General features: G+C 37.9%; 5 protein-coding genes and 1 long non-coding RNA gene across 15 annotated transcripts; 3 read left to right on the top strand and 3 right to left on the bottom strand.

Annotated features, from left to right (window-relative positions):
- Positions 1-7,047: 7,047 nt before the first annotated feature.
- LOC112172407 (glucuronoxylan 4-O-methyltransferase 1) lies at positions 7,048-8,380 on the bottom strand. Its single transcript, XM_024309734.2, has one exon. The coding sequence runs from the start codon at positions 8,305-8,307 to the stop codon at positions 7,399-7,401; it is 909 nt and encodes a 302-aa protein (XP_024165502.1). The 5' UTR covers positions 8,308-8,380; the 3' UTR covers positions 7,048-7,398.
- Positions 8,381-21,026: 12,646 nt separating this feature from the next.
- On the bottom strand, positions 21,027-21,710 carry LOC121049817. Its single transcript, XR_005801406.1, has 3 exons — positions 21,432-21,710; positions 21,243-21,328; positions 21,027-21,159 (listed from the first exon to the last, which is right to left on the bottom strand). It is a non-coding gene; the product is annotated as an uncharacterized LOC121049817 (long non-coding RNA).
- A 3,863-nt stretch (positions 21,711-25,573) lies between these two features.
- On the top strand, positions 25,574-26,807 carry LOC112171172. The gene is made up of 2 exons (XM_040509738.1): positions 25,574-26,011; positions 26,092-26,807. The coding sequence occupies exons 1-2, from the start codon at positions 25,997-25,999 to the stop codon at positions 26,326-26,328; spliced, it is 252 nt and encodes an 83-aa protein (XP_040365672.1). The 5' UTR covers positions 25,574-25,996; the 3' UTR covers positions 26,329-26,807.
- A 17,628-nt stretch (positions 26,808-44,435) lies between these two features.
- On the bottom strand, positions 44,436-48,872 carry LOC112169135 (guanosine nucleotide diphosphate dissociation inhibitor At5g09550). Its single transcript, XM_024306113.2, has 13 exons — positions 48,681-48,872; positions 48,329-48,391; positions 48,113-48,196; positions 47,769-47,876; positions 47,480-47,652; positions 47,160-47,271; positions 46,978-47,058; positions 46,834-46,896; positions 46,237-46,338; positions 45,989-46,113; positions 45,227-45,437; positions 44,918-44,992; positions 44,436-44,646 (listed from the first exon to the last, which is right to left on the bottom strand). The coding sequence occupies exons 1-13, from the start codon at positions 48,765-48,767 to the stop codon at positions 44,593-44,595; spliced, it is 1,338 nt and encodes a 445-aa protein (XP_024161881.1). The 5' UTR covers positions 48,768-48,872; the 3' UTR covers positions 44,436-44,592.
- A 15,478-nt stretch (positions 48,873-64,350) lies between these two features.
- LOC112173966 lies at positions 64,351-68,003 on the top strand. Of its 10 annotated transcripts, XR_005802230.1 has the most exons (5): positions 64,351-64,601; positions 64,698-64,786; positions 66,362-66,404; positions 67,446-67,503; positions 67,599-68,003. XR_005802230.1 is itself a non-coding variant. In XM_040509484.1 (3 exons), the coding sequence occupies exons 1-3, from the start codon at positions 64,598-64,600 to the stop codon at positions 67,921-67,923; spliced, it is 387 nt and encodes a 128-aa protein (XP_040365418.1). In that variant the 5' UTR covers positions 64,351-64,597; the 3' UTR covers positions 67,924-68,003. The 10 variants fall into 10 exon arrangements, 1 of the variants encoding a protein (XP_040365418.1); XR_002925800.2 differs by having other exon boundaries at positions 67,446-68,003; XR_005802233.1 differs by lacking the exon at positions 64,698-64,786.
- Positions 68,004-68,228: 225 nt separating this feature from the next.
- LOC112171173 lies at positions 68,229-69,137 on the top strand. The gene has a single exon (XM_024308398.1). The coding sequence runs from the start codon at positions 68,229-68,231 to the stop codon at positions 69,135-69,137; it is 909 nt and encodes a 302-aa protein (XP_024164166.1).
- Positions 69,138-72,089: the final 2,952 nt, after the last annotated feature.

A 72,089-nucleotide genomic window follows, 5' to 3' on the forward strand; every position in this document is an offset into this window, starting at 1 on the left:
AACTAATCTAGCCTGCAAATTGGGCATTTGAAACAGAAGGGCCCAGGGGAAAAGTATTGAAAAACACGTTAGTATGAGTGGACAAAAATAAATAATTAAGATGATTTAAATGAAGCAAACTTAAATACTTTCCCACTTATTTAAATTTATAAAACCTCAATGCATACAACGTTTGTAAAATTTTATTTCTTAAATTCAGGAAACTGGAAACGGTAAATCAAACCCGCTGAGTATCGTATCATCGGACTAGACCCCGCTAGCCCATAAATAATATAAAAGTAGGGGAAGAAGATAGCCATACGAATGAGTCTCCCAGGCTCGGGTGATAGCCTCCCAGGCTAATGTACTCCCATATACTCCCGTTATATACCCACACGCCACTAAGTGTAGCGATTAAGATACTGGGCTTCAGCATTACTGTCACAAAGATAGTAACCAACGCCACAAAGGCGGACGGGCTTCGATGATCCCATAACCTCGCCACAAAGGCGGACATCAATGCTAGCAATGATAATAGTCACCCAAAGTATGGCAAAAGAAAATCTGAAAACCACATAAATCCATAAAGCTTCCCCAAATTCTCACAGTAAGCCAAAAATATCATCCATGTGTCCCACACGCCAAAAGTATCTCAAATCAATAGCAGAAAGGCGAAAAATAATAATAAAACATGATCTCCGTAAACCGAAACAAAACCAATTCCAAAATCATCATCAAGGCATTCCCAATGCCAAAACCGAAAGTCAATAAATAAATATGAAATATCAATAAATCAACTGCATGTCCCACACGCCAAAAATATTCTCGGGTCAATGATGAATAAGCAAGGAAGTTCAATAATGAACTAATGTTCCATTTTGGAAAATACTATGGAAAATACTTTGTTGAAAAACAACATAAATCATAATTTCGAATCCGGGCATAACAAATTAATATCCAAAAATCACAACCGGAATAATTCATAATCACTTCATGAAACTCACAATCATAGCAGAAAATAACATTGCCATTTATTATACTGCAGTTGATGTTCAAGCTTGTTAAATTATTGCATCTGCCCATTGAATCACTACTTCATACTCTGTATTACTTGATTGCAGATGGAATATGAACATGCTGAGGAGGAAAGAAAGAAGTTGAACATTGAAATAACTCCACAAGTTAGAGAATATATATATATATATATATATATATATATGGATATATGGGGAAGTTCTTAGGGGTAGAGAAGCACGAGGCTTGGAGCATGAGTCAAATGGCAGGATGTTTCTTACATTCATACTCAAAAGGAGGTAGTTTCAAGAAATGTGGAAAACTTTGCAAGCTAGATTTGAGGAACAAAAGTTAGAGACTGCAAGAATAAGAAGTGAAGTTGAAAGGGAGAAATTTGAGGTTGCTACGAGAGAGGAAAGGATTAGATCTGAACTTGCTGAAAGGGAGAAGATGGCTGAAGAGATAGAAAAGTTTAGAAGGAATCAAATGACACTAGTGGAAGAGAACTTGAAGATGGGGGAGCAAAAAGCAACTAAGAATGGGTCAATGGATGAAAGAAGCTGGATTTTCATAATAGATATGGTATCACAAGCATTTGTACAGCAGATTACACAAGTTACTTCAACCTGGCCATAAAGTAGTATTCTAGTCATCCCAACTCCATCCATGTAGTATGGATATTGCCAAAAAATGCCCAGAACTTTGACAAACTGATATGGTAAGTTCTGCTAATGTAAATGTCATGAGAGTAGCTTTTTGTTTTTATTCCAAACTACTCTCAATCTAATATTAAGAAAGTTTATTCATTCTAAAAAAAAAAAAAATATTAAGGAAGTTTAATAGGTAAATATAGATGGGCTAGAATATTGATGTTTTTGGACAAGGAATTTGTTGTTGAAGGAGAAAGTCATAATGGTCTTCCACCTTCATCAACAATTACCTTACCTTATTTTGAATTCCAAGAACTCTTAATGTATTAGAAGTTTATCCTAGAAACAATATGAATTGTAGTTTGTAATTGTATGAATAATTATATTTTAGAATGAAGAATTATCTTTCCTTGTAATGATTTCAATTGAATGTGTTGGAATGAAGTTTTTTACTATGCAATAAGTTACTGATACAGGAGAATGAAAAAATTACTTTGTAGTTGAAATTAATTTTTTTACTGTGCAGTAAGTTACGGATGTAGGAGAATGAAAATTTCATTATGTCTCCTTTCAGAGTGTGTTTTGATGAGGGAAAAAATGATGGAATTTAACTGAAAATGAGGATTTCATAATTCCTACAAGCTAATTCCCTCGTTTGGCATTATCAGATTGGAAAATTTAAATTTCTCTGTGGAAAAAAACGAAGGAATTCATTGTTTAAATTCTCCACTTCAATTTCCACCAAAATAGGTGTCATTTACGAATTATTTTGCAATATTCAATTTTCATTTCCAAAATAAGGCTTTTTTCAATTTTTTTTTTATTTATTGTAAACTTTCTTAATTTATTACACATTTCAAATCCTAAATAGATACACCCAAACAATGGAAATTACAATTAATGGAACTTTAGATTGATGGAGTTAAAGATTCCATTATTTATAAATTCCTACGGATTTTATAAATTTCTCATCCAAATGCACCGTCACAGATTTTAGTTTTGGGTTCTTGGCCAAAAGTACCAAAATGAGGCAAAGTTATCTCATTTACTCCAGCAACAAATTTTTATTCCCACTTACCCTGTTTAAAGCAAAATGACAGTTTTGCCCATCACTTAATTAATTAATTACATCTGCTTCTATGTCTCTCTCTCTCTCTCTCTCTCTCTCTCTCTCTCCCCCTCCCTCCCTCGCTCCCTCCCTCCCTCTCTCTCTCTCTCTCTCTCTCTCTCTCTCTCTCTCTCTCTCTCTCTCTCTCTCTCTCTCTCTCTCTCTCTCTCTCTCTCTCTCTCTCTCTCTCTCTCTCTCTCTCTCTCTCTCTCTCTCTCTCTCTCTCTCTCTCTCTCGCTCCCTCCCTCCCTCCCTCCCTCCCCGATCTCTAACTCTGGCGAGGTTCGACCTCTCGCCCAGGTTCCGCTGCAACTCGCAGGTGAGCTCGACCGCGTCCAACTGCTGTCGCTCTGACAATGACCGCGTCCAACCGCTGTCGCTCTGACAACGACCGCGTCCAACCACTACAACGCCCAGATTCCGTGCAACTCGCTGGTGAGCTCGACCGCGTCCAATCGTCTCGCCGGTGCGGGTCGAATTTTTTCCGGATTCTGCTGCAGCTCGCCCAAGCTCGGCCGACGTTGACAACGACGACCACACGATGTCTTCGAGTGCCTCCTGGACACCTCGCCGTCTCTTTGGCGTCGCCGATGGCCTCCTGGACGACGCCGGTGCTCGACCCAGGCTGTGGCAGAGGAGAGAGGTGATTGGGTGCCCAGAGCTTTTCTCTGGGTGCCTAAATCAAGTAATGGGACAGAAGGAAAGACAAAAAAAAGTTTTGAATGTCTATTGCCCCCTACTAGACGTTTATTACCCCTCTATTGGAGGGCAATAAACGGCTATTGGGGGGCAATAGACATTTTGAATTGATGTAATCTCCTTGTTTTTTTTTTTTTTTTTTTTTTTTTTTTCTGTAATCAAAGTTTTATTTGTCTAAATTTAGGGAGATTAGTTCTCATTCTGGCAATTGAAAGTCCTATTGGGGGCAATAGACATCTATTGGGGGGCAATACATGGCTGATAGTAGTCTATTGGGGGGCAATAAACGTCTATTAGGGGGCAATAGACTATTGGGGCAATAGGCGTCTATTGGGGGGCAACAGACCTCTATTGCCCCTCTATTAGGGGGCAATAGATTGGGGCTAAAAGAAACATTCAGGCGAGATTTTCAGAAAATTCCGGTTGGTGGTAACCGGTAACCGGAATCCGGCCAAACTTGACCGGATTCCGGTGAAAGTTGACCAGATTCCTGCGGCCAGTGAAGGGGCTCCGGCGAAGTCTCCCATGGTTTCTCTCTCTCTCTCTCTCTCTCTCTCTCTCTCTCTCTCAGTACAAATGGGTGAGGGTAAAATGGTATTAAAAAAATTAAAAAACAAAAAAAAAATCTTAATGGGGTATTAGGGAATACCTCATTAGAGTGAATTGGGTAAGAGAGAATTAAAAAAACTTAATGGGGTAAGTGGGAAAAAACTCTCTAAAAATGGGGTAAATGGACAAAAACCCTTTAGTTTTATACTATTTCACAGATTTTAGTTTTGTAATAGTTCTCACAAATTTTTTGAAATGAAATTTTAATTACAATTTTATTTATATAATGTGAGATATGAATGGATCCCACAAAATAATTCACACTGATTTTTCTATCAGTTGGGAGAGACCAAAGGCCACCCCCCTAATAGGACATAAATTAAATGTGTGAGTTACACTACAACTGCACTTGCCAATCGGAGGGTGGGTCTTCAAAGATGGGCTGACCAGTCACCACCCTTTGTCTCTAGTTCTCAAGAATGATGAATTGCCCTGTCCTCATGCGGAGGTACTCTGAGATAGCTGCTGGTGTCTTTTTTCAGATTAGGTTCTTTCTGTTTTCCCTTTGTCTAGTTGACTCAGGTGGATTGTAACATTTCCATTTATGTTGTTTTGGGCCTTTGGCCTGTTAGGCATAGCCCTTAATGAAGTATTTTAATTCAAAAAAAATGTGTGAGTGTAGGGTAGCTATTGGGCTTCCCACACAGATATCAGTGACTATTAGATTTTATATTCACTGATTTCAATAAGTGTGTATAGTCAATTTTGCTAGTAATGGTTGTAGGTGGAGTAATTACCTTATAATTTGTCAACAAGATTCTACACAAAAAAGTACTAACGTTACAACAATGTCAATAAATTTGTTATCACATATATCTATAAATATGTGTATGACATACAAAGTAGGTACCTTATAATTTTCCTAATTATTGTTAAAAAATTTATTATTTGTCTAACAACAATTTTTTTTAAAATTTCTATTCTTTTTATTTTTTTTGGGTATTGACTTGTTCTAGCATTATTATGGCCATATACATGTGATGTGGGTAGGAGAATTTTATGGAATAGGGGGGATCTTGTTGAAGTTTAGTGACTAGTTTGTTGATCTATCTTTCTATGAAAAGCCATGGGCTCGACTCTTGAGAAAGCAAGGAATCCAAGGAGGAGAAGCTTAATATTACCAAAAAAAAAAAAAAAGAAGGGGAGGAGAAGCTTAAGGTTAAGAGTTGGTCGTGGTTTCAGTCTCATGATTATGATTTTTGATCTGCTAAAAATGTTTTGGAAGGAAACCATAAAAAAAGAAGTAAACTTCTTTTTGTTGTTGAGGTAATGGTAGGGTGGTAGTTTGACTAGTTTCAATGTTTCCTTGGTTGTTGTACGTGTTGGATAATTAGTTGCTGCTCCCCTAGTGACTGCATGGTTTTCTGAATATGGAGAACTTATTAGCATGGTTCTAAAAAACGCTAGGCGCTAGTGCGCTAGTCGGGCAGTGATCCGGGGACTAGCGCCTAGGGACCTAGGCGGGGACTAGGCGGTTTTTAATTTTTAATTTTAATATTATTTTTATGACATAATTATATAAATAAAATATTTAAAGTTCACAATTAATTGAGAATAAATAGAGAAAAAATGTTTTAAAATTTAGCAATCATAAGCCAAAAGAAACAATCATACTTATTAATTAAAAATAAATCGGGTAGGTATGATTATATCTAACAATCTGTTAGTCAACCACCTCCCAGACCCAATATTCATAAAGCCCAAAGATTAAGATCTATCTTATCTCTTTGACCAAAAAACACAAAAACCATTCTTTTCAAAAAAAACAAAAAAGGCTCTATCTTATCTCATCTGTTAGTTGTACAGGAGAGAAGAAGAGACACTTTCAAATTCAAAGTCATTTGTTGCAGCAGCAGCATCGTATCATCATCATCATCACAATCATGGCACTCATATCCCGCATCACCTTACTCTCTTTCTTTTCTTCTCTCCCATTCTCGCCCACTCTGATCTCAAAGACCCAGATGTTATCGTCGAAGACTCCTCACTCCCTGTGACCACCAACCATCCATCACCACGATTGCCACCTCCCAACCCAATCCGGTCTCAAATCCTAGAGAAATCGAGGAGAGGGATGGACTTATGTGCGGCAGTATAGCCTTCGAAGAGAGGAAAAGCGGCGGTGGAAGAAAGAGGTGAGGTTGAATATAGTTCAGATCCTAGCGCCTAGCCCCAGTCTGGATCCGCCCAGCCCGCCTAGGCGGACGCCTAGCAGCCCGGCGCCTAAGGCAAACGATTAGGGAAAAATCTGAACGGCACCTTCACGCCTAGCGCCTAGGTGCCGCCTAGGCCGATTTTTAGAACATACATTATGAGATCATATATAGATGTCAACAAGTGGAAACAAAATTTTGAAGTGAGATCTAATTAATTTCCAGCTAGGGATCAGAACTTAAAGTGGAATTATAGCAAGGATGCTTATAGTTCCCAACTTCCATGATCATATAACAGAATTAATAACTTTAAAATTGCTAATTTTTTTTTTTATATAATAACGGAATAAGTGGGTGCCATAAACTCTTTTCAATTATTATATTCATCCAAAGAGTTCAAAATCAAGCTAACACTTCAAACCCCTCAATCCAAGATCGTTAATTTTCTTTTGTCAGAATTACCCCCATCAATGTTCAACATATATGGAATAAGAGTGCGTCTCAAGGTCGTGGCCACCAGCATGAATACAGATAACTTTGTGAAGCGCCTAGTTAGGAAGCTAATTAAATATAACTAAATATATATCAGGATTAATTAAGAGTAGTTCCATTTATTTATTTATTATTCCTCTGTGACTTTTGCTCATGTAGCTAGTTTCGAAACCAAATAAAAAATGTACATATTTTCGACTTTTAATCAATAACAAGAACAATTCAAGCAAATAGACTTGTTGTAAACCTTCATAGTGATGTTGAAGCGAGAAAAGGTAGTTCCTCATTGTCCACGTAAGTTGCTGAAACCACATCATGAATCACACACACACACATATGCATATATCATCTTAAACAAGATTTTCAATTTTGATCTTTGACAGAAACACAAGAACAAACCGAAAATAACCAAAGGAAGAAAAAAACTAAAATACTCATCGGGTAAGAATGGACATCAAACTGCCATATGTAGATATCTATTCCTACTTGGCAAGGACTAGTACAATGGATGCATGTGGAAAAGCATTTACAGAGAGTCAATCTCTATTACAATTTTATCAAAACTGTTGTTGCGCGCATCGTAGCCTTGTAGGTAGCACCATCATCTTACACACGGAAGCCAGTAGCATTGAAATAAACCTTGAAACAATTCGTCTCCAAAAGAAATTGACGAAATAAAACAACAAAATGCCGATCATTCAGGGCAAAATGGCCTACTAGAACCATCCCTGTGACTAGGAATAGTGAAGTGCCTCAACCTCCCTTCCTGTTTTTGCATGTAACCTTTACAAAGGAATGACATAGAGAACTTGTCTTCCACAACTCTGTTCACATCATGAACAAACACATGAGTAGTCTCCCCTTCCTCTTTATTTCGGGCTATCATTCCAGCTGTGTATATGGCACTCATTCTTCCCGGTGCTTCATCATGATACCCGGTGGGTGCATCCACCATTATCAAATCCCATTTGATGTCATAAACTTCACTCGGTAGACCCTTCAAAGCCAATTGGCACATGCTGTACTTAATATCACTACCAACTGCAGTGCACTCAGGCCCCTTCCCAACATCCATGAGATTATCAGCCTCATTCACCTTGCTGTTATATGTGACATGGTATGATTCCAATGTGGGGAAGCGGCGTCGGATTTGCTCGATCCAGGACTCGTCTTCTTCCAGGAAAATTGTCCTACCCCCATGGTTGAGTGCACTCCACATAAGGCTGTCGTGGCCAAGGCCAAAGACAAGGAAGTTGCATGGTGATTTCTGGTCTAGAATCTTTGCTGTCACTGAGATTTCCTTGAGGGTTTGTTGTGGGGTGATGGTTGAGGTTGTGTAGTGGATTATGGTTTGAACTAGAGAGGATGGGATCTTGTTGCAAGGAATATTAGTACTTGGTGAGCAGTCTGTAGAAGTGCTACTTAAATCTTTAGCCGAAGGATTGAGGAAAGGTACCTTTGGTGAGATGGTAGATGAATTTTGATTGGAATCAGATGATGAGAAGCTTGATCTCAAGACAAAGAGGACAACGAAAGCCAGGAAAACTCCGAGGAGAAGAAGCTTATAGTTGAAACTTGGATAGGTTTTTGGTGATCGACTCATGCTTTCGATATGGTCTTGCGTGCTTGAATTCTAGGGGAGAGAATAAGATGATCGAGGTTGAAGTTCCTGGAAATATAATGTAAGATTTTATAGTATTGATTTAGTTGGTCTTGATCTGTTGGGTTAATGCTTGAACATGAAGGGAAGTGAAACGTCGGATGGTTGAAGAAGACATAAGAGCTACTTTACATGATTCTTGGTGAAGCAAGACATATAAGGGTTGGTAGGTTATCTCTATACAATTCAGTTCGGTTGCAGCTGTTTACGTTGTTGTTGAAACCAAAAAAAGTATCACAAGTCCAATTAGATGAGGGTGCAAACAAGCTCTATGCACGTCTCAGCAATGACCCTAAATAAGAATAATTAATCATTGTAATGATGAATGAGCTCAATTGATTATTGTTCTTAGACTAAGAGGAAAAGAAGACGTTGAAGAAAAGAGAAGGACAAGTGCATTAAAAATATATGAAGCATAATTGTTAAAGCGGTGGGCTATGGCTTTGCATTTCTTTCTTTTAATGGAAACAAAGTGACAAAGGAAGAAGGCCGTCCATGTGCTTGGAAGAATATCCAATTAAGCTTTTGCTTTCTCTCACATGGTCCACGAAACGGTGAGGGGTGCTATATATATGATCAACAAGAGCAGAAGAAAAAAAAGACAGAGAGTACGCAACAGAGAGAGAGAGAGAGGAGAGGAAGGAAAAAAAAAGAAACACGCAGCAGAGAAGAAGAGTCACCACAGAAGCAAAGCTGCAGGTATACATCTGCCTTCCCTGTGAAGCCTCCCCAATTAATCCTCCACGTCCTGTGGCTTCCAAACCTCTAATAGGCCGTTCATGAACGACCATTATTATTAGAGTTCTTCTAAGTCCGTCGAAATGACATTGTTGCTGCTCTTAAATCCTTAACGCAATGAAACAAAACGGTTGTTCACGAACGGCCTCGTTTCAATGCTCAAAACTCCTCCCAAATGGTGTTGCAAATCTAATGCGTCGGAAAATTTTGGTTGTTCATGAACAGCCGTGTTTCGATGCTAAATCCTCTCAAAAATAAATGAAATCAGCCACCGCCAAAGGGCTTTCCAGCCTTTTGTCTTCCCATTCACCATGATAATAAAATGGACTCACACCATTTCCAAACAAGCTATACAAAACCCAAAGAAAAACACACCAAGCAAGATATCAAACAAAATGATGTCTTGGCGGTGAAAAGCTTGGTGGAGGAACGATTAAGGCCTGCTTAGAAATACAAAAGCAATTGTCAGTGTGTGTGGATGCAAGTTAATTAGAATTCAAGGCTCAGATGCCCAAATGCAAAATAAAGAATGATTAAAATTTTGCTTTGTTGAAGTGGTGGTCTGATCGGCAAAAGACAACAAAGGGGAGCAAACTTAACTGTTTAATTAGAACATGAAATCAAACTTGAACTTGCTTAATTGTTTAGACAAAATTCCACCTTGAACTTGCTGTATGTCGGCAAGTATAATTGAATGATTGAAATGGTGGTGTACAATGTCAATAAGAAAATAAAAAGCAAGTTCAATTGATTATGTTGGAGAAGGGGGGCCGCACCAGCTTTCTGCATACCAATTGATCGACCAACTACTGCAATTGAAGATCGAGGACAGATGCAGAAGTAGAATTAAATGGTGGAGTCCTCCCTTTTATGGAGATTACAGGGATGTGTTCTTTTCTCCGAATTAGGCCAAGCAAGCCACCTGCATAGCCCTGCTTCAAATCCTGAGCCCAACATCAGTTCGACTCGGCTCTTCGCAATGGGTGTCCAAATCAACTTTACACTCTTTGGAGTTTCAGGCTTAGTCAAGCAGTGTGAGGCCCACTTCAAGTCTCAGAGCCCAACCTCAAAGCACAGCACGGCGGGTGCCCAAATCAAATCAGCGAACACTCTACCAAATTGAGTGTCCAAAAGAAATACATTTACGGGTTCAAAAGATATATACCCGTCGAACCCAAAAGTTGGTACAAAAGCCAGAAATACAAATTCTTGTGAACTACAACGGTTTGTTCCCTTCTCAAGGGTATGTAGGCAATCTAGCGACGTACTAGATGCAACCACAATTTCAAATCGAATCATTGACTCCACCAGTCAAATTCACACACAAATCCAAACAGAATCCCTGACTCCCTGTTTCATCCAATCCAAATCTCTGACCTCATCAGTCAAATTCCGCTAAACACCAGGAAACATCACAGTCTTTCCAAACAAATCGAATCCCTAGTTTGGTGTACCAAATTCGTCCAAACACTATTGCTATTCCAAAAAGCAATACCCCTCCAATGAGTCATTTACCCATTGGAATTCTTGAACTACAAATGACTTGATCCCTCTATAAGGGTACGTAGGCAACCCATTCAGATATCTGGGTGTAGCCACAAAAACAAACAAACACACATATCCCTACAATTGGTTTCTTCATAAATGGAATTAAAGGGTGTTTCCCTGTAATAAGGAATTGTAATTAAGAGACACATTCTGTCTTGAATGGGTCGAACCCGAAATGATTAAAACTCTATTCACTAGATAAATATGAGTGAAATTATGTTGGGTGACATTTACGCTCATTGTGTGCAATTTTTACTCAACAGTTGTCCATTTTCAAATCATTTTGGAGGTTCCATGTTTAGTGACTAGTTTCTTCGTGTGTCGGATACACACACAAACATAAAGTAAAGGATTAAATTCAGTTTACCCCCCTGAGGTTTGGGGGTATTTTCATGTTAGTCCCTGTTCTCTCAATTTTAACAGTTTACCCCCCAAGCTTTCCAATTTCAATCAGCCGTGTCCAATTTCTACTATTCCGTCCAATTTGGACCGTTAAGTCTGACTTTTGAGGGCTAAAATGGTCATTTCAAGACAAAAAAGAAAACTATAAAAAAAAAAGGAATTTTTTTTTTCTTTTTTTTTTTCATTAAAATTTTTTTTTTCCATCTTTTTTTTTTAATATAAATTTTGTCTTCAACCTATACACCACAAGTTATAATAGGTTTATAAAAACAAAAAAATACTCTAGGTGGTTGAAAGTTGCTCGCTGATCTACGATATTATGATATATCTCTGATAAAGAGAAGTATCTTAGGATATATCCCCAATAAAGTGAAGAAATGTCTGTGTAAAATTATTTTTTACAGATATTTACAGATAAAGTGTAAAATCATGAAGAAATATCTGTGTAAAATCATTTTTTACAGATATTTATAGATAAAGTATAAAATAATTTTTTAGAGATATTTCTTCACTTTATTGGGGATATCTCCTAAAATTCTTCACTTTATGGGAGATATATCACAAATATCGTAGATCAGCGAGCGGCTTTCAACCACCTAGAGTATCTTTTTGTTCTTATAAACCTATTATAACTTATGGTGTATAGGTTGAAGACAAAAAAAAAGGTAATGAAAAAAAAAACAGAAAAAAAAGAAAAAAAAACTAAAAAAAGAAAAAAAAAATTCCTTTTTTTTTATAGTTTTTTTTTGTCTTAAAATGATCATTTTAGCCCTCAAAAGTCAGACTTAACGGTCCAAATTGGACTGAATAGTAGAAATTGGACACGGCTGATTGAAATTGGAAAGCTTGGGGGGTAAACTGTTAAAATTGAGAGGACAGGGACTAACATGAAAATACCCCCAAACCTCAGGGGGGTAAACTGAATTTAATCCTAAAGTAAAATATAAGGATTTGTCATTTTTCATCTTCGATATTTTAGATCGCACCAAATCTCGATGTACATAGTGTTATCTAAGTTGTTCGTTAGTTATAAAGAACATTATATCTTTGAAGACCTATTACATGGAGGAAGAACAAATGCTCAACCGACCGTTGGATGCAATAATTGAAATAGTTAACTTGTATGATAAAATATTAACCGTTTCATCTTCTTCGTTTTTACCTCGCAATTGGGAAAACTCGCACTCTCTCTCTCTCTCTCTCTCTCTCTCTATCAATCTAGGTCCAATCTTCTCACAATTTCTGTCATCCCACACACACACATACACCAAATCACTATCTTTCTTCTTTCGTCTATTCTTTTCCCATTTCTCATCATTTGGGGGCCAAATAAAGTGATATTGGATATGGCCAATCATGGCCAGCCATATACAATGTCCTCAATTGTTGCAAGTATGGGCAAGATAACTTGTTCTTCAAGGACTCAAGTTAACCTGTTCTAAGTTTAGTGGCTTCTTCTCTGTTTTAGAGTGTTAATGGCAGACATGCAACTATTAATTTCGATTGCAATTTTTCAATGAAATTGCTATGAAGGTTTTGAAATTAAGCAGATGAGCTAGGCATGGAAATAGTACATATTGCACTTGCTACGCCAAACGGAGAACATTGCCTTGTTTCCTGACGAACCAAATAATTGGTTCACTTCTTTCTTCGATCTTCTTCTTCTTCTTTTATGCAGCATCTCAGTTTCAAGAATTTTTCCTATTTGATTTTGATGATTATAGGTGAAAACTGCGTCAGCCATTCTTGTTGATGTACAATTGCAGAGGGATTCTGACAGGACCCGCCCCAGATTTCACTCATAAATCCGAAGTGGCCCTGCGGGGCCCACCTTAGAAGAAATTCTACCAAAAATTTGGCGGAACTTCCCCTAAAAGTAGGCTACCCAAAACATGTAGGAAAACATTTACACTTCTAAATCATCCATCCTTATTCCCTTGGAGCCACCCTGCTCCCCAAATCACAACATTTCCCAATTCACAAAACACAAAACACAATTTGAATAACATTAATCCCACAAGTAATCAGAGCAATTCTAATAGAAAGGATAAACAAGGAAAACCTAATTCAAAGGAAAACGCGGAAGCCATGCTGTTGACTATGCCTCAACTCCAATGTACGCCCGACCTCAACTAATTTCGCCTGCAAATTGGGCATTTGAAACCGAAGGGCCCAGGGGAAAGTAATTGAAAAACACGTTAGAGTGAGTGGACAAAAATAAATGACTAAATAAATAATTTAAAAGAAAAGAGGTTGTATTACTTCCCCAAGAATTTAAATTCGTAAAACTTCGATGCATGCAACGTTTATAAAACGTATTTCTTTAAAACTCGGAGTCTCGTGAAAACATACCAGTCCCCGCTGGCTAAAAGAATCAGACTAGCCTCGCTAGTCAAGTAACACATAAAGGATATAGGGAAAAGATGTCACCATATGGGTAAAGGAGCCCCTTAGGCTCTACCTACCCTCGACTGCCACTCACACATAGATTGTGTGAGAAGGAGAACTAATAACCTCGACTGCCACCCACGTGAGGAGGAGAATAAATTACCTCAACTGCCACTCACAAACACAAAGTAAGTGAGGAGGAGACCTAATCAAATGACCCGAGTATGGTGAGGAAAAACAATCGAAAACCAGTAAATCCATAAAACTTCCCCAATATCTTACGAGAAAACAATAAGTATATTCAAGTGACGTGACCCTGCACGCCAAATACTCTCAAATCCGTAACCAAAACCGGAAATTAGTATAAGCAAATCCCATTTCCAAAAAAAATCTCCAAGAAACAAACCAAATCCAAAATCATTAATTAGGCATTCCCAATGCCAAAACCGAAAGTCAATAAATAAATGAGAAATCCAACTCCATCGAAACTAGTCTTGAAAATCTTCCAGGAACTTAAATCGGCAATTAGAAATATACTTAATTCCGGCAATTACCTCAGAAATAAGTAATTCATCAAATAATATTATAAATCATAACCAACCTTTGAAACTCATTATTGAAAGCAAGTCCACAAGATAAACCGAAATCAAATTCCGAAAATCAATTCATTTGCTCAAAATGTAATATGATTAATAACTAGAGCATTATTTTAAGAAATAAATGCATGCATCATTATTTAAAAACAAAAGTCCACTCACAGTACTATATAGGCGACCACGTGTACGAGTTCCTTCGTCGAGCAATAGTTCGGTACGTCGCCCTGTACACAATTATTTTTCGTGAATAACTATTCAATAACTAAATATGATTCCCAAAATCAAATACTTATAAATCATCTCTCCACTTCTTCTCAGATTCAACCCAAATTGTACCTCTAATACCAATTCGTTATCTTAAAGGTTCCAAGTCAGAACCGAGAGATATCCGACGGTCGATTCTCGCAAATCGATAATCTAAATCCTAAATTTTCAGATATTCATAATCGATTAAAAACTTCTCCAATTCCAACCAAATTCACATATTCAACCTCTACAGAAATTATAGGATTTAACTAGCTAAAAAAATATATCATTTAAATTACTGTTTAAACGCCACCACTGTTCATGCACGGCCAACTCCTCCTCCAGCCACCAAATTTCAACCACAATATCATCTCAACATTCTAAGCATTTTTCATAACTGTGACCAAGTGAGAAAATATCTTGAAGTGCTCCAATTTTGCCGATGAACACAATCGTGGAAATCTCCAAACCCACCAATTTGGAAATCCTTCAAATTCACCTTCCAAACGTGGAAATTTCAGCTAGAAGTCTTGAGGGAAGATGATCAGTGACCCGAGGCGCTCCTAATAAAGCCAATTTCACCGCCGAAGATAGCCGGGAACTGGAGAATTTCGCCGGAGAAGCAAACTGCCACAGTAACAATGCTTGCATAAATTCGGGGCTTTCCGGCCAAATCACCGATACCCACTGATACCATCGTGTAGAAGAGTAAGAGACAGTCCAAGGACAACTGGAATCACGTCAATCGGATGCCGGACGGTGAAGGAATCGGAAAAAGAAGAAGAGAGGGCGACGCGGGGGAAGAGGGAGAGGAGAGAGAGAGGGTCAGGGTAAGTTCTGAAATGGGAACTTACCTCGGTAAGTTTCCTTATATAGAGAGAGTTACCATGAACAGTAAATTCACCTTTTCACTTATAACTTTCACATACGATCTCCGATTTTTACGTACCACATATGCACGCGCTCGGTTTAATGTCCTCTACGACTTTCATGAAGAACATTTTCACAAATTTTGACCAGAACAAAAGTCAACTTTTAGGGCCACTAAAAGTACCGAAACAACAGTAAAAGTGAAAATAGTTGTCGTTTATCGTCCAAATGACTAGTAAACGGGTAAATTAAGATACGAGACGTTACATTCTCCCCTCCTTATAAAAATTTCGCCTCGAAATTTTATGCCGGTTAGAAAAGAAAAGGCACACCAATTGATTCAAAATACCACAATCTCAAAACTTATCAACTCTTCCTTAGATTAAGCTTTCCTTTTCGCAACCTCAAATCAACAACCAACAGAAATTCTTATGATCCCCACTACAAAAGCAATGAAGACATGCTTATAATTGATACGCTCAAAGCAAGCATATAATTTAACCCTAGAAATATCATTAGTAGTATAAGCAAGTAGGGATCGTTCTATTCCGGGGATTGAGGGTACACCTGTCAATGTAAGACAATTTAAACAATTAAAATAAAAACAAAGTATAATATTCACACATATAAACATCATTTACGATTTTAGGGGGGTGTTTTAGGTTTTGGTTTTCGAAAAATTAAAGAAAGAATAAAAACTAAGTATAAACAAAAACACAAATACAAGAATGAAATATAAGAAACAAAGATTAAAACCAAGTTCATGATTAAATTCGAATTAACCTTATAGTTGTTCTTCCAAGTCATGTGAAAGGAGTTGATCATGTGAAACATTAGAAAGCAAACGATTTCCCATATTTTACTTTCAACGCTAATTAATCTAAGTGAAAGCACAAAGACTAATCCTATCAAACATGCATTCAAGCTCTAGAAAGCTAGACAATCATACATATTCAACACATGAAACACATAGAAAGGCTATCAACTCAAGTGTACAACTTAGTATGAATAAGTTCACCTAATTGCAATTCTTTTCAATTGAATTCGATTTTTGTCCAAAACCTTTACTACTTTCGATTTAAGTTCATAACACAAAAAGTTGAATCATGTTCTTAAATCTAGCACCACTTATACATAAACCCTAAAAGTTTCGAACCAATTAAGATTAACATACAAGAGATATCAATTAAGCAAATTCAATCGAACAATCACACATAAGCAACTTTGGAATCACAACATAGAAATCAAAATTCTTTATTCAATCATAAAATTTCAGAATATAAACCTTGTTCAAACATCAATGTTAACTAGAACAATCTTTAACGAAATCAAACAAGGAGAATCAAAAGTGATTACAAGAAAGAAGGTTGAATTACACCGTGAATGGAGATGGTGATGAAGAACTCGAATGATGAACTAATGAAACTCGAAAGCAAGCTTCAAAAGGGCACGGATTCAAGGTGGAATGATGGAGATGAGCACGGCTTGGTCTTGCTTCTTCCTTCCTTGCTTGAAAACGCAGAAGATGAACTAGAGAATGGAGAGAGCTTTCGCGTATAAACTGATTTCTGAATTAGGGGGAGTGGTATTCTTGAGACGTCTAGGTTGTAGAGTATATATAGGGAACGGCCTCCTTGCTCTCCAAGCCGTGATTTTCTGTTTATTTTCCCAAGGAATTAATTTAATAACTCCATATAACTTCCACCAATGAGAAATTGCCAAGTAAGCCCTAGTGTGTCATCCAACCAATCACAAAACTCCAAGATGATTCTCTAATATATTCTTGCCAAAATTCCTTGAATATATTTCTGATTTTCTTCTCATATTTCAGCCAAAATATTCTTAGGGAATATAGGAATGAATCTAGACGCCTTTTGGTTCTTTTCTTGATTTCTTTCCTTAAATTCCACCCTAGAAAATCTCTTGGCGTAATCTTTTATTTTCTTCTTGATTTTCACGCCAACTTTCTCTCCTCCCTTTGTATTTCACGGCAAGGCATCCCTAGGGTTACATCTTTGCGTCACAAACCCTAATTCCATGGGCTTTCATGGGCCTTGATCCATTTTGCCAAAAATCCAACTCAATTTCATAGAGTTCTTGGGCCTTGTTGCTTCAACTTCAAGCCTTTTCATCCTTCAACATCAAGACACTTCATTTTTCCATTTCTTTTTCATGGTTGCGTTGGAAACTTGCTTGGTAAGCCTTCCTCCATTTCTCAGGGTTTCCTGGTTGAAACAGGAAAGCTTGTTTCTTCATTTCTGCTCATTTCTGTGACCCATTGTGTCTTTTATTTGTTCGCCTTAACGTTCGCAAGCTCCTCTTTCCATTCGTGAGTTCATTTCCACTTTTTAGCTCGGAGGTCCTGAAAATAGAAACTATTACTGAAAATAGAAACTTCCCTAAAATGAAAATAGAAACTTTCTAAAAATGAAAAATAGAAACTTTCTAAAAATGAAAAATAGAAACTTACTAAAAATGAAAAATAGAAACTTTCCTAAACTAAGAATGGAAACTTGCCAGAAATGAGAAATGGAAACTACAAAAATGGAAACTTTCTACAATAAGGAACTTTCCCAATTGAAGAATGGAAACTTTCCCAAACAGGGATTTTCCAAGGAAATGGCGCAGAAAATGTAGGGAAAAACAGTTAAACGGTCGCATTAAAATGCTCCTATCAATAATCCAAAATTATCAACGTCCAAAGTCGAATCAAGTAAGTCATTGCCTCTTTATATACAGGATTACAATGCATAGAATTTGAATTGTACAAGGAAAGGTAATCATACAATGAATGGATATCTCTAAGATATTCTCCAAGATTCTCTCTAATTAAAATCCTATTGCCACTAGATCAAGTAACCTAGAGTTTGGGTCAGACACACAAATAGGGATTTACTTGAACACTCCCTCTTTATGTCGCCCAAATGTGGTGCTCCTCTCATTGCCTCATTAAAAACCTTGCCGAGTAACAAAAACCCAGTGGGACAAAAATAACCTCGGTCGAAGGGGAAAAAGAGCACAACACACCCTTCACGTTTCGAGACCATACATGTAGACACCTCCCCCTGATGTCTGCATCTCCCCCTGACGACTATAGTCATTGGAGTTCGGATAACTGCCGCAAATGATGCTACCAACATGTTTCTCGAAAGTGGAATTTAGGCAATGACTTAGTAAGCAAGTCTGCCATACTGTCCTCAGATCGAACCTAGTTCACTTTAATCTTGAGGAGAGTTTGTTATTGCTGATTATACTTGGTGTGGTCGCTTTTGATGTAGCCTTGCTTCAAAACAAGTAGCATTATCCTATATGCTCGTAGGCTCATATGTGGTAGACTTCAAACCTTAATTGTTCGAACATGCGTAACTATGGATCCAATCCATATTCATTCACGAATCACTTCGTGAGGAGCAATAATCTCTGCATTGTTCAAAAATATAGCGACTAGGGTCTATTTCTGTAGACCTCCAAGATATCACGGTCTTTACCCATGGTGACCACTTTACCAGTTTGGGAATGACCTTTGAATGGGTCAGAGAGATATCCAATATTAGTAAAACCTTCCAAAACACATGTCGTTTTGGGTTGGGGATGTTGGACGCAGGCCAGTGTTGGCACGATCCTGGTGTGTGATGGGTCCGAGTCCATCATCTCTCTATAGGGATAGAACAAGCCCATATCAATTGTACCTCTCAAGTACTGAAAGATATCTTTTACACCAATCCAATGGTGTCGTGTTGGCGCAAAGCTATATCTGACTAACAAGTTCATTGCAAATGCTCCATTAAGAGATTAATGTGCTCACTCACCCAATTTAAAGATAAGAAGACAATTTTAGCCTCTAAACAATTAAGAATTTCAAAGCTCTCTCTCTCTCTCACATCCCTCATCCCTCCGATCGTGGCTAACTCCACCCATGTCGTCTCCTTTATCGAGCCGCCGCTGAAACCCGCCGGATGGACCAACTGGACCATCAACCTCGCCGGCACTGGCGATGGCCATGGGTCTTCGTCTTCACCCGGCCGGGTTCCACTACGTTAACTCGAGCCTCGAGTCCTTGCACAAGCTCGATAGCCTCCTCGCCGACGCTCCAATCGACTCTCTCTCTCTCTCTCTCATTTGGTTATAGTTTATTCAAAAATTGTGCTTCTTTGTGCAGTACTACAGTTACGAGGGAGGAGGTGAATGGAAATTTCATTTTGTTATTACCAGGTTTGAGATCTGGTGTAGTGGTGCTTGAAATTCGAAAATATGCTTTGATAGTTCTTGATTTTTCAGGGGTAGAATTTGGATACAGGCTAGTTTCAGAAGCAACCTTGCAACCAATGACTGGATTCCCAAGACGGATGAAGATCAATCTGGTATGCACTACTAGAGAAAACGCATTCAGGGACGAAATCATTTTGTCTCCTAAAGATGAGAATTCGTCCCTAAAAAAAATTTGGGACGGAATCGTTTTGTGGCTAATGTCGTCTCCTAATCCTCGTCCCTAATTATTTAAGGCAACAAACAATAAATTCCGTCTCCTAATGCATTTGGAGAAGAAATTAAAATTGTCTCCCTATCCAATAAAATTTCATCCCTATTCTCATCGAGCATTAAGATATTAGCGGGAAAATTAACTATAAATGGCGCCAATCATAGGAATAAGAAACGAAACTTGGTTTGTCTCCTTTTATTTTCTAGTTTTAATTTTTTTTCTTTCAAATTTATGGCACCAATCATATAAATAGGGGAAGAAACTCACTCCGTCTCCATATATTATCAAATTTTAAATTATTTCCCAAATTAATTTTAATTTTCAATAAACTATTGAATGACAGTAGGCAAAAAATTTATCAAAAAGCACAAATTTATTATGGATAATGTAGTGATAAACAAAGCCATAACATAAACTATTTTTCAACTCTAACTAACACTGAAAAAATTGAGCTTCATAAGTTTTCAACTAGAAACAAAATCTGCAGTAGCTGGAGGATAGTTGTGGCCACTATTATATACATCAATGACCTTTTTCATTGACCTCAACAGCATTCTTTACATCAACGGCCTTATCAGCAGTAGTTGCAGCAGCCACAGTAAAAAGTTCGCAAACCTATCAAGTAAGGGCAGAACATATTAGGTTAAGTACATAAATGACTGAGTACAGTACACAAGTGATTAAGTAAGGGCATAATTGATTAGGTTAAGTGCATAAATGACTGGGTACAGACCGTACAGTACACATATGAAAATTGTTTATGATATTAAGATTATTGAAGCTTATAAAGATTCCCACCTTTTTTGCAGTAACTGCATCAAAGACACTAGCACTCCCTGTAGAAGATGGTAAGATAGTTGGGATATATTAAGTGCAGATGACTTGTTTCTCGCCCTCATTACAAATTCCAATTCAAACCTCACTTAGAGCATCATTCAACATAGCACTTTGTCAGATTGGTAACCAACAACTACATAGCATTGAAAAAGATGTGGGAACACAAAGCTGAACAGTGTGCTTTTCAACTAGCCAAAGTTTCAGTCTTTCCGTAAATCGTAAGATGTGAGAACACAAAGATGAATGGTGCTTTTTAACTGCATAACCTTATCTTAATCACAACTAGCCAAAGTTTCAATCTTTCCATAAACCGTAAACCAATAGGCAAGAGTGCAATTATTTCTAAATTATGCATATAATTGATATAAGCGAAGATCAATTCTAGTATGCTAACAAAGGATACCTATTCTTTCTAACTTAAATTCTTCTTTTTACTTTTTACATTGATAATATAACTGAGTAACATGTTATATATATTTTCTAACTTGACATTCAGCTTTGAAGCAAAATAAAAGGAAATGAGACAAGTCTTTTCCATATTCAAAATGCATATTTGTAGTACACCTTCACAATAATGTACAGAGAAAAGGAATATAAAGGAACTGATAAGAGGTAATCAAACCTTGAAGCCAAAATTATATAATCTTGTAGCTGATAATTGAGGCGGCTTGAAATCAATTGAGTAAGCACCTAAGAAGTAAAGCAAAATGAAAACAGGTTATTTCCCATTTTCTAAACACACAAGCTAGAGAATGAAAGAATGAGTAGATCACCTTTCGGAGATGGATCCCACAAGGGAGAGTATACTATTGGAGGCCTTTGGAATATCTATCTATGTATGTTAGAGTCAGCTTCTCTCCTGCAAGGAAATACCAAGTACAACAAACCTGGTGTAAAAAGCAAAGGCATAATGCTTGACTGCTTTAACAAATTATATAGCTTTTTTGGTGAGAAACAGTTACCCTTGATATCATCACCACCCAAAAGCTGATGCAAAGATTGCAACTTTCACACCCAAAATGCTCAATCTCCAGCACCCAATTAATCAGGAAACTAAGAGATACTGCTTTTCCCAATTAAAATTGAAGCGTTCTATGAGGCATTTCATCGAACAAGTGGTGCTAGGAAAAAGAAGACCGCCCTAAACGCAACCCATGCCAGTTCTCAATTACTGCAGACTTGTATGCACAACAGCAAGATAGCTTACAGAATAGTGTGTACAATTATTTCTAAATTATGCATATAAGCCAAGATCAATTCTTGTTTACTGATAGAGGATACAAAATTATATATACGACCCAAATTTATATGTACTTCAATTCTAGAAACCGCAAATTTATAAATGAATCAAAATCCAATTAATCAAGCCATATGAAAAGGATGTATTACCAAATATGATCCAAATCCGATGAAACCACACCATTATCCATGAACGGCGATGGAAGTTCGCCAATGTTGAAGCCGAGGGGTGGACGCCGCGCCGAGGCGACCAGAGAAGAAAAAAAGGCTTGTCAGGGAACTGGGGGGCGGAGCCGCTGCCGGAGGAGGAGCCAGCCATTCGGCCCGGGAACAGCGAAGATCTGGTTAGGGTTTATCTGTCTTGGGCACCGCGAAGAGAACAACCAAAGAAAACAAACGATCTCCCTAAGGACGAGGATGCTAGTTGCCTTTAATAGAATATCAAATATTTCCCCCTTTTTTTTTTAACTTGTAATTTTACTTGTTTATCCTTGTTCATTACTGTGGTTTTCATAGTATCTCTATAAGGGGTATTTACGTAAAAGTAATATTTTGACTGACAAACACTTAATTTTTAACATATAAAATAATTAAAATAAATGAATCCTAATATACTAAACTCTTTTCATATAAAAAATGATCTAGAATCCAAATTTCAAGAAAGTTCTATTAGATTTTTACTAGTAGTCAGCAATGCAATTGTCTTTTAGTCAAGCTTCTAACCTTACTACGACATCAACAAACAAAAATTAGCAGTAACAAAACTAAAAAAAGACTGAAATTCTGCAATTTAGTCATAACCGCGGTTTATTGGGGTTTTGGTTCATGTCCCCCCCTTGTAAGCTTTGTTGATTAATGGTTATTGTCTTTCTCAAAAAAAAAAAAAAAAGATTTAGGGCACTAAATGAGGAGAAGAGAAACTAAAAGAGGCAAGATAGATGAGAGGGATTGCATGACAGAGACACTACTGTGGGGAGGTATTGGTGTTTGGAGGTTCGTACAGAGCAATGATCCTCGAATAGTTTGAAGAACTGAGATAAATGGAGAGGCTATTTATATGTGAGGTCGGAACTACATCGTTTCAATCCAATCAGTTGCTACATATTATTTATTTTTGCCAAACCCCGTCCATATGAAAAGTTCATATATATATATATATATCCAACAAAATTAGGGACAAAATTTTTCGTCCCTAATTCTTTTCGTCCAAAATTTGAAATTTGGTGCAACTAACCGCTTAAATTTTACCATTTTTTTGCAAAATCTAACACGCATAGGAGACTAAATTAAATTTCATCCCCAATTAATTTTTGGGAAAAATATTTTTTGTCTCTAATTGAAACTTATTTGTCTCTAAATGGCGTCGAATGGAGAATTTTGAAAACAAAACTTTTAGGGACAATTTTTTTTTTTGTCTCTAATCATGTGTTTTGGGGACGAAAAATTGGTCCGTCCCGAAAAAATTTGTCTCCAAATGGGTTTTCTCTAGTAGTGATGGGTTTAGATTAATTGTTAGTGACTGTAACTGATAGTAATTAAGCATGTAATGGACATATCGAAGAAGTGGGAATGTTCCCTATTTTAATAGTACCATGTTTCTTTCTTCTATATGATGATCACCAGGTCTTCATTTCAATGTAAGTGAAACTGAGAGTTGTGTATTGCTCATAAAAACATTTCAGCTTTTGCTTCCAAGATGGAAGTAGTTTTTGAGGAACTTAAGAAGAGCTGGTAATGCTGTAATTTTTTTACTGAATATTCATATCAGCATATATGTAATTTAGTGGTTTCACATATGTTTGTTTATTTTCTCTCAATGGTCACTGTAATTAGACCATTGTTGATGTGGGCCTGGTGCTTCGGGAAGCTAGCAAAAATATTGGTGACGACGTGGTGGGCAATAATAATATTATTGAGGGGCAATAATGTTTCTACTAGGGGGCAATAATCATATTAATCATATTACTGAGGGGCAATACAATGTTTATTGGGGCAATAATATGATCAATTGTGTTATGTAGTGTATTCATTTTGGTTTTGGGAGTTTATACAATTCACTGGACGAAAATAATATGAATTTGGGAGGCAATAATATGATTATTGGGAGGCAATAATATGAGTATTGCAGGGCAATAATATGATTACTGGGGGGCAATAATATGGTTACTAGGTATTATTAGGGGGCAATAAATCCAGACGTCGGAATCCGGACACCAGTCCGGTAGCCGGATTCAAGATTCCGATGACCAGTTGCCGGATTCCGGTCACCGGAGTCGGCACCCGGCCATTGGTCACCGGAGGCCGGCAAGGTGGAGGATGACTTCTCCCTCTAAGTGAAAAAGAAGGAGAGGGCAAAAAAGTCCCAAAAAAGAATAAAAAAGAATTAATTGGGTATTAGGGAAATAATCCCTTAGAGTGTTTTGGGTAAATGGGGTTAAAAAACAGTTGGTGGTGCAAGTGGGCAATTTTTAAGCTGAAATTGGGTAAATGATCATTTTCCCTTAAATTAAATGGATTTTAGGGAGATGCCACTAGCTAGTGTAGATGTCAATCCTGGATCAAATTTGCTTATTCATAATGTCAGAAATAGGCGGCCATATGTACATGGACTTGAAAAACGTATGCTAATTCACCCGTTTCCCACTTTCCCTTATTTACAAACTTTTTTAGCATTCTGAATCTCTTTCTTGAACGGTTGTCTTTGCATTCTGTGAACCACTTGAGCAATTTGTGCTATCTCTTACTGCAATGCCAGACAACAATATTGAATCTATTGAAAGGGTTATCATATTGCTTATCGCTTTCCACTGAAATGGACGAATGTAATTGATTTAAAGTTCTGATTCTGTTCAGTTGAGATTGAAGGATTGTATATTCTAGTATTCTATAATTGCCAACTCATTAATATATCTCTTAGTCCTGAATGTCAACTTTTTATTTTTTGTTTACTTTTATGCTGTTAAATTTGGTTTCACTTGAACATATAAGTTGTGATATTGCTATAAGAATCTTGAAATTATTTTGTATGATCTTAAAATTATTTTGTATGAATCTTAAAATCATCAGTGTCATTCCTTGTTGTCTTCTTACGTAATTTTCTTGCTGCCATATATAAGATCATGTGTAATATAGGGAGAGATTATATAATGTAATTTTCTATTAGAAGGTGATATTGTTGTTCAGGAAAACAATCTTTGGTTTTGCCTGCACAAGTTGTTGGATGGTATTAGTTTGTATAAGAATATAAACCAAAAACTAACGGCAGTCCTTCGAGGAATTTAATTTACTGAAGATGAATTTCTTGCTGATTGAATATCTCGATGCTTTGTTCTCACAATGTCAAATAAAATATATAATGTTAGGTGTGCAATGTTGCACCCTCTTCCTTTTCTTGCATACCTGTTATCTGCTAGTTTGTTCAATTTGAAAGAATTAAGGTTTGGATGTGTGTAGTCACCAATTAATTTGTTAGTCCTTACAAGTTTTTTTTCCCTTTTCTTTTTCATTATTGTATTGTTATTGAGATGCAATATTTACATTGAAATGTCAATTGAAAATCCCAATGCTCTACTCAACCTAATGAAGGTTGTACTGAGTTCGTCTGCTACTTTCTAGTTTCTAGGTGAAAGGAAGTCATTGCTTGGAGTACCTCAGGGGAAGCAATTATGTCGTTCATGAAAGGAGATTTACTTACTAAAACCAGAAAGCTGGTCAAAGGCTTGGGCAAGGCTGAGCCTGTTTGGTACAAAGCCATGGAACAGTTTGTCCCTCTCTCTCTTTCTTTCTTTCTTTCACTATTTTGTGATTCTTGAAACTCTTGCGCTTTGTGTATTTAATTTTGATGTTTTGGAATTTTCAGAGCACCACCCCCAACATTTCCTCGTGCTGATGCAATTCAAAGGATCACTCTCCTAGAGGATGTTTACATAAAAAAGTTTTTTTAAGAAGCATCCAGATTCCAAACATGAAGACGCAATCAAGTATAGCATATTCTTAATTTTTTTGTTAACAAATTTTCCTTGTGTCTTCCTCTCTTCATTTCATGTACTATCACCCCATCAGTGTGCAGTATGTGTGCTCATATGAGTTTTGTCCTCATAAATTACAATTAGGTGCTGTCGTACTACATCTGTGAATGATTGGTGTGTGGTAATTCAGAAATCGATGCTCACATTAACCTAACTCTGGCATTATATTTGAATAGGTTTTTTGCTTTTGATCCTGCTCCAGCCCATTTGGTCATCGGGTGCTTGAGTTGAAGGAGCAGAGGGCTTCTGAACAGGAAGCAATGACGGTAGCTGATGTATGTATATGGACTTCCTTTGTTTGAATTTATGCTCCTCTTTAGTTGCTTCTGACTGTTATTTCCTGGTCTCTTACTAGATGGAATACCAGGCAGAGATAAAGGCAAAGAAGAAGGCATATGTTGCGTTGAAGAAAATTGCACGTCAACAAGGAAAGAGGCCTCCTCCCAACCCATATCCCATTGTTGTCAAGGAGATACAAGCTGAGGAGAAGAAGTATGTCTATGACCGTTTTCACAATCCAAGAATTTGCCAGATTTTAAGGAAACTGCAAAACTGCAAGAGGAAAAGGCAGTTGAGGATCAGGACAGAATGAGAGGGGGTTGGGGTGGCGGTGGCAGTGGCGGTGGCGGCATGGGAGGTGGTGGTGGTTGGAGAAGCAGTGGCGGTGGCAGTGGTGGTTGGGGTGACCGGTAACATTTTAAGCTTCATCAGTTGAGATTGGTTAGTTAGCCTCCTGAGATTTCTTCCAAATTTTTTTTTTTCAAGTATTTGTCCTTGCATATTTTAAGGTTGTAAAATGCTGGATTCTTGTGAATGAATCATTTCACATGGTATTGCGTTGTTGGTCCACATGCCTTGCGTGCTTTGAAGTAAGAAAAAAGAAATGTGGATCTCATAGATTGCTGGTTGCAGCAAGCTTTCAGAAGATCATGGAATTTTTCTGCAAGAAAAAATGGATTACTATTGGATTCGAGGCCAGTGTTCAAATTTCCTTTTGGTTTACTCTATTGTAAGAAATAATTATACTACAAGATCAATTTAGAATAAAATTTTAAGATTTGATTTGTTTGAGTACTGTGTTTGTTCATCTTCATTTCCTCTCTCTCTTTTACTTTGTTAGATGGGTGCAAGTTCTAAGCAGCTATTGACTCTCATATATCCAATCAACCATTTAATGTGTCTAATGAATGTAAGGATTCCATGAAAAGCTGCTCTTCCTTCAACAAATTTTTTGACAGTGTTTGAAAGTTGTTGAATTTGGAGACGTGCACATGCATAGATTAGAGAGTATTTTGTTTCTTAGATTGAATCCCGGACACCAACTTGTATTTTGACTTTCATGAATCAAAGGAACAAGGTTGTGTTCAACCCCAAAATTTTCACCATATCTCCTGTATTTCTATGGATAGGGAATTGTATAAATTAGCCCCAAGTTGGACCTATAAAAGACAAACAACTACGTTGAGGGGTTGTCAAGCATGATACGTGTGTCAATTTTTTTTTTTTTTATCAAATAAGAACTTCATTAATAATGAACTGCTTACAACGAGTTTTAGGTGACATCTCTTACTCAGAAATGACCACTACACTTCACACTGGAACTCTATAATGACTGACTCTAAACTAGCACTACAAGTGTATGACAAAGACAATAAGCGCAGGAGCAGTGAGTCCTTGACATCTCACCTCTTGTCCAGCCAGTAAGAACTCTAAAACTAGACAACTCACTTTTGTCGACACTAACTCACCAACCAGAGTCCTCTTGACCAGTGTTTGATCGACCAAGCCAACACTCATTGTGGCCTAAACTTGACCAAAAGGATTGTCGGACATTCAAACCTGGGACTAAAGAAAACCCATGCCAACACCATCTCCACCCTATTGTCAACACCATTCGTCCACAACTGTTCCAAATCGCCATCGCTTCTGATCCAAACCCAGACAGGAAAGACCCACTAGAAGGCCAAGGATGATTGTCTATACCATTGCCAGACATTTTCGCCACCGCTGCTGACCCAACTCCAGAACAGGAACTACCCTCTAGACGGCGAAAGAGAAGATTGTCCCTGCCACAACTTTAGTAGTACCGTATTACCAACAATACACCAAAAACCAAGCAAACAACAAAACTAAAAGCTTTAAAACAAAACAACACCTAAAGAACTTAGAGAAAGACCCAAGGCCCAGACCGGGCCCACAGTCGGATAAAGGCCCAGACCGCCACCACCTTCAGACCCACTGCGGTCGAACTCCATTGTGCCATCGCCAACACCGTCGGAGACTGACCACCACCATCATCATACCATCCTCCCTTCAAGCTAGATTAGGATCGAACCAGCCATCACCCCTGAATTGGAGTTTCCCATCCCTGCCAACCACCGGACACGACCGGATTGGAAGATAGATCCATCCGATCGGAGCTCGCCTAGCATAACCACCGGATATCAAAGCAACCCCACTCCGCCAACCACCCATAGACCGTCCAAACCAGATCAATCCAGCCACCCCCTCCACCACGTCCCCGTACGGCTCCGCCGACCAACTCTGACCAGTCGCTGCCAATTCGATCCTCCTACCACAACTTTGCAAGCCTCCACCTGTCAAAAACCTTGCAAGCCCTCATTGTTTGAACCCTAAAACCTATCAACCAAAGGCCCAGGGCCACTACTTGCCAATAACCGGTGATATTAAGCCTACCCGTCTGGCAACAATATCCATAGGACGCGTCGTCGGACAAGTGAGAAGATTTTTTAGAGAGACTCCCTTACGGCTAGGGTTGAGAGAGACTTATGTTTAAGTGAAAGTGACTTGCATAATGCACACTATCTTTTGGTTAACATATATGCTTTAACAATAATAATATATGCTTAAAAAAATATAGTGTATTGTAATTTTGGTGTTTTGTTGAATATTTTTATTAAAGTTAAGGGTTTTTATCATAGGACAGGGTCCCCGTTTGAACTCTTTCGAACTGGACAGAATCGTATATGGACTTTCAAAGTGATCAAATAAGTGCCTGGACTTCTAAAACGACATCACTAAGGTGCTTCCGTCTATATTCCGTTATTCCTTCGTTAAGTGCAGGAGTAAATCAGACATTTCACTCAAATTGACCACTAAAATCAGAACTGCAATTAATTTTTATCCTTATGCTTCATTTTTCAAGAATACTTTGTTGTAAAGGGCTGTGACCACTTATCTGATTTTAGCCTAAAAATTGCCCACTTACTCCACTAAGAGTTTTTTAACCCCATTTACCCAATCTAACATCTATTGACAGTTTTAACCTTATTTTAATTATTAAATTACAATCATCTCTCTCTCTCTCTCACACACACACACACACACACACACACACACATCTGCATCCTCACCCATAGTCGCCATCATCATGCTCGTCTGCTGCAACAAGCTGGGCAACTTCTCGATCTCGTAATTGGATTCGACGACTCGTTGGGGTCATAGACGGAGAGGAAGGAGAGTCCGGAGATGGCGCCGAGGAGGTAGGATTCGGATCGGGCCTAGACGGCGAGGCCGGAGTTGTTGGTGGTGTCGGCGTCGAACCAGAGGATGGGGAGTGAGGTAGAGGGTGATGCGGCCCTGGCAGTCGCCGGCGAAGAGGAGGAGGTGGCAGCTGGAAGGATTGGTTGAGAAAAAGTCCCGGCCGGGGGGGGGGGGGGGGGGGTTGCTGAAGCTTGCTCCAATTTGGTGCCCAGAGTAAATTTCTGGGTGGCCTTTTTTTTTTTTTTTTTTGAGAATGAGATAGTCTTCTTCTGTTTCTATCTCTCTGAAGTGTTCCAGGATGGAGGTGTTGGCAGCAATTGATAGAGGTGTCGGTCTGTTTTCACCGCCTCCGTGAAAACCCAAAACAAAACAAATACAAAAATTATTGGGGGGCAATAAAGAGATTACTGGGGGCCAATAAAATGTTTATTTGGGCAATAATAAGATTATTGGGAGGCAATTATAAATTATTGGGGGGCAATAATAAAATTATTTATTTGGATAAACCTCTGAATTCTTTCAAAATTCAAAACATCTTCATTTTTTACTAATTATTGATCCCCAATAATCATTTCCCCTTGTTGGTGACGGGTAAAAAGTGATTTTACAACAAGGTCTCCTATCACTTCTCTCTCTAAGTGACAAAGAAGGAGAGGGCAAAATTGTCCCAAAAATAAATTAAAAAGAATAAAAAAAATTAAAAAAAATACTTAATTGGGTAATAGGGAAATAATCTCTTAGAGTGTTTGGGTAAGTGGAAAATTTTTAAGCTAAAATTGGGTAAATGATCATTTCCCCTTGTTGTAAAATCACTTTTCTTTGTTTCTTAATTTTACTTTGTAAAAATAAATTGCAATTCTAGGCTAATGTTTAAAGAATAATAAAAATTATTCAAGGAAACATGATATTGGAATGTTGGATATTGTTATTATTTATAGGGAGATAATAATTAGAGGTAAAATTTGATGGAAAATTTCACATGAATAGCATTGGGGGGAAGAGTTTGGAGGGAAAGTAAGATAGAAAGGAAGGAAATGTGTTTGTCTATATCAGATGAGGTTATGATAGTCATTTAGTGACCAAGTTGAGTGAAATGCGTAATGGTAGTGTGGCTATTCTGTTCGTTCGCTAGGCTTAAATATATGTTGTGGGCCATGGCTGTTGGTTTCGTGAGAAAAAGGAAGATATGATTAATTGAGATGCTTGGCTTGTGTGTGGTCTCGACAAAGAAGAGAAGGAGGAGATGACGAGGTGTCACTTGATGAGTGACTGGTCCATGTAGAAAGAGAAAAAGTAGGCCACCTGGTGGTTGCAACGTATGGGAAAAGAAGAGCATGCTTAATTAAGGTTAGCTTAATTAAGATGCTACACGTGCGTGGCTACCACATGTTGGGGACATCCTTGAGTATGAAAGTGTATGCAAATGTATGGATGATATGTCCTACTCCCAAGTATAGGAGGTCAAGTTTTAGTAAAGGGAAAAAGTAAGAGTATCGTACCCAAGAGATTGAGTAACTCTACCCTAACTAGATCACTGTGAAAATAAACCTAGAAAAACACATGTAAAGTCTACCTTTTTACAAGTTCACAACCTTAGCCCTATGGAAGCTAAAAATCATGAGGAAGGTATTAACAATTGTGGTAGTGAGCGGCTTGGTTGATTTTAATTTGGATAAAGAAAATTAAATGCATAAAATAAAATAAACAAATAACAATGTAGATACTAAATCAATGAGAAAAATAGAGACTTAGGCATCACACCTAACCTTACTCATGCACAAAATGTAACCCATATTTGATGTAATAACATGCTTTGACAAACTACCACTTAGTGCTTTGGTGAAGCTACCAAGAAACCAACTAATCATGCAATTTAACAATTTCTTTTGAAGCAAAGCTAAATTACACGACCTTTATACCATTCAAATCTTCCGGATCCTAAATGGCCTATGGTGCCATGAGCCTAAATGCTTCCAGAACCTAAACTCACAATATCATGCTTTAATTTGAAGGTAAGAAATTCAAGCAACTTAGTTCTTCCCATAGGAATAAGCTAAGCCACCACCTATTTAGCTACACATGCTCACGGAATCAAGAGTTTATCAAGTTCATGTTTCCAATTCATTAATTTCCTAAAGTATGCTTCTAGGTGATAAATCTATGAACACACTTAGGATACATGAAAGTATAGTAGCCAAAAGATTCAAAACAGGCATAAATATCAAACCGCATGGAAGTTTACATTATTTGCATATAAGTTTGCCTAAGCATCAAATTCAACTACTCACAACACATGTTATTACAAATACAAGCCATGAACATCAAATTAAAGAGAGGAGGAGAGAAAAAGAGAAGAACTACCCAACCTTCCACCTAGCTCTCAAAGATGTCAAATGATGAGAGAATTGTTTTAAGGTATGAGATTTTCGGTTTTACAACCCAAAACACCATATACATCCACAAAACTCAAGAACAAAGAAGAACAAGGGCTTGGATGTGTGAAAGCAAGTGTTGTGATTGATTTAGAGTGTGTAGTAACTTCGCTTTTGGTGAAACCCAAGTGCCTACACACCTATTTCTCACACAAACTTAAAGAACTATGTATAAGGTATGAAAAACTAACATAAAACTAAAGAAAAGAAAGATTTTGATGCTCGAAAATAAGGGAGCCAAGGGGATGCACAGTTTTGGGAGAGAGGAAGGGGTATTTAAAGGCCAAGACAATCTAAATCAAGGGTGGAGATCAAAAGGAATGAAGGGCTAGATGTGATTGACAAATGTGTAAGCACAAATTATGGATCTAGTCTTTAATTCCACATAGAAATGACCTAAAAAGCCCATAGATATTTTGGTGGAGGAGAAAAAGTAAGTGTAGAAGAGTCATTGTGTAGGGGAACAAGGTAATAAATGGGAGATAAATGTGTAAGGTGTAAGAATGGGACCTCTTGTCATATTTCAAATTTTGAATTTCAAAATAACCTAGACTTACCCTAATCAGCTCTTCCTTCTCCTCCACACATGGTCTTGGCTGGGCAACTTGGACGGAATCCGGTGTTGACTCTCATTTCGTCATGTTTTCGCACTTTCTTCCTTCAATTTAATCTCCACTAAGACTTCGGAATTAGCCTTCGGTTTCTTCATACTAAATGTTCCTCCATGAGTGTACATCATCTTTGTAAAATTTCAGAGCTTAGTTAGCCTTGCGTGGCCGGAAATGCTGCCGGAATACGTACAGGTCAGGTTTTGCAGTTTTTGTCTTCTAGTACAGAAATTTGCACCAATCTTTTGAAGGCCTTCCATTCTGAACTAGCTCTTGCACTCTTCATAACGAATGATCCTTAGAATGTCTAGAATGGATATGAAAAGTTTCAACTCATTTAGAGTTCATTTGGTCAGTCTGCCGCTTCTCCTTCCTTGCCTAGCTCGGTTTCTCCTAACCGGAGTAAGAAAATGTGTTAAAGTTGAGTTTTTAGGGCATTTCCAAGCTTTTTCCTTTATTTCCTAGCATGATAAAGAAAACATAATAAATATATATATAAATAAACACAAAGGTTAAGCAAAAGTGCAATATTAGGGGAATAATTAGTAGGTAATTATGGACCTAACACCACATAGCTTGATTAATTAAGCTGCATTATTTATTTATTTTTTTTATATTTTTTTTTCATTTCTTTTCTCTTCTTCTTGCAATTCCGCACATACTATTGGAGACAATTAGATTTCACTCCTTCAATAACATTGACCATGCTTGACCCGCAACAACTATTTTATCCTTTTGTCGGGACTCCATTTTTCTTCAATTTCACACTATTTATTCTCTATTATGCAATTCTGATTATTTTTTACAATTTAAATAAAAGTAGATTAATTACATAATAATTGATTTGGAGATTAGCTTAATTCTAGTGTTTCAAATGCAAATATGTGCATAGAAATGCGTGTAATCACAACCCCCACTTAAACTTTGCTTGTCCCCAAGTAAACTAAATGAAACAAAATCCAAAAATAATGTAAACACAATAAAAATGCAGTATTGGCCCTTCCGACCATAAATCTCGGAGAACTAATTATATACATGATCATGAAGTCGACAAAGCATAACATAGGAATTACAAATTTGTAAGAGCAACTTCAACAGATTCCTAATTTCCTAATTTTTCTCTATTTTAGAGAAATTGGGTCTTTTTTAACCCTAACAACTTCTCTAAACCTTTCCCTGAAATAGGGATAGAGATGAAAGAGAAGATTACATTCCCTAAATCTATAGCAAATGCTAAAAATATAGCAATAGCAAAAGTCATTAATTTTTCACGTGGTCCACTCTCCCACAAATGAAAATGACTTTCGCTGACCATAACTTCTTCATACAATCTCCAATTCTTGAGTGCAACATTTTCACGAACTCGTATCGACACACTCTACAACTTTTTGGAGAAACCAACGAATAAAAAGGTAAGCCTTGACCCCTCGAAAATAAAATGTTTCGAGTAATTATTCATCTTAAACACTTTCACTCCACCCCCAAACCACGTAATCATATTAGCAACCAACTTAATAATTTCTAAAAAATCATAAAAAATTAATAATTGAAATTCGTGATATTACAGATAGAATGTCCATAATTAACAAAGTTGCATCAAATTATTGAACTTCTCACTTTCCTAGTTTTTCCATTATGGTTGACAATTTAATGTTGTCTTAAGTATATTTGTAACTACTACTACTAACAGCATGGTTAATGTTGTCTTACGAACTACTACTAAATAGCTTTCGTTTTCTCTCTAACACTAGGGTTTCCCCGTAAAAAAAAATCCTTGTTCGGCGGAGCACCCTCAACTGCGCGTGCAGCCAGACGGGCTCTGTCCTTCGTGGTGATGCTTCTCTCAGATGGCGAGGATGGTGGTGGCCGATATTGGTCTGCTGTTGAACCACTCGATCCCGATCGGATCGGATCGAATCTTAGGTTGAGTGTGTTGAATGGCCGGTTAGGCAACAGCGCTTAGTAGGGGGTGGATGGGGACAGGCGGTTTGGAGGGATGCGATGGAGGTTTAGCGTTGTTGCAGATACGTAGTCGATCTGTGGTTCTGGGGTTTCATCCTCTTCATTGGTGTTTTGGTTGCTTGGGTTCAGATCAGTTGGCGATCTGACTGTTAGGGTGGCTGGGCTCTGGACAAAGAACGGGACGAAGCAGGGGCGTGGTGTTGGTGACGTTGTGGTGGTGGCGGCGCTAGTGGGGCTGTGGTGTCGGTGGATTAGGCTGGAACCCTATTTGTTCCGTGCTGGGCCTAACGGTTATTGGGTCTGGGCATGTTCTTGGGTTCTAAATTTATTTTCCTTTATATTTTATTGTTATTTAAATTCAGTTAATTGTGGCTTTATGCCAGCAATAAATCCCTATTACTTATTGGTAGGGCGATGTGGGCTTGGTCCCAGCATGTACCTTCAGTGTGCCTTGTCTGGCCTAGCGAGGCGGCGAGCTATTCACATCAAATGGACGCAACCTCCTAGGAGGAGGATGAAGTGGAGTGTCGCCGGATTTATTTGCTTGCGGCAACATAATAGGAAAGCTGAGATATTTGTAATGATGCTTCTTCGTTACAAAGTAATCTTTCCGTTATGTCACCACTTTATTAAAGCAAATAAAGTAGCCAGTTGGACACTCTTTGCTAATTGGTTCTTGTCAGAATACATAGACTTAGTGGAGACTCCTGATATTATTTCAAGATGTTCTCTTTATGCTTATGTCACGCCCTTGATTTTTAACAAAATTAAAAATCGATATATAATCTCATACTTATATATGCGCGATCGTTCAGCCATTAATACAAAATACTTGGAAACGTTTCCCTTTTAACCCAAATACACATTTATGCCCTGAACCCACAATAATAACATATACTCACCCTCTACAGAGTTATGTAATACAACAGCTTACTAATTAAATTGCCACAACAAAATAAAATGTAAATGCTCCTCAGAGCTCACTACAAGCGGAAGTCTTAATAACGGTAAAGTCACATAAATGACTTCTTACTGTTAAGTTGCAGGCACGCTACCTCAGCATCAACCACCATTATCCTGACCTACAACAATAATCTTTACAGAGTTTGAATGGTGCACTGGGTTGCCACACAACAAACCCGGTAAGTTTTTGCAAGCCCGTATGAGTAACTCAAAACACACACGCACAACTCGTGAAAAAGAACCACACACCTTGTTTTCCCAACACAGCACATTCTTTTCCCAAAAGAACACAACACAATCACCCTATGACAAAAATCATATTAATTAAAACTCTAACAATTTAAATATGATACACAAGTCCTCCCCGGAAATTTAAAACAAAGCATCCCTGAAACTCCATTTTTAGAAACACGTACTCATGAGCATCAGATAGCTCCCCGCTACCCCCCTTGATGTACCAACAACAAATCAGTCCAACCAAGACAAAACAACACATCGGTCCAACCTGGACAAACAACACATCAGTCCAACCTGGACACACAACACATCAACACACACCTTAATCATATCTATCGTTAACCTAACAAATAGAATATGATTCACAAGTCCTCCCAGGACATTTAAAAGAAAGAATCCCCGAAACTCTCTTTTAAAAACACGTACTCATGAGCATCAGATAGCTACCCGCTACCCCCCTTAATGTACCAACAACAAATCAGTCCAACCTGGATACACAACACATCAACACACACCTCAATCATATCTATCGTTAACCTAACAAATAGAATAAGATTCACAAGTCCTCCCAGGACATTTAAAAGAAAGAATATCTGAAACTTTCTTTTAAAAACACGTACTCAGGAGCATCAGATAGCTCCCCGCTACCCCCCTTGATGTACCAACAACAAATCAGTCTAACCTGGACAAAACAACACATCGGTCCAACCTGGACAAACAACACATCAGTCAAACCTGGACACACAACACATCAACACACACCTCAATCATATCTATCGTTAACCTAACAAATAGAATATGATTCACAAGTCCTCCCAGGACATTTAAAAGAAAGAATCTCTGAAACTCTCTTTTAAAAACATGTACTTAGGAGCATCCGATAGCTCCCTACTACCCCCCTTGATGTACCAACAACAAATCAATCTAACCTGGACAAAACAACACATCGGTCCAACCTGGACAAACAACACATCAGTCCAACCTGAACACACAACACATCAACACACACATCAATCATATCTATCGTTAACCTAACAAATAGAATATGATTCACAAGTCCTCTTAGGACATTTAAAAGAAAGAATCTCCGAAACTCTATTTTAAAAACACGTACTCATGAGCATCAGATAGCTCCCCGCTATCCCCTTGGTGTACCAACAACAAATCAGTCCAACCAGGACAAAACAACACATCGGTCCAACCTGGATAAACAACACATCAATCCAACCTGGACACACAACACATCAACACACACCTCAATCATATCTATCGTTAACCTAACAAGTGGAATATGATTCACAAGTTCTCCTAGGATATTTAAAAGAAAGAATCCCCGAAACTCTCTTTTAAAAACACATACCCATGAGCATCAGATAGCTCCCCGCTACCCCCCATAATGTACCAACAACGGACTAGAGCTCTAATTGATCGTATCCACTCACCTGGGCAAAGGCGTGAAGTCCCGATCGTCAGACAGATCACCACACAGGTCACACAGATAGCTAACTGATCGTATCCACTCACCCGGTCAAAGGCGTGAAGTCCCGATCATCAGACAGATCACCTGTGATGACCTGGATTTTCGTTATGTAATTTTGATAATTAATAATGGACTAGTTGTACGGATATTTGGTATTGTGCTTTATTTTTAAGTTGTATGTGAGATGGAATGATTTTCGTACGTATAATTATTCGAATTTCACAGTTTAGGGGGTCGTGTGAAGTTTGACTTTTTATACATTGGGATTCTCGGAAAACTTTCTCCACGAAGGTTGTAGAGCGCGTCGATATGAGTTCGTGGACATGCGGAACGCGAGAATCGGAGTTCGTATGTGAAAGTTATGGCTATCAGAAGAAGTTTCCGTTTTAGTATAAATATGGAAAATCAGAAATTATTTTCATAATTCCCACTTTCCTTTTTCGAAAGCTGTTCTTCTCTCTCGGTCGACTCATTCAGAAATGAAATTTTCCTTCTGACCCGACCCGAATCCGGTATTCCGACCCGGTCGGAACTTGCAGCTCCAACGACCTCTTCCCGTGAAACCAGCCCAAAACGACTCGCCTCCTTGCTCCGGTCGTCTCTGTGGTGGCCTCTTACGGCGATTCTCCTTCGCGGTGGCGCTGCAAGGCGGCACAGGTTGTGGAAATCGGACCCGACCGGAAATCGTAGCTCCGGCGACGGCACGGCTTCAGGTTTCCTTCCTTGGCTTCGTGGGGATCGTCTGAATCGATCTACGGTGTTTGTTTCGATCGGTTTATGTGGAAATCGGTTCAACTCAGTTGGGATTACTGTTCACGGCTTGTGAGGTAGTTTTCGATCCCTTAAGCTTATTTTCTGACTTCGAGCCAGTATTGAAAATCCACAAGCATGCTTAGATGAAGCTTTTTGATGTTGGGAGTTTTGTGAAATAATGAGTTTTGGCTGGCGGCGGTGCGCCTCTATCTGTGGCGGCGTTCCGGCCATGTATGGGACTGTTTATTGTATTATATGTCTTCTACTCGTCGATACGAGCGTTTTGATATATAATATGCTTATTTTGGAGTTCGTATGAAATTGTTATGATTTTTACGGTTTCATACTGGTTGATTTATTCGATTCGTGAGGATTCGAATGTCTGATTGACTTGTGGTTTGGTCATATCAATCGTGGACGTATTCCAGAGACTTTGGGAGGTCTCGGATGTGGTTTTGCCTCGATTGGCGCCACTTTGGGGATTTTAGTTCAAAACAGGGGTTTCAGACTTAAATCGTTTGTGAATTGTTACTAAGTGGAAACAGTATGTGATTAGGTACTTGACGAAGTATTTTGGATGGTTGTTTTGTGAATTGGCTGCTTTGTTCTTGGTTGAAGACGCAGCGGGAGTTTCGAGGTGAGTAATCTCACGAAGTTCATTCACGAACGGGAATACCCTTATTGTTTTGAGAGTTATTTATTAACTGCAAACTATAGTTGGTATTAGTAGGCATTCCTGAGTGGATGAAAACATATAGATATATATTTACGTCAAATATATATGTTTTGGTGGTTTGTGGATTTATGAAAACAATATGCATGAAATTATGCTTTCTATTGTTTTGGGTTATGGCTTTTGGAAAACAAATGATTGTGGAAATGATTGATTTTGATTTGTTTTGAAAAGCGTTGAGATTTGGGTATGAAAACAATATGCATGAAATGATGCTTTTTATTGTTTTGTGGCTTTTCGGAAAACAATGATTATGGAAATGTTGATTTCGATTGTTTTCAAAAGTGTTGAGATTTGTGTAGTGATTTTGAGTCCAATGCGACTGCTTAATGTTTTCCTCCAAGGGACTGTGCGGCCCGAGGAACGAAGGTCTATGACCTTGGGCAGAATATCAGGTAATCACGTCTTTGGCCGGACGAGTGGTTACGTTTTCAGTTAGAGCTCTAGTCTGTCTGCTATATAGGTAATTCATGGGGTAACGGGAATTGGTTATTGATAACTCATGAAATTACGTGGTTTTTAGGGAATAGGATGTGAGTTGTTTCCTTATTAACGACTTGGTACGACTTGGTATGATATGTTACGACTTGGTACGATATGATGCGATAAAATCAAGGTGTGAGTTGCTTTGTATGTTATATTGATAGGAACCAAGGTGTGAGTTGCTTTCTATGTTATATTGATAGAATTTAAGTGTGAGTTGCTTTCTATGGTATGATTTGGTACGATTGATAGAAATCAAAATGTGAGTTGTTTTGAGTTACTCATACGGGCTTGCAAAAGCTTACTGGGTTGTTGTGTGATAACCCGGTGTACCATTCAAACAGTGTAGGGGTTAATCCTGCAGGTCAGGATAATCGTGGCTGAAGTTGGGGTTGCATACTTGCAGCTAAACGGTAGGAAGCCAATTTTGTGACTTTACCGTTATTTGGACTTCCATTGTAGTAAGCTCTGAGGAGCATTTACGTTTTACTTTGTTGTTGACAATTTAATTCGTAAGCTTATATAATATATATGACACTGAGGAGCGGGTCAATATTGACATAATGGGTTCAGGGCATCAATATGTGGGTAGTTTAAAGGGAAAAAGTTTCCAGGTTTTTGATATTGATGACTGAACGATCACGCATGTATAATTATGAGATTATATATCGATTTTTATTTATGTTAAAAATCAAGGGCGTGACATCACCACACAGATCATCACAGATCACTACACAAATCATCACAGTCATCACACAGATCACCACACGGATCACTCCCAGCAACCCCGAATCCTCAGACCTCCCGAGGTCGTCAGATCAAAACATTAAACAAAGCACACAAATCTTGACACTTCCCAAATAATAGGAATTCCCAATTCCTAACACATTGTCTCCCGAAAGTCAAGCCTCAAGCAATATAATGAAACCCATCAATCCTTATTGCATAAATCACCCATCAACCCACTAGAATATACATTTTTCACTTAAATATATATATATATATATATATATATATATATATATGCACGTGGTCAATCTCTCAGGAATGCCACTAATACCAACAATAGTTTGCAGTTAACTAAATAACTCTCAAAACAAAGGTAACTTCGTTCATAAATGAACCTCGTGAGATTACTCACCTCGAAACTCCCGCTGCGTCTTCAATATAGAACAAGGCAGCCACACCACAAAACAACCGTCCAAGGATACTTCGTCAAGTACTTAATCACATACGGTTTCAACTTAGCAACAATCCACAAACGATTTAAGTCCGAAACCCCTGTTTTGAACTAAAATCCCCAAAGTGACGCCAATCAAGGCGAAACCACATCTGAGACCACCCAATGTCTCCTGAATACTTCTCCGATCGATATGCCAAAACCACAAGTCGATCGGAAGCTCGAATCCTCACGGATCAAATAAATCAACCGGTATGAAACCGTAAAAATCATAACAAATCCACACGAACTCCAAAATTTGCATATTATATATCGAAACGCTCATATCAACGAGTAGAACACATATAATACCAAAAACAGTTCCTTACTGATACGCTCAAAGCAAGCATATAATTTAACCCTAGAAATGTCATCATTAGTACATAGTAAATAGGGATCGTTCTATTCCTGGGATTGAGGGTACACCTGTCATTGTACAACAAGTAAAGAATTAAAATAAAAACAAAGTATGATATTTACAAAAATATAACAAAGTATATACAAATTTACGAAATAAAAAGGGGGTTTTAGGTTTAGGTTTTCAAAAATTTAAAGTAAGAAATAAAATTAAGTAAATACCAAAACACAAATACAAGAGTGAAACATAAGAAACAAAGATCAAAACCAATTTCATAATCAAATTCGAATCAACCCTAGAATTGTTCTTCCAAGTCATGAGAAAGAAGTTGATCATGCGAAACATTTGAAGCAAACGATTTCCCATATTTTACTTTCCTTTACTAATTAATCTAAGTGAAAGCACATAGATCAATCTTATCAAACATGCAATCAAAGTCTAGAAAGCTAGCAAATCAAGACATGTTCAACGCAATAAACAAAAGAAAGGTTATTAACTTAAGTGCACAACTTAGTATGAATAAGTTCATCTAATTGCAATCCTTTTCAATTAAATTCGATTCTTGTCCAAAACCTTTACTACTTTTGATTCAAGTTTACAAAACTATTAGGTGAATCATAAACTCAAATCTAGCACCAATTATACATAAATCCTAGAATGTTTCGAACCACTTAGAATAAACATATAAAAGATATCAATCAAGCAAATTTAATTGAATAATCTCACAAGAGCAACTTAGAATCATAATCATAGGAATCGAAAACGTCATTCAATCATAAAATTTCAAAATTAAACTTTGTTCAAATATTATTGTCAACTAGAAACAATTCCAACGAAATCAAACAAGGTTACAAAGAAAGAAGGTGAATTACACCGTGAGATAGAGATGGGGATGGTTGCTTGGCGTTTGGATTCTTGAATCTTGGAAGCAAGTCTTCAAGGTGGATGATGGATGATTATGCTCACGGCTTGGTTCTTCTCTTCTTCTTCTTCCTTGCTTGAACGTTGATCTTGCACTAGAGGATGGAGAGAGAGCTTGATGTTTTAGAGAGTAATTTTCTGAATTGTGAGGTGTGAAAAATGTCAAGAATGAGAGAGTATATATAGGGGAATGGCAAAGACTCTCCAAGCTTCTTGATTCTTCTATTATTTTTCAAAGAATTATCAGAAAATGCCACATAACTCCAACCAATCGCAGAATGCCATGTAAGCCCTATTGTGTTGTCCAACCAATCAAAATTCTCTAAAATAATTACCTAATATTTAGTTGCTGAATTTCCATGAATATATTCTGATTTTATACTTGAATTTCGGCCAAAATATCTTTAGGGAATTTAGGGACGAACCTAGACTTGTTTTGAGCTTTTTTCTTGTTGTCCACACTTCTTCTTTCCTTAAAACTCTCCTTTGAATATCTCTTGCGTAATCTTTTTATTCTCTCATTGATTTTCACGCCAACTCTCTCTCTTTTTCACGGCAAAATGCAAAAGTCTTCCAATAATATCTCTTGTGCGTCACAAAACCCTAATTTCCATGGGCTTTTATCCATTTTGCCGAAAATCCAATTCAATCCATAGAGTTTTTGGGCCATGTTGCGTCATTTTCAAGCCTTGATGCCTCTAACGTCATTTCCATCATTATTTCGATGAAGTTTCTTAGTTAGCTCAGGAATCTTGCTTGATACACTTTCCTCTTTTGAACAAGGTTTCCTGGTTGGAACAGGAAAGCTTAATTTCTTCATTTCTGCTCATTTGCGTAGCCCTTTTGTTCTTGTCTTAACTCCTCTCAACGTTGGCTAGCTCATCTTTCCTTTCATGAGTTCATTTCCACTTATTCGCTCCAAGGACTTGAAAATAGAAACTATTACTAAAAATAGAAACTTTCCTAAAAAGAAAACAGAAACTTTCCAAAAATGAAAAATAGAAACTTTCTAAAAGTAAGAAATGGAAACTTTCCTGTTCTAAAATGGAAACTTGCTAAAAAACAGGAAAAAGAAACTTTCCTAAACTAAAAGGTTTCATTTAAGGAAATAACTAAGTAAATACGAGGAAATAACAGTTAAAACGTCGCATTAAAATGCTCATATCACTTACATGGCCGGAATGCTGCCACATGTGGTGGCGCACTGCCGCCGATCAAAACTCAATATTTCACAAAACTCCCAACATCAAAGATGTTCATCTCAGCATGCTTGTGAATTTTCATAACTAGCTCGAAGTCAGAAAATAAGCATAAAGGGTCAAAAACTACCTCACAAGCCGTGGATTACCGTTCAATCCGAGTTGAACCAAGTTTCACGTGAATCGATCCAAACAACCACCAAGGATCGATCAAGGAGGTTGCTGCGAGCTCCCCAAGCTAAGTTTGAAGCCCCGCCGACGTTGGAGATCGGAGAACCAATCGGGTTCGATTTCTCCAAAAAGTCGCCGCTAGAGGCTGCCACAGAGACGGCCGTAAAAGGGAGGCGAATCATTCCATGCAGATTTCAAGGCCGAAGGTCGCCGGAGAATAGAGTTTCGACCGGGTCAGAATACCGGGTTTGGGTCGGGTGGATCGCAGGTGATTAGAGAGAATGGAGCCTTTTTATGATTTTTTCGGAAAGGTAAAAGTAAAATGGAAATAGTAAATTTCTAAAAGTGGAAACTCCTATTTATAGAACTTTCCCAAAACTTCCGCAGACCATAACTTTCTCATATGAACTCTGATTGATGCGAACCACATGTCCACGAACTCGTATCGACGCGCTCTACAACTTTTGTAAATGAAGTTTTGGGAGAATCCTATCGTATAAAAAGTCAACCTTGAACCCCCCCCTTTAAAGTCATACTTTTCGAATAAAAATTCGTCCGAAACACTTCCGCTCCATCCACGAGCCACGAAACCATCCAATAACCATAAATTAGATTCTTGAAAATCCTCGAAAAATAAATACGAATTTCCGGGGCATCATAGCTTGTGCTTATTGTAATCAGGGGTTCAGGCTCTACGCCCCCCCCCCCCCCCCCCCCTCCTGTATTTTGCAGTTTCATCAATTAAGGCTTGAGGGCAGCTGCACCAGCCCCCTTTTTTAAAAAAAGAAAGTATATTTGTAACTACTAATTTGAAATTTCAGCTCTTGCCCTTTTTGACATATGAATTTTGATTGATTAGACTGAAATCTGTGCTCATAAGGAAAAAAAAAAAAACTGAATCGTCTTAAGAATAGGGGTGTGCAAAACATGATACTAACTGGCCAAAATTGACCATTAAATATGGTTTGGTTCAGGTTTTTTAACTTTAAAAATTAAAAGCCGATTCTATATCGAACCAAATCATTTATTAACTGGATTGATGTGGTTTCTCTTGTGCTTAAACCGGGGAACCCAAATCGACCGGTATGTTTGAAATATAATAGATAAAAGTTTATAATTTATATACATAATAAATATATATTCATTTATCTAGTCTATTCTTAGTATGTTCTAAATCTTCATTTATAGCTTTATTCTCAAATGAAATACTACCATATTGAATCCAAGACCTAAAACCCTAATATCACTACAATTACTTTGATCATTTCACATCATATCTCTCAATCATTCATTCTCTAACCGCTAATACTACCATATTAAGCTACTATTGATGTCTAAGCCATCAAATAACTGAATCAAATCTATTCTAGGTTTTTGGGTTTTGATTGAATTTTACTATGACATTTTTCATAAACGGCATGTTAATATTATATAGGTTAAAACCACTTAACTGACCGAACCAAATCATCTTTAATTGGATTGGATTAGATCGGATTTAGCTAAATTTTTTTGATGATCGGTTGTCTAAAATGCCTAAACCACTCACTTTGGCATTGAGATGGTTTGGAGTCAAAACCGATCCAATCCAATCCGTGTGCACCCCTACTTGACAATTTTTCATTTTCTTCTCTCTTGACGCCATACGCAACGTCTTTGCTCAAATGACTAGTATATATAGATTTAGTCTAATAAATTCCACCCAAAATTTTCTTATCAATAAATCAAATTTCAAATACTTAAATCTTTGCACACGTAGAATTGTAGAAATAATAATCTAAAAAAAAGTAGCATCCTTGTCAAATTACAGCTTGTGAAGAATACAGTTGAAGTATTTTATTCTTCAGTAGCAGCACTTGCAGCACTTAGATCCACAGAAAGATCAAGAGCCTGAATCATTCAAACAACAGATAAACCAAAAACAAAACAAAAAATTAGCTCAACTAACCAATTCTACATAAATGCTATAGTAATTCTCCCACATTAAATAAACTTTCATTAATTCATAAGAACCAATAATGGAAGAATATCACAAGTAAACACCACAAGATGGTTGATAACATCCATATGCATTTGCTAAATCAAGAAGTTTTAGGAATTTTTTGTTGTGGCCAATTGATTAAAGGTATTTAATTGATTGCAATAAGCAACAAATGATTACCTTTCCAGTAATCTTACTATACATGGCTAGAACATCATTTACTGTGGACTCAAAGTGCGTAGTTGGATCATAGCTCTGCAAGAAATTATATGCTTAAAATCAATAACAACTATATTTTCCATTGAAGGAAGTATATATAATTCAGAATGAAGTAACCAAGCACTAAGGTAGCTAGCTATTATTGTAAGGATAATGGATAGTGCACTTTTCAAGCGTGATTTGAAAGAGGAAATTTGACACATTTCTCTCTAAGGAAAAAGCAAGTTTTAATGATAATGTGACAAATGAGGCATAATTAAATCTACTTACGGTAGATATGTAGCAACTGTCGCCTTCATGGTCATTATTCGGTATGTATCTGTCATAAGAGTCATAGAAGATTTCATCTATAGGACCAAGTAGATCAATGCCAGACTTTAATTCAACTTCAGGATTATCGGTCTCTGCTATCGTTGAAACAAAGGCGATGAATTTTCCTTTTGGAGCAACATTATGAGCATAAGAGCAACAAAACAGGTACCTGCAATATCATAGCAGTGAAATATCTACTTATGAATTCATTGCATTAAAGTTATAACTAAACTTGTGAAGTTAAGGAAATATATAACAAAAACGTATAAAGGTGGTGGGAGAAGTAGGCTAGAATTAGAATCTCAATAAACTAATTAATATTTTTCTTCATTTCTAGAGATAAGTATTATAATCCTTTTCATTTTAATCTATAAAAGTAAAGAGGTAAAAATAATTCCTCAGCAAATTCAAGACTTACGACCACGAGTTTTTTGTATACTATCATTTTTTCTTAAAGACCTTAAATACACTTCGGAACACCTCATATAATGATTTTGAGGAACTAGCTTTCTTTAAAACCTTTTGTATGTTATGTTAAGATCATTGATGATGCCCTAGGATAGGGAGGAAAATTTAGGTGAGAGCTATAGACACCGAAGTGTTGCTCTGACTCTTTACAACACATAAGTAGTATCCTTATTCCAGAAGTAAAGAATGCTTAAGTAATTTCAAATTTTTTACTAAACAGTTACGTTAATAATGTGTATATTAGCCACATACATATCTGATTTACGACCAAGTTGCTTCTGTGGCAAAATAACTTGGACCGAGTGAGAATCATCGGTCTCCGGAATAGGATGACTCATTATACATATAGCACGAGCAACTTTTCCAATTTTCTGTACCTATTGACAATAGTGGCAAGTAAAAGTTATGTGTTAAAAAAAAAACTCATAATGTAATTAGGTAGACAGACTTAATAGATGTTGCATAAAAGTAATTTATTATGTAAGGTTTTAAAAGCATACCTTATCAGGTAAATATGAGGGATCACAAACCACTTTCTTGCATTTAGCAGTTTCTCCTTCTGAGGTCACACCAACAGCCTTTCCATTATCATCAAATTTCACCTTAATACAAAACATATTTATATTATACAAAATGGAATAAACTTAAGTTACAGTGACAAGTTTGAAAGAGAAATTGGGTCTATATGTTTCTAGTTTTTTGTTAAACAAAAACAATAATGAATATGGAGGAAATATAGAAAACAATGTCATATTTCAGATTTAAAAGTCATTCACATTAAAAAATATTATAACTTAATCTCATAAGAAAGTATCTTAATTAATATATTGGCACCATATATAACAAAAGTTTCGGGCTAGCATATTAAAAGATAAATCTCTCCCTATGTTTATTAGAATGATATCTCAAATATTGGTTGGTTTAACATGCAGTTTTCATTTAAGGTTTCCAAGGAACGAGTATGAATGCATTTTGCTAGAGCCTGAACCTAGAGGAAGTCACAAAGATCTAGATGCAAGCATCAAAATGTGGCACACTATACAAACCACATGGATGTAATTCTATATACACAAAAACAATTTATGTGACAAATTTACCTTACAATCCGGTTTGTTGAGCATGTAAGTTCCACCATAAACTGCACTTAAACGTGCAAAAGCCTGAAATATAATATAAGATTAGAAATAACAATAGTTTAATTTGTTGCCTACATGCGTACATATTTACAAATGGACCCAAACCTGCGGCAACTCTCCCAATCCATACAATGGATAGATATAAGGCGATCCTCCTTGAAAACGTGCCAGAGACTCTGCATAGAGCTTTACAAGACAAATGATAATTTAGTTATAATAATTATATAAGATTACCTCCTAGACCTTAAACATGCCATAATAAAACAAATTGCATAACAAAGTTGAACCTTCATTTTCTTCACAAACTCCATGGCTGGCTCATCTAGGTAAGAATCATCAATATGAAGTGCCAAAGCATGACCAATAAAATCAATAGTATCATCCTCTAGCTCATATTTCCTACAATGTATAAGATAATTAGTGGAAGAATAACATTAGTCATCTAAGTGTGTGTGTGTGTGTAATCAAGTAAAGTAAAATTATACCAGTGACTTTCTTTAATTACAAATTATTATGAATGCATGTTTTTTACTTATGATCCCAACTTTCTAGTAAATTGGATGTAATAGAAGGGGAAAATAGGTGAAAAGAAAAAAAGTAAGTATACGAGATAAGCTCTCTTGCTGTAACTTTATGCAAATCTAGTCCTTCATGAGATTTGGGATCACTCTCTTCAAAGTCTTGGACATAAATGAAGAACTTTCGTGCACGACGCTTTTCAAAGAGCCCCATCAATGGTGATTTTAGTGCTTCAACATCAGTTGCTGGAACTTTATAGATCTAAAAGCAACAATATTAAAAGCTTACACTAGTTAGAGATGTAAGAAGATTTGCTTCAATTTGATTGCAACAACTTACTCTATTATCCATATAAATATTATAATATATACATGTACCTTTTTCTTGTTATACACAAAACTACCATCAACAGCCTTAAAATTAAGATATTTGGTGACATTTGTGTGGATCAGGACACGGACCAAACCGCCATTGGCCATCATGAACTATAAGAGGAAATTAGGAAACCAGATAATGTTGTTAGAGCATATATGGAGAGAAAAAAAAAATTTCAAGAAAAGAGTTATTTTAAAAGACAAAAATTTGATTTAAATACAAAGGTCAAAATTCATCATGAGTAATTAAGATACCGACACCACCGATCTACAATGATATACAGTGAGAATTAAAAACTGATCAAATAATGCTTAATTGTATGTAATGATAAATAAAGTTTAGATACCTTTGGTATCATGTCAACGTTGTACTCCTTACTAGACCCCAATTGCTCTGGAGGTTTGTCATCTCCTCTAAAACGCTTCCAAAGCTATAGATGGAGCAGCAAATTAAAGTTTAAAAGACAATCGACAATAATTTGAACAATTTCTTATGAATTCTTATATCAAATGACACAAAGTTATCCCTGTTTCTAAATTATATGTAAGTGGAGTAAGTGTACTTGTGTAAGATTAAGAGAGGTCGATGCTCCTCCATAGTAGTCATTTCTATCCATATGCAAAACCTGTTTCATAAATAAAACATAAGACGAATAAGAAATGTCAAATGTCAAATGTAAATAACTGTATGAACAACAAAGTATTACTTTGATACTACTGTACTCCATTTTTGTCTGTAAATGGTTTCATTCATGACGACTCAATTTTAAAATTATTGATGAAGTTGAGACAAATTAGAATTGTGGGAAATCTTAGCATAAAAAATCTCTAATTAGCTATGAAATTAAGTAAAAGAAAGAGAATGGCTATATGCTTCTTAATTTAGTACAGAAAAAAAGAGAGTAGAATAGTTACTTTGAGGCCATCAACAGACAGAAGGCCACTGAGAATGCACTCCTTGAGACCCGTCCCTAAAACAATGATGTCGTACTCTTCGTCCATGGTCACCAAAGAGCATTCGAATGACAAATGATAGGGAGAAAGAGATACTAAGATTTGATTTATGTTTTTGGGTATGTGATTTTATTTTTGTAACAAGGAACAAGTCTTTAGCGGGAAGTAACGAGACTGACGCATCTAAATAGAACTATTTTTCTTCTTATTGTTTTGGTCTAAAATAAGCAGTTTGCTCTATTCACGTTGCTTTATCCACGTAGCATAGTTTTTTTTTTTTTCTTTTTTCCTTTTTTTGGCATCACAAGGAAAACATAATTCAAAGCTATTTTCTAATGATCCAAATGGTGTAGTTGTTCCATATTTATTCAAGGATTAAATCGGCAAACAATCAAATCAATTCAATGACATTCAACTAATTAAATGGATCACAATTAACAAACACTAATTTAAAAAAAAAAACACTTACCCCCAAAACACATTTTTTTAATACCCCGAATTTCCATTATTAATTTTTGATGATTTTCGGAAAATTATTAAGTGGTTGTTAGGATGATTTCATTATTCGAGGGTGGAGTGTAAGTGTTTCGGACGAATAATTACTCAAAACGTTTTATTTTCGAGGGGTCAAAGGATTGACTTTTTATTCATTCGGTTTCTCTGAAAATTTCTTCATGAAAGTTGTAGAGTGCGTCAATATGAGTTCGTGGGCATGCAAATCGCGAAAATCGGAGTTGGTATGAAGAAGTTATGGCCAACTGAAAAAGTTTTTAATTTTGGAAAAATAGGAAAAAAATCAGAAAATATGGGAAAACCCTAGGTTTCCATTTTCGAACCCGAGTTCTCTCTCTCTCCAGTCGCCGAAATCGGTTTTCCGGCCATAACTTCGCCATCCAACGATGGATTTGGGCCCCTCCCAAGTGTCGATGGAAAGCTCTCTTACCCCTCTTCAAGTCTGTGGTTTCTCACATTTCCAGCCACCTCCAGTGCTAATTCTTGGGGCTTTTGAAGCTTGTGAGACGTACATTAATCATTCCAAGTGACCCGAAGCAATTTGAAGTGTGGAGGTCGAATCGAAGAGTTGGAATTCTAGGATTTCAATTTGCCCCTTTTGATAGGAGCATTTTAATGGGACGTTTTAACTACTATTTCCCTACATTTCCTGCGTTACTTCCTTAAAGAAACCCTGTTTAGGAAAGTTTCCATTCTTCGATTGGGAAAGTTCCTAATTGTAGAAAGTTTCCGTTTTGTAGTTTCTATTTCTCATTTTTGGAAAGTTTCCGTTTTTCATTTTAGGAAATTTCTATTTTTAGTAACAGTTTCTATTTTCAGGTCCTTGGAATAAATGAGCTGAAATGAGCTCATAAATTGAAAGAGGAGCTAGCCAACATTGGAGGGAGGAAAGACAAGACACAAAGGGTTGCATAAATGTGATGACCTGGTTTTCTGTTATTTAATTTTGGTAATTAATAATGGACCAGTTGTACGAATATTTGTTATTATACTTTATTCGTAGGTTGTATGTGAAGTGGAATAGTTTTTGTATAATTATTCGAATTTCACAGTTTAGGGGGTCGTGTGAAGTTTGACTTATTATATGTTGGGATTCTCGGAAAACTTCTTTCACAAAAGTTATAGAGCGCGTCGATACGAGTTCGTGGACATGCGGAACGCGTCAATCGGAGTTCGTATAAGAAAGTTATGGCTAGCGGAAGAAGTTTCCGTTTTAGTATAAATAGAGAAAAATCAGAAATTCTTTCATAATTCCATATTTCCATTTCCGGAAATATTCATTTTCTCTCCCTTCTCTCTCTCATCTGCACCTTTAGAGTCGAAGTTTTTCGACTGACCCGACCCGAACCCGACGATCCGACCCGGTCGGAACTAGCAGCTCCGGTGACCTCTTCCGGTGAAACGAGCCCAGATCAGTTCGCCTCCTTGCTCCGGTCGTCTCTGTGGTGGTCTCTAGCGGCGATTCTCCTCCACAGCGGCGCTGCAAGACAGCACAAGTTGAGGAAATCGGACCCGACCGGAAAACGTAGCTCCGGCAACGGCACGGCTTCAAGTTTCCTTCCTTGGCTTCGTGGGGATTGTCTAAGTCAATCTATGGTGTTTATTTGGATCGATTTACGTGGAAATCGGTTCAACTCGGATTGAGCATAAATTCAAAGCTTGTGAGGTAGTTTTCGACCCTTTATGCTTATTTTCTGACTTCGAGCTGGTTATGAGAATTCACAAGCATGCTTAGATGAAGCTTTTTGATGTTGGGAGTTTTGTGAAATATTGAGTTTTGGCCGGCGGCGGTGCACCACCGTCTGTGGCTGCGTTCCGGAAGTGTTCCGGCCATATAAGGGACTGTTTGTGGTATTATATATGTTCTAGTCGTTGATACGAGCGTTTCGATATATAATATGCAAATTTTGGAGTTCGTATGAAATTGTTATGATTTTTACCGTTTCATACCGATCGATTTATTCGATCCGTGAGGATTCGAGCGTCCGATCGACTTGTGGTTTGGTCACATCGATCGTAGACGTATTCCAGAGACTTTGGGAGGTCTCAGATGTGGTTTTGCCTCGATTGGCGGCACTTTGGGGGTTTTAGTTCAAAACAGGGGTTTCGAACTTAAATCAAATGTGAATCGTCAATAAGTTGGAACCGTATGTGATTAGGTACTTGACGAAGTACAGTGGACAAGTATTTGTTAATTGGCGGCTTTGTGCTTTATTGAAGACGCAGCAGGAGTTCGAGGTGAGTAATCTCACAAGGTTTTTTATGAACAGAATTACCATTATTGTTTTGGCGTTAATCATTTAACTGCAAACTATAGTTGGTATTAGTAGACATTCCTGAGTGAATAACTACGTATATATATATTACGTCGGATATATATATATCATTGTGGATGATTGTGATGAATAATAATATGCATGATGGTGTTCATATTATTGTTGAATGTGACTTTTCAGGAAACAATATTGTGGAAAAAGATGTTTTCTATTGTTTGAAAAGTATTGAGCTTGATGTTACATTTTTGAGTCAAGCGTAACTCATTTTAAATGTATTGATCCTTGTACCAAGAGTCACAGATGGTGAGTAGGGATTAGGAAAGCCGAAGCTAGATGTTTGTAATGTTTTTAGGTTGGGTGCGACTTACTTAACGTCTGACTTAAGACCAGATAGGGTCTAAGAAGATTACATATCACAGATGGTGACAGGTTGCAGACGGTGACCTTGATGTTTGATTTCATGACTAGACGGGGTCTGAAGATCATGTGTCATAGATGGTGACAGAGCACAGATGGTGACCTTAATGTTGATTTTGAGACCAGATGGGGTCTGAAACCACATGTCACAGATGGTGACCAAGACAGGAAATAGGTAATCACGTCCATAGTCGGACGAGTGGTTACGATTTCAATAGAGCTATAGTCTGTCTGCCATTATAGATTATGGGGGTAACGGTCGAGGTTGCTGGAGACTCATAAGTATGTAGTTAAAGGAGAATTCCTTGAGTATTCTTCTTTTATGAGACTTGAATTGCTTCTTGATGGTTAAGTTAGCAAATAGAACATTGTCACAGCGGTGATTTATGTTGTCCTTTAGATGGAAAGGTTATGGAATGTTAGAAGGAATCATAGTTGCATGGTTTCCTTAGCTGATGTGTGTGAGTTGTTGATTGATGTTCATGAGTTACTCATACGAGCTTTCATAAGCTTACCAGGTTTTGTTGTGTGGAAACCCGGTGCACCATTCTTTTGGTGTAGGGGTTAATCCTGCAGGTCAGGGAAATCGTGGCTGAAGCTGAGGTAGCTTGTTGGCAGCTGAACGGGTAGGAAGCAAATTTTGTTGGCTTTGCCAGTGTATGACTTCCGCTATGTAGTACGCTCTGAGGAGCATTTACGCTTTATTTTGTGATGACAATTTAATTCGTAAATTTGTGCAATATATAACTCTGTGGAGCGAGTGTATATTAACTCGGATTGGTTCAGGGCATCAGTATGTACTTGTTTATAAGGAAAGATGTTCCAGGTATTTGTATTGATGACTGAACATTTACGCATGTATAATTATGGGATTATATATATCAATTTTTATGGGATTATATATATCAATTTTCATGTGTGTAAAATCAAGGGCGTGACAGATTGGTATCAGAGCGTAAGGTACATATTTGGTGACAATCAATACTCCTCGAGTGATGGCCCGTCTGCAGCGGATCCCCATCAGATGCTCTTTGGTATTGATATAGTCATTGGGTATGTAGTGAGCGGTAGGATGTGAGTCGTCAGGGTAGTCTCGGCTCAAGGGATGAAGTGTAGGAGCTAGATGTAGCTTCTATGAGTTGAAGACTTATAAGGAATGATGACCTTTAGTTTTAACTCAAGATTGACGTAGGGGATGGAATTGTATCCTCTGACGTAGTGTTGTGGTTGATCGAGTCATAGCGTTGACTTATACTTGTGTTTGAGAGTTATACATGTATTAACCACATGTTGTTATGCTCCTTAGGTGATGATTTCTCAAGGAGGCATAGCTAAGGGTCGAGGTAGACCCAGAGGCACGGGTAGAGCCCGAGGTAGGGGCAGGATTCCTCCTCCTATTGAGGAGATGTTCGAGAATGAAGTTGAGGCATCGAATGTTGAGCTACCTGTTCCACCTGTTATGGAGGTTGCTAATGTTGTAGATCCCACTCATTTGTCAAAGTTGGCAAAGGAGATTTCGAGACTGGGGGGAGTCCCATTTCAGGGAGGTACGGATCACATGTTGGCAGATCAGTGGATCGAAAACATGAAGACCTACTTCGAGATGGTCGTTTGCGACAACATTGAGAAGAGGAAGATTGCCACATTTATGCTCCAAGGCGATGCACGGGTCTGGTGGAATGGCACACAGAGAGTGATGGATGTGTCCACCATGACCTGGGACGGTTTTGTGGAACTGTTCAGGAAGAAGTACTTTCCGCCTTCAGTACGTGAGCAAGTGGAAAGGGAGTTTATCTCGTTAGTCCAAGGGACTAAAAGTGTGAGAGAGTATGAGGCTGAGTTCTCAAGGTTGTATCGCTTTGTGAGGCAAATGGATGCTGAGAGCTTAGCTATGAAGTTTCAGTGGGGACTGAATGCTTCGATCTGGCGCGATGTCGCTGTTCTGGGACTGAAGACGGTAGAGCTCATTTTCGTTAAGGCTATGGCCATTGAGTAGAAGAACTTGACTTTCTAGGAACATGAATTGGCTGAGAGGGATTTCCAAAGAAAGGGAAAGGCAATTGCGGGGAGCAGTAAAGCATTTGGGAATCGAGGTGGATTCTGGACGAGACAGAGGACTAATCAGCACGCGCCAGCTAGGGCTGCAGCTGCACCTGCTAGGGTTGCACCTAATAGGCCGACGGCGAACCCGAAGTGTTTCAATTGTAATGAGATGGGCCATGTTGCTCGAGCTTGCACGAAACCGAAGAACTTGGCATGCTTCACTTGTGGCTAGACGGGCACTTCTCAGGGGATTGTACCCAGCAGGGTAGGGGACAAGGGAACCAGCAGAGGCAACAGCCTCAGGGGCAGGCTAGGGTGTTTGCTATTGGTAAGCAGAATACTGGAGTGGAAGGTAAATTATCCTTATTCGATTTCTTTGCTAGAGTGTTGCTTGATACGGGAGCGTCCCACTCTTTCATATCTAGCTCTGTGGTGGATATGTTAGGATTGACTCCTAGACCTCTCACTAGACACTTGTGTGTTATTTCCCCACTTGGTTTTTCTGTTACACCCCACATCCGATTTACCCCTTTTACTGTGTTACAAGAATTACTGTATGTTTTACCATTCGCGGTTATAGTTTTACTTTTTAGGGGGGGTGGCTAGAAGTTGACTTTTTATGGGTTAACAATTTGAGAAAATTTTCTTCACGTAAGTTGTAGGGGACGTTAAACCGAGTCTGTGGACATGTGGTACACTTAAATCGGAGTTCGTATGTGAAAGTTATAGCTTAAAATGTGGAAGTTACTGTTCATGGTAATAAAAATATATATATGGAAAGTTACCACAGTAGGCTTCCATTTTCGGAAACCCACGGTAACTCTCTCTCTCCTCTCCCCCGACTCCTTCCTCTTGGGTCCGATTTCGTCCACCTTTGAATTCTTCCGTTTCAGGCCGACCCACGACTAAACCCGGGCACCGGCAGGCTCGCCTTCACTCCCTGGTCATGCCTGGGGTGGTATTTTGCGGTGGCTCGACCGGAGGAGCTCGAAAATTAGCGGTGAAGTTTACTGTAGCTAAAAGGAGGTTTCGTCGATCTCCGGCGATTCCGGCCGTTTTCGGCAGCCAAACCACTGTCGAAGACGCGGTTTTTGCCAAGGATCGTTTTGCCCCTAGCCTTGAGCCATGATTTGCAGTGTAGAAGGAGAATCAAGGAGAACCCGATTCTAGGGTTCTTGAGTTTTCTGGGCTTGTGTTCAACGGCCAGATTGGAGCTCTTCGATGTAAAATTGGAATGTGTTGTAGTTCTGAAAAATGTTGGGTCTGTTGAGTAGGTGGTGCTGCCAAAATTTGGTGGCCATTGGTGGTGGTTGCCGGTGGCGCGTGGGCCCCACGCGCGGCCACTGTGGGTGGCGCGTAGAGCTGCGTTTTATTTACTGTTTTGGTTCCATAAATCCCTTAACGATTGTAGAATTTTATACATGAAGTTTGGTGGAAATTGGAGGAATTACGAATTGAGAATGAATTGTTGATTGTTGATTCACCTGAATTCGATCGTCGAATTTCTTTCGAATTCACTTTAGAATTTAGATATCGATGACTGAATATTATTGGAGAATTACGGATGGATTCGATGTGAATTAAGGAGTTGGATTTTGAAGGGGGACGTTCTCAATTTCAATTTCTAATTATCATAAAGTTAATTTCCGTCCTGTAAATATATTTTTACGAGTGCTATTCGTACAGGACGAGAGGAGTCTTCGTACGAGGAAAATACCGAGCGACTTCAGCACTGACCATATACTGTGAGTGGACTTTTATTTTCAAAGAATGATGCATGCATTTATTTATTTATTTTTGAGATGATGATTTGTTTATCGTATTACTTTCTCGAGCATATGGTTATTTTCGGAAATGGTTTTGGATATTTGATTATTTGAAGATTTTATGGCTTGCGGGGTCACGTCATTGGATTATGCTTATTTTCTCTTATTTATTTTTGAATTTGAGTTTATCTTGGCGTGTGGGACACGTCATGGGAATTCTTTTGTGAGAGTTGGGGAAGCCTTATGTATTTATGATTTTACTGTGGCTTTCGGATTTTCTTTTGCCATACTTTGGGTGACTTATCATTGCTAGTTTTGATCTTCCGCCTTTGTGGCGTTGGTTGATACGCTCAAAGCAAGCATATAATTTAACCCTAGAAATATCATTAGTAGTATAAGCAAGTAGGGATCGTTCTATTCCGGGGATTGAGGGTACACCTGTCAATGTAAGACAATTTAAACAATTAAAATAAAAACAAAGTATACTATTCACATATAAACACTATTCACGAATTTAGGGGGGTTTTAGGTTTTTGGTTTTTCGAAAATTAAAAACAAGAATAAAAACTAAGTATAGACAAAAACACAAATACAAGAATGAAATGTAAGAAACAAAGATTAAAACCGATTTTATAAGTGAATTCGAATGAACCCTACATTGTTCTTCCAAGTCATGTGAAAGGAGTTGATCATGTGAAACATTCGAAAGCAAACGATTTCCCATATTTTACTTTTCAATGCTAATTAATCTAAGTGAAAGCACATAAACTAATCCTATCAAACATGTAATCAAGCCCTAGAAAGCTAGTCAATCATGACATGTTCAACGCATTACACACATAGAAAGGCTATCAACTCAAGTGCACAACCTAGTATGAAAAAGTTCATCTATTTGCAATCCTCTTCAATTGAATTCGACCTTTGTCCAAAGCCTTCACTACTTTCTATTCAAGTTACACAAAACAAAAAGTTGATTTCATGTTCTTAAATCTAGCACCATTCATATCAAAACCCTAAGTGTTTCGAACCACATAAGATTAAAATACAAAAGTTATCTATAAAGCAAATTCAATCAAACAATCACACATAAGCAACTTTGGAATCACAACATAGAATTCGAAATCCTTTATTCAATCATAAAATTTCAGAATATAAACCTTGTTCAAACATCAATGTCAACTAGAACAATTCCAATGAAATCAAACAAGATTACAAAGAAAGAGGTTGAATTACACCGTGAGATGGAGATGGGGATGAAAGGTCAAACGTATGGAGTCTTGAATCTCGAAAGCAAGCTTCAAGGTGGAGAATGGATGATGATGCTCACGGCTCCTTCTTCTTCTTCTTCTTCCTTGCTTGAAATGTTGAATGCACTAGAGGATGGAGAGAGCTTTCGCGTAGAGAGAATTTCTGAATTATGGGGGGGTGTAAAACGTCAAGAATGAGGGAGTATATATAGGGGACGTTGGCCTTGGTCTCCAAGTCTTCATGAATCTTCTATTATTTTCCCAAAGAATTATTTAATAATTCTGCATAGCTTCGACCAATCACGTAGCGCCATGTAAGCCCTGGTGTGTCATCCAACCAATCACAAGCCTTCAAAATAAGTCCCAAATATATTATTGCCGAATATCCATGAATTAATTCTGATTTTCTTCTTTATTTTCGGCCAAAATTCCTTTAGGAATTGTAGGAACGAATCTGGACTTGTTTTTGAACCTTTTCTTCCTTAAATCTCTCCATGGACTACCTTTAACGTCATCCCTTGATTTTCTCTTGATTTTCATAACAAAATGATGATTTTATTCCTTATTTTCGTCCAAAATATATTAAGGGGCTTTAGGAATGAATCTGGACTTGTTTTGAGCTTTTTCTTGTTGCACAATCCCTTGAAACTCTCCCTATAATATTTCCAACGTTTTTCCTTGATTTCTTCTTGATTTTTCACATTATCTTCATGATTTCCCATGGCAAAATTAGATTTAATTCCCAAAAATATCTCCATTACGTCACAAAACCCTAATTCCATGGGCTTTTACGGGCCTTGATCCATTTTGCCGAAAATCCAACTCAAATCCATAAAGTTCTTGGGCCTCGTTGCTTCAACTTCAAGCCTCGTCATCCTCCAACACAAAACACATTATTTTTCCATTTCTTTTTCATGGTTGCGTTGGAAACTTGCTAGGGAAGCCTTCCTCCATTTTGTAGGATTTCCTGGTTGGACTAGGAAAGCTTATTTCTTCATTTCTGCTCAATTGTGTGGCCCATTTTCTCTCATATTCGTTCGTCTTGATGTTCGCAAGCTCCTCTTTCCATTCGTGCGTTCATTTCCACTTTTTAGCTCGGAGGTCCTGAAAATAGAAACTATACTGAAAATAGAAACTTTCTAAAAATGAAAAATAGAAACTTACTAAAAATTAAAAATAGAAACTTTCCTAAACTGAAAATGGAAACTTGCCAGAAATGAGAAATGAAAACTACAAAAATAGAAACTTTCTACAATAAGGAACTTTCCCAATCAAAGAATGGAAACTTTCCCAAACAGCGATTTTTCAAGGAAATGGCGTAGAAAAATGTAGGGAAATGCAGTTAAAATGTCGCATTAAAATGCTCCTATCACTGGTTACTGTCTCTGTGACAATAATTCTGAAGCCCAGTATCCTATCGCTACACTTAGTGGCGTAAGGGTATATTACGGGAGAAATGGGAGTACTTTAGCCTGGGAGGCTATCACCCGAGCCTGGGAGGCTCACTCGTATGGCTATCGTCTTCCCCTTCTCACTTTACTATTTTGACTAGCGGGGCTAGTTCGATTTCCGTTTAACCAGCAGGGCTGGTCTTATTTTCTTGAGTACCGAAGTTCCAATCTTTTCATTTAGTTTGTGACTAGTGGGGCTAGTCAGTTTTTCTTGTACAGAACTTCTCTTGTTTTTTTTTCCTTAAAACATTGCATGCATCGGGAGTTTATAGAGAAATAAATGGGGAAAGTATAAAATTCCTTTTGTTTAAAATTGTTTATTTTTGGTCCACTCACGCTAACGTGTTTTTCAATACTTTTCCCCTGGACCCTTCGGTTTCAAATGCAGAGTTTGCAGTGTTGCTGCTCGGCGTTCAGGAGTGAGCCATAGTGATCGCATGCGCTTCCGTCATCATATTTTGTAGGTTACCTGTTTAGCCTATTGTACTCTATGTTAATTTACGTTCCTAGAATTGCTCTGATTACTATGGGATTTGTGACGCAGACTTGTAAGGAATTATATTTGAGGTCCACGACCTAACTTTGGTGAATTGTAGTATCTTTAATCTTGGAGTTTCTTAGACTTGAAGTATTTGATACACTATTATTATTTTTGAGTTGAGTTGGTGGAATTATGGGAGCAGGGTGGCTCCAGGAGTATGTGGTTGGATTATTAGAAGTGAAATTTGTTTTCCACAGGTTTTTGGGTTGTCCATTTTTAAGGGAGGTTATGCCGAAATTTTTGGTAAACTTTCTTTAAAAGTGGGTCCCGCAGGGCCACTTCGGATTCCAGGGTGGAATCAGGGGCGGGCCTTGTCAGTTGGTATCAGAGCACTAGGTTTCTAGATTCTGTAGACTGCCTTACTTCCTTGCTACTTTATTTGCCTAATGACGCCTAGTACCTCCCGAGTGATGGCCCGACCGCGGCGGATCCCCTTCGTGTGCTCTTCGGTGCTAGTGTGTTATTATGCATGTAAAGTAGATACCTTTTGTACTGATCCTTGAACTTCTTAATACTTTTCTTCAGGCACTATGGCTCGAAATAGCCGAGCACGTAGGGGAACTCTGATGCGCTAAAAGCAAGCGCATAATTTAACCCTGAAATGTCATCGTTAGTATATAGTAAATAGGGATCGTTCTATTCCGGGGATTGAGGGTACACCTGTAATTGCAAAAACAAATTAATAAAAGTAAAAAGTATTATTTACAAAAATAAAACAAAGAATAAAAATATATACAAATGAACACAAAAGGGGTTTTAGGATTATTAAATTAAAAACTAAAATAAATAAAATAAAGAAAATGTAAAAAACATATATACACGGGTGGAATGAGAGAACAAAGATCAAAACCGAAACTATGATCAAATTCGATTAAATCCTAATATTGTTCATCTAAGTCATGAGAAAGGAGTTGATCATGTGAAATATTCGAAAGCAAATAATTTCCCATTTTTTACTTTTCAATGCTAATTAACCTAAGTGAAAGCACAAAGATTAATCCTATCAAACATGTAATCAAGCCCTAGAAAGCTAGTCAATCATGACATGTTTAACGCATTAAACACATAGAAAGGCTATCAACTCAAGTGTGCAACTTAGTATGAAAAAGTCCACCTAATTGCAATCCTCTTTAATTAAATTCGGTTTTTGTCCAAAACCTTTACTACTTCGATTCAAGTTACACAAAACAAAAAGTTGATTTCATGTTCTTAAACCTAGCACCATTCATATCAAAACCCTAAGTGTTTCGAACCACATAAGATTAAAATACAAAAGATATCTATAAAGCAAATTTAATTAAACAAACTCACATAAGCAACTCTCGAATTACAATATAAGAGTCGAAATTCTCATTTAATCATAAAAATTTCAGAAATAATAATTTTGTTCAATCATGAATGTCAACTAAAACAAAACCAACGAAATTCAAACGAAGGTTACAAAGTAGAGGTCGAATTACACCGTGGATGGAAGATGAGAATGGATGATTTTCATTGGAATCCTTGAAGCTTGAAAGCAAGTCTTCAATGGTGGATGGTGGAGGACTATGTCACGGCTCCTTCTTCTCCCTTCGGCCTTGCTTGAACTCCGTGGCTTGCTTTAGAGGATGGAGAGAATTTTCTGAATGAAGAGGTGTTTGTTGTGTTGGTGTTGTTCTTCTGTATGATGGTGTGTTGGTGTTGTTCTTCTGTTTGATGGTGTGTGTAAAACGTCTAGAGAGGAGGGTATATATAGGGGAAGGCAAGGCTTCATGAATTTAATTTCCAAGGAATTTTCTGGTTGCACCACACAGCTCCAACCAATGAATTAATGCCACGTCAACTCTGCCATGTCATTCAACCAATCATGAAGCTCCAAAATCAATCCCTAATATATTGTTGCTGATTTTCCCAAGATTATTTCTGATTTTTCTCTTAATTTTCGGCCAAATATCTAGGCATGAACCTAGACAATGTATCTGGATGCATTTTGGACCTTTCTTCCCTTAAATCTCTCCATGGCTTTATCCTTAATGTCCTCCCCTTGATTTTCTCTTGATTCCCACATTAAAATTGCATATTTTATTCTCTAATTTCAGCCAACATATCTTGAGGGAATTAAGGAACGAATCTGGACTTGTTTTGAGCCTTTTCTTGTTGCACAATCCCTTGAAACTCTCCCTTGATTTTCTCAATGTAATCTCCTTGATTTCCACATTATCTCCATCATTTCCCATGCAAAAATCAGATTTAATCTCCCATAATATCTTCAAGCCATGTAGTCTCCTAATGCCTTCAGGTTTCCTAACCTCATCACGATTCCTGCGTTGACTAGGATTCCTAGTTGGACCAGGAAAACTCCATTTCTTCATTTCAGCTCATTTCTTCTCCATTTATTTCAATGTACCTATAAAATAAAAACTAAATTAAAAATGATTAAATAAAGGAAATAACTAAGAAAAATATGAGGAAATAATTATTAAAACGTCGCATAAAAATGCTCCTATCAAACTCCTCCTGTTGAGGATGATGAGCAGATACCTAGGAGGTTTGCGGATACTTTTGGGCAGTTCTTTTGGCAGATTGCTGCAGCGCTCCCCGGGTCACGTATGGATTATACTGTGGAGCGTGCTAGGAGGCATGGGGCTCAGACTTTTGCTTCTGCCGCCTCACCTATAGAGGCTCAGCAGTGGCTTGACAGGATGGAGAGAGTTTTCTCCCAGATGGACCTTCCAGAGGACAAGAAAGTGAATTTGGCGGTACAGTTCCTTGAGGATACCGCCTGGCATTGGTGGATTGGTGTTGTCAATGACCCTGTAAATGCTGGCCCGATGACATGGGATATGTTCAAGACCCATTTCTATGGACGGTACTTTAGTGATGCCCACCTTAATCGGATGTAGGACCAGTTCTTGAGTCTGGAGAAGAGAGATGATCAGTCAGTGTTGGAGTTTGAGCAGGAGTTTCTCTCCTTGGCTCACCATGTGTCGGATTTGGTTCGTACTGAGCAAAGTAAGATTCGTAGATTTGTCTTGGGACTTGGAGGAAAGTTTAAGGATAAGATGTTAGGCACACCGTACCGAAGTTTTGCTGAGGCAGTATCTTATGCCATGGACATTGAGTCGGACTCACCTGCCGGATTTCACCCTAGGGATCCTGGTGGCCCTAGCCAGGGTCCATCTAAGAGGGCTACTTCCACATCCGGTTCTGGTTCTTCAGTTGGTTGTGGAAAGAGCAGTGGTTCCAATTCGAGGTCCCGTACTAGATTCAGGGGACGTGTCAGGAGATTCTCTCAGGGTCAGTTTAGTGGACAACAGTCTGGGCAGCTTGAGAGGTCCAAGAGTTATCATGGTGGTTCGAGTAGGGCTTCGACTAGCCAGTCAGCTCAGTTTGGGCAGTATCAGACAGTGGGATGTTTTATGTGTGGTCAGCAGGACCACTTCAGGAGAGACTGCCCTCTTTTGACTCAGGGAGCCAGATCTACCCCCACTCAGACTGTTGGTCAGTCCTCTGCTGGCGGGTCGACTAGCGGTGCCCGCACTAGCTCGGTAGGCCGAGCTAGTTCTCAGCAGGGCAGGGCTCAGCGAGGTCGTCCTATGACACATGCTAGACTGCACGCCATGACCCAGCAGGAGGGCCGTGATTCACCGAAGGTTATCGTTGGTACGTTGTTTATTTTTAATCAACCTGCTTTAACCTTAATTGATCCCGGTGCGACTGTCAAGTAGATTCACATGTTTTGCAAATGTGCCGTCATCACTCCTTATAGGCGAGTGGTATGTTTCTTTACTTGCGGGAGAAGCACTTAAGATAGAATGGGTTTTTAATAATTGTGGGGTAATGTGGATGGTTTTTGCTTGGAGGCCAACCTAGTTTCTCTAGATCTTGTTGAGTTTGATGTAATTCTGGGGATGAACTTTCTGGAGACACATGGTGCATTGGTTGATTGTTTCCGTAAAGAAGTAGTGTTTCGAAGTCCAGGAAAACCGGAAATCACTTTCCGTGGTGAGCGGAACGTTCCCTCCTCTTGCCTGATTTCGGCCATTACAGCTGAAAAGCTTTTGAATAAAGGTTGTCAGGCTTACTTGGCTCACATTGTGGATACAAAGAGGGAGGTGTTGAATATTGAGGATATTCCTGTGGTCAGGAAGTTTCCGGATGTGTTTCCTGATGAACTACCTAGTTTGCCTCCAGTAAGAGAAATAGACTTTACCATTGAATTGCTCCCTGGTACTACACCTATATATCAGGCACCTTACAGAATGGCCCCAGTAGAATTAAAAGAGTTAAAGACCCAGTTACAGGAGTTGTTGGATAAAGGTTTCATTCAGCCAAGTGTGTCTCCTTGGGGTGCTCCGGTGCTTTTTGTTAAGAAGAAAGATGGCACCTTGAGATTGTGTATTGATTATAGAAAATTGAATAAGGTCACAGTGAAGAACAAGTACCCATTACCAATAATTGATGATTTATTTGATCAATTGCGGGGTGCCAAACTCTTTCCTAAGATTGATTTGAGGACAGGTTATCACCAATTACGGATAAGAGAGTCCGACGTACCCAAGACTGCTTTCCGATCACGCTATGGTCACTACGAGTTTGTAGTGATACCTTTAGGGTTAACAATGCTCCTCCAGCTTTTATGGATCTCATGAATCAAGTATTCTGCCCATACTTGGACCGTTTTGTGATTGTGTTTATTGATGACATTCTGGTTTACTCCAAGAGTGATGAGCCTCATATTAAGCATTTGAAGCTAGTACTTCGGACTTTGAGGGAGGCTAGATTATATGCCAAGTTGAGTAAGTGTGAATTCTGGCTTAACAGCATAGGATTCTTGGGTCATGTGGTGTCAGCTGAAGGTATTAGTGTGGATCCTCAAAAGGTAGAAGCGGTTTTGAATTGGGGAAGACCCACCACCGTGACAGAAATTTGTAGTTTCTTGGGTTTAGCTGGTTATTATCGGCGGTTCGTTCAGGATTTCTCTAGACTTGCGGCTCCCCTCACTAAATTGACCAGGAAGGGTGCTAAATTTGTTTGGTCAGAGGAGTGTGAACAAAGTTTCCAAGAACTCAAAGGACGTTTAACTAGTGCCCCAGCATTACCTAATGATAGCGGGGAGTATGTGATTTAAAGTGATGCCTCAAGACAAGTGTGACGACCTAAAATTTTAAACATTTTCTAAAACAATAATAAGTTTAATTTTATTGTGCTAAACTATTTGTTTAAATATTGTTTATATATATATATATATCTATATATATATAATAGAGTTGAATTTTATTTGGGTTTAAGTAATTAGAGTTTAGCCCAAAAGATTTGGCCCAAAACACAAACCCAAGTAGCTTAACAGCTGATAGAATAAAACTCCACGACAAAACGAAATCAAACAACGCCTAAACTCAAAGCATTGTCCCGTCTCTTCATCGTCTTCCTCACCCCCATATTCTCCTCCATCTGATACACCAGCCACCGCCTTAGGAAAGTACAAAGGACATAGCCGCCGCCATGGGTAAGTAGGAGGTGTCAACAGCCTTGGAAATCAAGTTTCAGATTGGTGATTCCCCAAAGCTATGAAGCTAGAGCTGGAACCCTAGAATCAGGAGCTGGAACTCTAGAAATCTGGAGGTGGCAAGTCTAGTACCTATATGGGTAAGATTTCAATTAGAATATCTATCTTGCTTTCTACGTTTTCACCTCCTTTCCAAACACTATAAATAGGTTAAACCATCTATGCTTTCCATACAGTTCCTTGAGTTGCTAGATACATAGATAAACAAGGGAGAGAGAGAAAAAGAGGGTTTTGGTATCTTAGAAGTGGAGGAGTAAAAAGTCAGGTGTGATTCTTTTAATTTTTGATTTGATGAGTTCTTTGTGGTTCTGATGGTTAATGCAATTTGGAAATTGAGTTATGTTCATAGGTTATTATAAGACTTGGGGATTCTTGATGATAGAAGAAGTTACAATAGGGCTGGGCTCGGGTCGGGCCGGGCCTGAAAATTAGTGAGACCGAGACCGAACCCGAAAATGTCAGTTCGGGCCAGTTCGGTCTTTTTGTAAACTGAAAACCGACACAAACCGAACCCATTCGGGCCGGTTCGGTTTTCGGGCTTTTTCGGGCCCAAACATTTATTTTCAGTTTTCCACCGAAAAACAAAAACGAAACATTTTTTTTTCATTTTCTAATGCCCAACACCACATCATTGTATATGTTACATGTGATCAAGATAAAGATTTCATTTAGCTACAAAATCAAAGGCCACCAGCAGCCACGGGGCCCCTGGATGGGTCTCTTTCTGGCAACCTAATATAAGGTGTGTCACTGTGTTGTAATATATAAATTGTAAAGTATCACAAGAATATAACTATCCTAATGGAAACTATAAGGGAACCTTTCTAGGTTGTACATTGGAACGTTTTACAAGTCATCCTGCAAAGAAAAGAGAAAGGAAAACTTATGTAAGGAAAACTTTCGGGTCGGTTCGGGCTTTCGGGCCCTGAAAATATGGAACCCGAGACCGAACCGATTACATGAATTCGGGTCGGGCTTTAGACCGAACCGAAAATTTCTATTCTAAAACCGAACCGAATCGGGCTTTTTTCCTCAGTTCGGGTCGGGTCCTCGGTCTTTCGGGTCCGAACGCCCAGCCCTAAGTTACAATAGAGATGAAGTTCAGTTAGGAATAAAGTTGTTGTTACTGGAACAACTAGAACTAATTATTTTCTCATCTTCTATTTGATTTCACTAGTTTTATGGAAAATAGTTTATATCTTTGTCATTAAATTGATCTAAATTAGAATTTGAAATCACTTTGTATCTGGTTTGTTATTTCCTTTAGTCATTAGAATTTTTGGAAGACATAGATTAATAGAATCTGATTTGAGAAGAGTCAAGAACCAAGTAGGAAACATATGCAGTTTTAAAGTTGAATTTAGAAAGCCTTCACTCATCCTTTAAAGCCTTGTTGAAAGTGTGATTTCTTTTATTTAACACTTTAGAAAGTCTATTTTCAGTATTGAAAGTTTTACACAAATTGGAGTTGTGGAAAGTACATTAAAACTGAAGAGGTTAGCACACAATAGCAGTTTCTGCAGAAAAACGTGGGACTGTAGCTGAACTTTAAAAATGCATAACTAATTCTAGGAAAATTGTTTTCAGGTGATTCAAATTCCGAAAGTTTCTTTAGGATGTCAGCTACAAATCGTTAGAAGACCATGGAAGCAGATTTTAAACAGATTTGTACAGTTTTTAACATTAATGTGACCGGGTCAGAAAACTGCAGTATTTCAGTTTGTCAAGTAAAAACCTGTTTTGGTCAAAATAACTCACTGCTAAGATTTTCATAGTATGTTAGCTGAGTTTTGCTTTAATTCTTTATGTGTGGAACTAATAAATTCTATTCTTGCAATAGGAACTTGTTTTCATCCGGATACTTAACGTGAAAATCAATCGAGGTAGGGGAAAAACTTGGGGAGCCTCTATGTTTGCATTGGATGGTTGTTTACATGATTGTATTGGATGGTTGTGTACATGATTATATGCATTTATGTCCTCTGTTTCTGTTTGTTTGGTATGGCTGAATAGTGAATACACTTACATATTCAAAGTATTTGTGCATCAATAAGACATGAAGTATAAGGGTGGTGATGGTAATGTGAATATGCTATTGGAATGAGTATGTTGGTTTATCTTTTGCGTAGTTGAGTCTATAACCTCAGCAGGTACCAGATCCCAGGTATGCCCACTTGTGAATGTGCACTTAGTATAGGATATTGAAAGGGTAATTCGGGACTGGCGAAAGGGGAATAGACAAGATGACTAGCAAAAGAGGGTTAGGGGGATTGATTTTGGGTGGGAGTTAGTTCACATTGTTGAATACTCTGAGTCACCTTCGTGGTAAAATACATGGTATGGGACATGTAGGTTCAGTTTATTTTACAATGTGGATTATCGGGAATAGATAATAGTTGCATCCATTCATTATTGCTATTCTAATTATGATTTTCAAAGAGGTTTATTTCTCCTGCTGGGCAATGGTTGCTCACCCCTTTTTATCATTTTGCAGGTGATGAATAAATAAGTTTGAAGTTATTTTATTGCAAGGGTGTTTTTAATAATGTAATATACATGTGTGTTATTGTTAATCATGCTTGGATTCCTAGACAAGAACTTGGAATATAGTTGACCTTTTGTTGTAAATGTTGGTGTAAACCCCTCTTGTAATAAAGGTTGTGTTTCAATTTCGGAAACTTGTCTATTATCGTTCTTTTCCAATTATTCGTATTTCAATTTTGGAAATTTATTTCCATGATTGGAATATAAGTCGCATCTTAAAAAAAAAAAAAAAAAAAAAATTTGGATGTGACAAGTTGGTATCAGAGCAATAGGTTTAATTAGTATCCTTTAGGATTGTTGACATTGGATAGAAATTTGTATTCTCTTTATTCCTTTTGTTTTTAGAGACTGTAAACTGATTCCTTTATGTTGTGTTATAGGATGGATAGAGTCTACTCATCCGATAGCCTTGGACCCTTTGAAGCCACCAGAAATGAGGTTCAACCGTTAAATCCCGACACCTATGAACTACAATTGGATTTTCGTGCCGAAAGACTCGTGAGACAACTGATTAGAAAGACCATATTTTTCAGATCTACATACTCTTACCAATTGCAGCGGAATATGGTCAAGTATAACCTTAGGAGCCAACTTCGCACTGTCAACCTTGCGATAGCTGCTACTGCTAATGACTATTACTATAATATGTTAAGGGACCAAGTAGTAGCTCTATGGCATCTTGGAAGTTCACCTGAAAATCCTATGATAATACCACCATCATCATCAGAGTCTAATATGAGTGAGAGTAGTAATGATAATAATGATAGTACTGATGATGGGAGTAGCTCGATGGGGGATTATCTTGAGGCTATTCTAGTTGTTAGCTCCCCAGAACCTTATGAGGAAGAGGAAGTTTAAAATGCTATGCTGAGTGATTATGTTCTATGGTGTAGAATAAATAACCATGGGTGTGTTTATTAGCTTTTGTATAAAGGTGTGCTACTTTTGTTTAAAGTTTTGTAAAATATAGTCTGTAGATACGTGTTTTTACTTTCAAAACTTTGTAAAGTTTTCATGTAATATATGTTATGTTTATCCTTCTCTCTCTTATGTGTTTAATCTTTGTCTCATACTTGAAAGTTTTGTTTACTACATGTTAGATTAATTAAATTTTATAAACGCATAATGAAAATTATATGATTGTTTTGTTTTAAACCAAAAGAATGGCAGAAGAACAACATAAGGGTGAGGTTAGTAGTAACATGGAAGTCATAGCTGCTATTCAAGATATGGCAAGTGCAATAAGGGAAAATCGCAATGGTAATCATCAAGAAGGTAATGAAGAACGAGTTATGAGAATACAAGGTGAATTTCGTAAGGCCCGACCTCCTATATTCAAGGGTACCTTAGATCCCATGATAGCTGAAGAATGGTTGAGACAAATGAAGAGGACTCTGAATAATCAAAAAGTGCCGGAAGATTTGAAAGTAATTATCTCATGTACGTACTTGGAAGGTGCAGCTTATCACTGGTGGGAATCAGTTCTTGCTACTCCAGACACTGAAATTACAACCTGGGATGCATTTGAAGTTATTTTTCTTGAGAAATATTTCCCAGACACAGTAAAGCAAGCCAAGGAAAAAGAGTTTATATTTCTATCTAAAGGGGAAATGACAGTAGCTGAATATCAAGGTAGATTTGAGGAATTGATGCGGTTTGCTCCGGGTATTATTCCCAATGAGGCTGCTAAAGCAAAGAAATTTGAGGAAGGACTTAATCCTGAGATTAGGGAGAAAGTATCGATTCTAAAGTTATTGAAATATTCAGAAGTGGTAGACCGAGCACTTATTGCTGAACGTAGTATTCAAGAAACAAAAAGGGTTTGGAATTCTGGGAGTACTAGTGGACAGTTCAAACGTCAGAATTTTGGACCTTCCAGAAATAATTTCCAGAGATCATACAAATCTTTTGGGACATCTCCATATACAAAATTCTGTTACTACTGCAGAGGACCGGGACATCTTCAGAGGGATTGTCCACTCATACAATCAAACCAAGTTCCATATGCACAATTTCGTCCAAATCAGCAACCTCAGTTTTGTGCTCCACAACCACAGTTTCGTCCTCAGTAGCAGCAGGGTTATGCACCACAACAACAGTATCGGGCACCTTTTCAACCACAACAGAATTGGCAGAGACCAAATGTTCCTCAACAGATACAACGACCAGGAAATCTTATTAGGCCTAGAGCACCCATTGGCGCACGACGTCCCACACAGAGTCAACTGTATGCTCTGAATGACATGGAGGAACAAAATGGATCTCAAGTGGTAGAAGGTACATTTCTAATATCTAATACGGTAGCTAGAATATTATTTGATCCTGGTTCAACACATTCTTTTATATCATCATCCTTTGCATCTATACTTGAATTGAAACCTGAGATTATGAAGACTTCATTAATTATTGGGTCTCCTTTGAGTAAGGGTGTAAGAGTTAATAGAGTGTGTAGGCTATGCGTGATAGAAATATCAAATCATAAATTCTACTTTGATTTGATAATGCTGGAAATGTCAGAGCACGATATCATCTTGGGTATGGATTGGCTTAGTCGTTATGATGCTATCATGGACTGTGCTAAAAAGAAGATAACTATCAGTACTCCGGAAGGTGAAACTTTTAGTTTTTACGGGGATAAGAGCACTTATAAATCAGAAGTATCATTTGACATCAAGTGCAATTATTTGAATTTAATTGCCCATATTGTGGCCGAAGAGGAGAATAAAATGAAGTTAGAAACGATTCCTGTGGTAAAGGAATTTACTGATGTGTTTCCGGAAGATTTATTCGGATTGCCTCCTGTGCGTGAGATAGAATTCGTAATTGAAGTATATCCGGGTACATCACCTATTTCGATATCCCCTTACCGTATGGCACCAGCAGAATTGAAAGAACTCAAGGCACAAATTCAGGAATTAGAAGGCAAAGGTTATATTCGTCCTAGTACTTCATTGTGGGGAGCACCGGCCATTTTTGTGAAAAAGAAAGATGGATCTCTTCGGATGTGCGTCGATTATCGTCAATTGAATAGAGTAACTGTGAAGAATAAATATCCAATACCAAGAATTGACGATTTGTTCGATCAGTTAAGGGGTTCTTGTTTCTTTTCGAAAATTGATCTCCGTTCCGGTTATCATCAACTCCGAGTCAAACCTGAAGATGTACCGAAAACAGCTTTTAGGACTCGATACGGACATTATGAATTTTTGGTTATGCCTTTTGGATTGACAAATGCCCCAGCAGCATTTATGGACTTAATGAACCGTGTTTTTCGACCCTACTTGGATCAGTTTGTAATTGTCTTCATTGATGACATCCTTATTTACTCAAAATCACAGGATGATCATGAGAGACACTTGTCCATTACGTTACAGACCTTGAGAGAACATCAGCTATTTGCTAAGTTTAGCAAATGTGAATTTTGGTTGACTGAAATAAAATTTTTGGGACATGTGATCTCTAACGAAGGCATTGCAGTTGATTCTTCCAAGGTAGAAGCAGTATTAAATTGGAGTCAGCCAAAGAATATTTCAGAAATTCGAAGTTTTCTTGGATTGGCTGGTTATTATCGAAGATTTATAAAATATTTTTCTCGATTAGCCACACCCTTGACCAGGTTAACCCGAAAAGAAGTCAAATTTATCTGGAGTAGAGAATGTGAAAATTCATTCCAAGAATTGAAGACATGCTTAACTACTGCTCCGGTGTTGATTATTCCTGAGCGAGGAGAAGGTTACGTGGTGTACACAGATGCTTCTTTACGTGGATTAGGATGTGTGTTAATGCAATCAGATAGAGTGGTCGCATATGCCTCTCGACAATTGAAAACACATGAAAGAAATTATCCAACACATGATTTAGAATTAGCTGCAATTGTTCATGCTCTTAAGACTTGGAGACATTACTTATATGGTGAGCGATTTGAGCTATATTCTGATCATAAAAGTTTTAAATATATATTTACTCAAAAGGAGCTTAACATGAGGCAACGACGTTGGATGGAATTTTTAGAAGACTATGATTTCGGATTGCATTACCATCCTGGAAAGGCAAATACAGTTGCAGATGCTTTAAGTAGAAAATCAGAAAGGTTTGTGGCAAGCTTACATGTTCAGAAATGGAAGATGATGGAGTCTCTTTGTGAATATGATCTACATGTTGATATACACAACAATATGGCTCGTATTTGTAACTTAGCCACTCGACCAATTTTGATGGAAAAGGTTATTGAGAAACAACAGGAGGATACTCTATCCAAATCAATTCAAGACAGATTGATGTCTGGAAATCAACTTGAGGGTTGGATCTTCGATCAGAGTAATGGTTTGAGATATTTTGGAAGGTTATATGTACCTGAGATTCCAGAGCTTAGAAATGAAATTTTACGTGAAGCACATTACTCATCATACACTATTCACCCTGGAAGTACAAAAATGTACTATGATCTGTGTCGTCAATTTTGGTGGGATGGAATGAAGAAAGATATTGCACTATGTGTAGCAAGATGTCTTACTTGCCAACAAGTCAAAGCGGAGCATAAAAAGCCAGCAGGAAAACTTCAACCGTTGCCAATAGCTGAATGGAAATGGGATTATATTACCATGGATTTTGTAACTGGTTTACCACGTTCACCTCGAGGTAAAGATGCAATATGGGTTATTGTGGATCGTTTAACTAAATCAGCTCATTTTTACCAGTGAAAACTACAGATTCTGCAGAAACACTTGGCAAGTTATATGTTCAAGAGGTGGTTAGATTACATGGAATTCCTCTCTCAATTGTATCAGACAGAGATTCCAAGTTCACTTCTAAATTTTGGGAAAGTTTACAAAAATCTCTCGGTACAAAGTTAAATTTTAGTACTGCCTTTCATCCCCAAACTGATGGTCAGTCAGAAAGAACAATTCAAATTTTGGAAGATATGTTGAGAGCATGTGTTTTGGATTTCCATGGAAGTTGGGAAGATTATTTGTCATTAGCAGAGTTTGCATATAACAATAGTTTCCAATCTAGCATCGGAATGG

Source organism: Rosa chinensis, chromosome 6, assembly GCF_002994745.2.
Source record: "Rosa chinensis cultivar Old Blush chromosome 6, RchiOBHm-V2, whole genome shotgun sequence".
NCBI lineage: Eukaryota > Viridiplantae > Streptophyta > Magnoliopsida > Rosales > Rosaceae > Rosa > Rosa chinensis.

Bases quoted from the DNA above. Each gene is read 5' to 3' on its own strand.
- LOC112172407 (XM_024309734.2), bottom strand. From the start codon at position 8,307: ATGAGTCGATCACCAAAAACCTATCCAAGTTTCAACTATAAGCTTCTT.
- LOC112169135 (XM_024306113.2), bottom strand. From the start codon at position 48,767: ATGGACGAAGAGTACGACATCATTGTTTTAGGGACGGGTCTCAAGGAG. The intron at 47,653-47,768 runs GTACATGTATAT...TGTTGCTTTTAG, and splicing joins TTGTGTATAACAAGAAAAAG to ATCTATAAAGTTCCAGCAAC. The intron at 46,897-46,977 runs GTTTGGGTCCAT...ATTATATTTCAG, and splicing joins GATTGGGAGAGTTGCCGCAG to GCTTTTGCACGTTTAAGTGC.
- LOC112173966 (XM_040509484.1), top strand. The intron at 67,504-67,598 runs GTTCAACCGTTA...CATATTTTTCAG, and splicing joins TTGAAGCCACCAGAAATGAG to ATCTACATACTCTTACCAAT.
- LOC112171173 (XM_024308398.1), top strand. From the start codon at position 68,229: ATGGCAGAAGAACAACATAAGGGTGAGGTTAGTAGTAACATGGAAGTC.